The sequence below is a fragment of the Athene cunicularia genome (genome assembly GCF_003259725.1).
Source record: "Athene cunicularia isolate RWA chromosome 10 unlocalized genomic scaffold, athCun1 chr10_part1, whole genome shotgun sequence".
In the NCBI taxonomy this organism is placed as follows: domain Eukaryota; kingdom Metazoa; phylum Chordata; class Aves; order Strigiformes; family Strigidae; genus Athene; species Athene cunicularia.
In genome coordinates, this window is record NW_020799112.1 from 7,840,053 (window position 1) to 7,910,268 (window position 70,216).

The 70,216-nt window shown below is 52.4% G+C and overlaps 2 protein-coding genes across 3 annotated transcripts in view; one reads left to right on the plus strand and one right to left on the minus strand.

Moving 5' to 3' along the window:
• The window catches only part of WDR76 (WD repeat domain 76), a 12,534-nt gene extending 4,408 nt beyond the window's left edge, over positions 1–8,126 (plus strand). The window contains exons 5-13 of the mRNA XM_026856036.1: positions 72–201; positions 979–1,080; positions 1,166–1,209; positions 1,301–1,454; positions 3,046–3,198; positions 4,419–4,633; positions 5,110–5,262; positions 6,763–6,816; positions 7,527–8,126. Of these exons, the coding sequence (XP_026711837.1) occupies positions 72–201; positions 979–1,080; positions 1,166–1,209; positions 1,301–1,454; positions 3,046–3,198; positions 4,419–4,633; positions 5,110–5,262; positions 6,763–6,816; positions 7,527–7,782 (1,261 nt within the window). The 3' untranslated portion in view covers positions 7,783–8,126. The remainder of the gene's footprint in view (positions 1–71; positions 202–978; positions 1,081–1,165; positions 1,210–1,300; positions 1,455–3,045; positions 3,199–4,418; positions 4,634–5,109; positions 5,263–6,762; positions 6,817–7,526) is intronic.
• Positions 8,127–11,392: 3,266 nt separating this feature from the next.
• FRMD5 (FERM domain containing 5) lies at positions 11,393–34,797 on the minus strand. 2 transcript variants are annotated; one of them, XM_026855786.1, is made up of 14 exons: positions 34,687–34,797; positions 30,883–30,925; positions 30,514–30,592; positions 24,784–24,881; positions 23,140–23,263; positions 22,086–22,173; positions 19,854–19,942; positions 19,229–19,292; positions 18,541–18,632; positions 16,860–16,934; positions 16,092–16,160; positions 15,813–15,919; positions 12,483–12,835; positions 11,393–12,303 (listed from the first exon to the last, which is right to left on the minus strand). In XM_026855786.1, exons 2-14 carry the CDS (start codon positions 30,887–30,889, stop codon positions 12,256–12,258), a joined length of 1,293 nt encoding a protein of 430 aa, XP_026711587.1. In that variant the 5' UTR covers positions 30,890–30,925; positions 34,687–34,797; the 3' UTR covers positions 11,393–12,255. The 2 variants fall into 2 exon arrangements, with proteins under 2 accessions (XP_026711587.1, XP_026711586.1); XM_026855785.1 differs by having other exon boundaries at positions 11,393–12,835.
• Between the last annotated feature and the right edge of the window lie 35,419 nt (positions 34,798–70,216).

Sequence of the window (70,216 nt, forward strand, 5' to 3'; positions counted from 1 at the left end):
TTATCCTTAAATGCAGAGGACTTGTGTTAGTGAACTGCGTCTGTAACTTGGAAATGTTTTAATTGTTCTAGGGCTAAGCCTAAAAAGGCAGAAGATGAAACAGTACGGCGAAGGTCTATGCGCTTACAGAGAGTAGAGCCCTCCGGAGTTTCGGGTCTGGAGGCGCCTGCCCAGCCAACAGCAGCAGGCAGTGTAAGACAGGTAGGGGTGAGAGGAGATGTGTCTGTGTATACACAGAAGCTTTATAAAAATGGGCCTGGTGAAGTTGACTGATAACGCCTGTCATTGCTGAACCTATTGTAAAAACCTTTAGATGTTTGGGAAGGTGTGTTACATGGTGCCGATAATAAAAGGTAAATTCTTTCACCCTCAGGCACCTTAAATAGCAGCTTTCCTATGTCCTCTCTGAAAGTCAGACAATATTCTATGACTGGAGTTGATGAAATAGTGCAGTTCTGGATGGTCAGAAGGGCCCTGAGATAAAACGTTACACAGTTTTCAAAAGCCCATAGATTTGAGCATCTTTAAATTAAAAGTTTTATCACTCTCTTTTAATTTATTTCACTGTAACTTTTGATCTGGTTTATTTTTCTCTGAAGTATTTACTACCTTTTTGAAGTAGTAATGTAGCAGCAAGTAAAACTTCTGATACTCTGGGAGATGGGAATTTAAATCTTCCATGGTGCTGTAGAATAAGGTAAATCTCCGGAATACAGTTCTTGAAGATCCACCTTGCTGGAGTATCCAAAGGGAGAAGAAAAAGCATAGGGTAGCTATTTGTCTTTGCTGTTGCTTTCAATAAAGTTCTATTTATCTTTTTTATAAGATTTTGATACAGAGTGGTGTTTTTTTTATAAAATGTTTATTTCTTATTATTGTAGACATGTTCTCAGAATATCTGGTGTGTGGAAAGCAGCAATTCACCCTATTTGTAATTTCAGTTGGTTTGAGTTATGAAAATTGATGCTGTCGTTCCAGCCTCAAGTTCCAGCTGGCCCTTTGCCAATGGTTCCAGAAGATCAGAAGGGAAACAGCAAATTGACCGAGGACTTACTGACTACATGGATGAGGATAAGTGAGGTATTATTAGTTAAATGAGTTATTTTTGCAAAAGATAATTTAGCTTGGGTTCCAATTCTGATAAATACTTCCTTTCTCTCTGTAGGTGAAAGCTAATGGTACTGAAAAGTGCCTGTGTGACATGAAGAGGTAATCTGAAGCCAGAAGCTAAAAACTGGCTGTTGTCTTGCTCCCCTCCTTCCCTCTCAGGAGCAGCTAACCTTTGAATGCTGTTGTATAGATACCAAGACATGCTGTCCAGCATGGTCCTCAGCAAAGAGAACATCAGGAAGGTTGTGAAATACCGGGTTTGCTCCATGGCTATCCATCCATCTGAAAGCATCCTCTTCGTGGCAGCTGGAGACAAGTCCGGGCAGATTGGTCTCTGGAACGTGGTGAGTAGTTAGGGCACTCTCCCCCCCGCGGGGCGCAGCCTCGCACGTCATTTTATCAGGATCATGATGGTGGTTTAGACTTTCCCTGTTCTCACGGGTAACACCAGGGTGCCTCTGAAATTGAGGGTCAACAGAAGTGCTTGAAAGGTCTGTCTAGTCCTGGGCAAGGCTGGATTTAATGGGAGTAAAGGTTGCACTGGTAATTTTGGGAGGCAGAGTGGAAGAAAATGGATCACTAGCTGAAATAAGATTATCACAAATTGCAATTCACCAATAAGAGATTTGGGATGTAATTACGGTGCCCTTGTAGCAATGCCACAGCCAGGTTTTGGAGAGCAAGGGCAAATGGATGCTCAAGTATTTGTTTTTTGAGTCTGTACAGATTTTGGGTAGTTGCAGTGAGTCGCTGTTTTTCCGGACAGTGGAGATAAAATTGCTGTGCCAATATATCTGCTGGCACACATTTCTTACATTGTCTCTGAAAAATAGCTTAGCATTTGGTGCTTCGAAAACTTTTGAGGGTTTTGCAAATAGTCTCACCATCGTATCTGAATTCCCTTAATTACTCCTGAAGCAAGAATCCTTATCCATGCCCTTGACTTACACCTTTGTAACCTTTCCCCGCACCCTCCGCTTTGATCCCACGTCATCCAAGCCAGCTGCTTCAAGTTCACATACATGCAGATTTTCTTTTCATTTTTGGCAAGGCCATTAACCTCTCAAGTTGGGAGTCATTTCTGCTTTGACAGGTTCAGGAAACATGAACTAAAGTCAGCTCTGAGACTCTTAATTATAAAGAAGTTTAAGCTGCTCCATACAGTTTAACAAGTGGTTGCTGCTTGTCAAAGAGTGTGGAAGTCTCCAAGTGCCACAGACTCTCTGCGGCCTTGCAGAGACATTTCAGTGGAAGCCTAGGATTGTTAAAGCTACTCTTTTCCCTTTTGTTCTCCTTTTGTTTTATTTTCCTGAAGTGAGTTGAACCTGACCAGGGTTGGGAGCAGAGTAATCTTTGTGGAATGAACCGGTACTTGTTCCAAAATGGTATATTCAGTTTCTTTTTAAATAACAGAGTTTGAATGATGCTAAAATTAGAAGAGAGGGTATAGGAGATGATGCTTTACATTCAGCTTGGGTCACTATAATTTAGCTTGAGTCCCAAGTAACCTAATATGTACATATTTTGATGTAAAAGGCATATGTTTGGTCCTCAGCAGGGTCACAGAGAAACTGGTTCAGTCATTGAAAAAGAGCTAGGTACCCATGTCCAGATGTGGCACCAGTGACCACAGTGAACGAAGTGCCTTCAGTTACAGCAGGAAGTGGCAGCTTTTCCTAATGAGGGAACAGAATGCTGAGACTGCTCTTTTGAGCTAAATTACTTGTAGAGGGATGAAAATGGTAGTGGGAGGGAGGCCATAGCCTAGCAGTGCTGTGCTGAGCCATCCTATGCAGTCAGTTCTCTTCTGTTTGGAGGTGGAACTCCCTGAGAACACCTGAAAAACAGAGACACTACTTTGAAAGTTTGCGGTGACTAATAGAAATAACAACAGTGATTAGCTCCTACATCCGCTGAGTCTCCCTTGTCTTTCAGGACTGTAAGTCCGAGGAAGGAGCACATGTCTTCGTTCCGCACAATGACCTGGTCAGCTGCATGCACTTTTCCCCGTTCAATCCTGCTCACTTGCTGTCCCTCAGCAACGACAGTCTGCGATGCGGTGATGTTACTCGGGCTGTCTTCGACGACGTAAGTGCCCCCACTGTTGCGCTCCAGACTCCTTGTAAACCTCTAGTGCTGCTGTGAAGTTTTAGTCTCGTTGTACCCGAGTTGTTATTTGTTGGTTCTTTTGTTAACAAGAAAGTTCAAGATTCCACTTCCACAAGGACACATAAAGTAACCTTTAATTAACATCATAAAAATACAGAGATGCTTCCTACTCAATAAAACGTACTAGCAGCTTGGGTACTCCCAATTTCCGTCCTGCAGAGACAGTTGCAATTATTGAATTTAATTTCATATCTTTGTACTTAAGCAACATCTGCCTCTACTAAAAAGCATTATCTTTTAACAATGACAAATGAGAGCTATTTAAAGAACTAAATCTTACAAAAAAGGCCCCCCACCCAAACAAACATTGTAAATCAACGTAAAACACAAGCTGACTTTGCTTTTCCCGGCTTCAAGCGAGCAGAATGCTGTGACTGCCTCCATGGTGCGCTGACAGCATAACTGCAGAGCGTCGTGATGCCTGCTTTGGTTGCTTATTTTTGACACATACCTCTGCACTGATCAGCTCTCTAGCGTGGCAAAATATAACAAGTTTCAACAGTTCAAAGTTTTTTTTCTGCAGCCCTTCCTGGCACTGCAGCGTTGGTGGGGCTGCAGGTGGCTGGTGAAGAGGCCAGGAAAGTCCAGGGGGGTCAATCCTTGAGCCAAACACTTGCAGGAGTATGTCTTCAGAGGTCAGGGGAAGGAAACACCCTTCTCCTGACCTGTTTACTCCACACCAGCTTGCACAGCCTTGCAGTACCTGTAGGGGTGTTCCTGCTGCTAACAGGGAGGCTCTGCACGCCGAGATGCGGCCGCTTTCTGCAGCATTGGTGTGTGCACGGCTGATGGCTGCCTCGAGGGGAAGCTGCCTTAGGATGAGGTGGCTGGGCATCCCAACTCATCTCCCAAATCACACAAAGCCAGATTCACGTTTCTGTGCCCAGCTAAAGTTTATGTGACACTGGAGAAAGGAACAGTGTTGTTAATCCTTGCTCAGTTGTGCTCGAGCGGAACAGCCATTTGATTACCAGCACGCAGAGGGGACCACGTCCTGTAGGAGTTTGAGGAGTGTGTTGCTGCTGGTTTATTAAAAAGGGAAAGCATGAAATCTACAGCCCATAGGAGAATTTTGAGTATTTTGAATAACTGTATTTTGTTGAATAGTTTTGGTTACATTTGACCTTTTCTGTGTGCAGATATACAGAAGTGAAGAAAAGTTATCTTCCTTTGACTTCCTGGAAGATAACGCCTCCACTGCAATAGTAGCACACTGGGGCGGCAACATCACCGTTGTGGACAGACGGACCCCAGGAACGTCATCAGGGTTGTCTGCAGACATTGACTTCAAAAGGATGAGGACAGTCCATGTCCACCCAGTGAATAAACAGTATTTCATGGCTGCTGGCTTACAGTACGTAGCTCAAAATGAACTGCAGTCGCTCTGTTTTCAGTCTTCTGTCTGAGTAGAAGTCAGCCAGAAATACCACGTTTGGAGGGCAGGAGCTGCCGAGGCAATTTGTTAGTCTCTGTACAGTCAAAGCTCTCCTGATCTTTTTAGAAAACAAGTTTTTAGTTCTTAGCAGGATGTAAAATGTGATCCATTCTTTTTCCTTCACCTTTTGGTAATGAGTACAAAACGGCCTTATGAGTTGCTGTGGTTTTGGACAGATGGCAGTGTAGAGGGGTTTTAAGGAGGTGTTGGATGGGGCTGGTTTTGGGGCTGTCCGAGTCCTCTGGAGCCACTGGCCCTGTGAGTGAACTCACGCTGCTGAAGTTTGAAACTCAGCTCAGGTCAAACCTTCAGTGTGTCTTCAGTGTTTTTTGGTAAATGGAGAATAATTCTTTAACTGTCCCTTTGTGAAGTGTTCTGTGTGCTGTGTGTTGCAGGGATGTTTGTATTTATGACATTCGATACCTGAAGTTTCATAGGAACATGCCTGTGAGCTCTCTTAAAGGACACACAAAAAGTGTTGCTTCAGCCTTTTTCTCACCTGTAACTGGGAACAGAGCGGTGACGGTGTGTGCTGATGATAAGCTGAGGTAAGACACTGGGGGAAGGAATAATCTATGGAAAATGTCAACTGGGTTTTTATTACTGCTATTTCCCATCATTGAGAGCTGTCTGTATTTATCACTTCTTAAAATAGTGATAAAGATTTACTTGCATTGGCATTTTTAATGTTGTTTTTAACGATTTTTTTTCTAATTCTCATTTTCCTTAAGAGTAGTTAACAGTGAACAGTAAAATATACAGGTATTGTTAGTCTTTAAAAATCAAACAAACAAAACCAAACAAAAAGCCCCAAACCAACCAACCAAAACTAGCCGAAAACCTGGCTTGTGAATACAAGTACAAAATGCTTAGGCCCTGGATTTATTTTTAGCTGCTGGTACTTAAAATTATGATCATATCAGCTGCTTTTGTAACTAGCCTACTATTTGAGAATTTAAACTGCTGTGAGTCATGTTGTATTAGAGATCTAGGTTTTTTTTTTTTTCTACTTTGTAGTTTTGTGACCATAATTTAAGTAGTCTCTGCATGTAAATACCTGATTGTATCTGCATATTCCCCATCTCTGTGTTCCAAAGTCCTTAATTGTATCAAAGAACAGCAGCTACAAAATGGTGGGGTGTAAAGGCCAGGTTGAAAATGCAGCCTCTGCTCTCCAGACTGCATGTGTTTGGGGAAAAGGTGGGGGAGTACAGGCCTTCTGGAAAGAACCCAAGTGTGGTGCAGTTGTCAGAGCATTGTATGTTTTGTGTGGAAATCTGATTTTCTTTCTTCCACATGCACAGGGAAGAGCTCTCCTCTGTGAGCTCTGTGTTGCTGTAATGCTTTCTTTCATGTCATGTGTTTACTGTATATAATTGAAGATTTGTTCTCTGTAGTGAGCTTGGTTATGAAAATTGTAAATCCTTGGTGCTAACAGAGCAAGTGTCAGTACAAAATGGATGTGAGTGAACCTGCATATTTGTGCTCAACAGAATGGAGCAGACAGACACAGGTTAATTTATTTGCTGCCTCCTCCAGAGGAAAAAGAAGATAGCTTTCAACTCAGCAGCTCGTTGAACTTTTTCCCCTGGAGGGTGGGACCCTAAATGTTTATTGGGGTGATGGGGAGCCCAGAACCTGAGATCTGTTGATGGTTTCTGTCAGTTGAGCTCCCTCCCGCCTGCATGAGGCGCTCCCGGCACGGGGGCTATTCCTGGTGGGATTTCACTCCTCTCGTGTTCTGCCCTGGGCAGCCGGTTTGGGCAGCGACGTGGGAGATGGGGCACTGGCCTAGAGGGGTCCACCCCCCATCCTGGCCAGCCATTCCCGTGCTCTGCTGTCACAACTTTGGGAAGGGATAAGCAAATCCCAGTCAAAAAGCAAACTTAATGATTGTATTTGAGCTGCACATCATTGTGTGCTGTTTGTTCCTTTGTTCCAGACTTGTGTGTGCTCTGCCTGTGCTGATCTGTGCTTTATGAGGAAAGGGCAGCCTTTTTAACGCCCTTTTAATTTACATTTCCTTAACGCACTGTTTTATGTTACAGGGTCTATGACACCTCCTCTTTGTCATCGAAGGTGGAGGTTCTCAGCACGATCAGGTAAGCGGGACGCCACAGGCTGAGGACAGCACGCTGGGGGCTGCATCCCCAAACAGCCTCAGGGCCCTGGCAGCCCTCAGACCCTCCTTGCTGGGAGTTTGTCCTTGTCCCTGGGGTGCCCCCCATGGTGGGTTTTGTGTGTAAAACACGGCTGGGGCGTAGCCGGCTTTGAGGGGCTGAGGTCTGCAGGGAAGCTTCAGTGTTCTCTGCGCCTGGAATGGACCGTTCTGGGATTTCACAGATGTGGTTTGTCTCAGAATGCATTTTCTTTGTGTGGATTTTTTTTTTTCAAATGTCAAAGGTTACTTCTTAATGGTAACACAGCTCCTGTAAAACACTTTGTGCTCCAGAAGGGCAAAGCGTTGTCGGGGTTGGTTTGCTGAGAGGCTGGGATGAGATGAGGGACTGGCTTGAAAATTATTAGTTTGCAGTTTATCGAGAGGCCTGATGCATGTTGGTCCTATTTTTACTAAAATACGCAACCAAACCACTTTGACTAGTAACCGCTTCTGTCAAAGTACTGTCTCCATCCCCTTGGTCCCACCCCACCCGTCAGAGGACCGGTGATCCCCTGAGCAGCATGGGTGGCTGCGAGGCAAGGACAATGGGCACAAGCAAATACGGCATAAATGATGATACTTGAAAATACAGGATTCATTCAGTAAGAGGAATATTTCTCTCTTTCTTTGTCCCTCTTTGTTTCTCCAAAGACACAACAATAACACAGGGCGCTGGTTAAGCAGGTTCCAAGCAATATGGGACCCTAAACAGGAAGACTGCTTCGTGGTGGGCAGCATGCTGCAGCCAAGACAGATCGAAGTCTTCCAGGACACTGGGAAATTGTTGCACTCCTTTTCCAACCTCAACTGCCTTAATTCCGTGTGTTCCATTAATGTGGTTCACCCCACTAAGAATGTCTTAGTGGGTGGCAACTCCAGTGGCCGCCTTCATGTGTTCAAAGATTAAAACACATGGCCTGGATTTTTATTTTTTCTTGCAATAGATTTGTTTAATCTGAATTAAACTGTTCCTCAGCTAACTGTATTTTCTCAGGAGAAAAATGTGTTGTAAAAGCTTTCAAATAAATCTTCTAAACTACCTTTAGCATTCTCTTCTTTAATTAAAACAAAATACTAATCCTGCTCTGACAGTCAGCCCATACCAAAACAGATCTTTTTCCCCAATACCAAAGGTATTTTTCAAAAAAAAGAAACCCCGCTGGATCAGTAGGATACTTGCTGTGAGTCTGAGGCACTTTTTAGCAATTTCCATGAGCGACTCTGGGGTGCTGGCTCCCTGCCAGCTTGGTGCTCCCCAGTGGGCACAAGCTACTCGGAGGTTCTGTGAGGAGATGTCTCGGACAACTCGTGGGGGGTGAGCACTGCTGAGGAGGGCAATTGGCTGCACCTCTCCCCATCCCTCCTGTTGGTGCCCAGAGTCTGAACTTGCCTCACTGCGTGGGTACAGCCAATGAGAACCTTCTGGAACAGCTACTGCGCAGGTGTCAGGAAGATTATGTAAAGACAACACCCCACGGGTGTCTTTGTTGACCCAACACCTACAGGCCAAGATGGCTACTCTATGGCCCTGTGGGATCCTGGTGGGAGATTCCCCATTTCCCACCCCCTCTTCTCTTTCCATTCTCTCTCTCACATAGATTTGTGTGGATTGTGATCAGCTGGTTATTGACAGGTTGTTTGGAAAAGAATCTCATTGCAAAAGTGCCTTTATTCCTCGGTTAGTCATCGGTTGGTCATTCCAAAGTGCCTTTATATGCTCCCTGAGGGTCGCTGAAGGTTATCGGTTGATTTGAAGGTTATCAGTTGGTTGGTTATCAGTTGGTTGTTCCAAAGTGCCTTTATTTGACCCCTAAAGGTGTCAGTTAATCAAGTTACCAACTAAATTGTTCCTCTGAGTCATTGTTGTGACTGGACCTGCCCTATGGCTCTGCTGAGCAGAGACTGAGCCACGACTGGCTCTTCCACTGGTGCAGACTCTTGGGAAATCCAAAAGATTCACCCCCCTCGTAACCCACCGTGTGGGATGCGACCCCAATCCCTTGGGGCCAGCGGGACTCAGTGTCCCCATCCCTTGGGGCTGGTGTTGTGCCCTTGGCCAGGCCTGTCCCCTCGGCAGGGTGGCTGGTGGCACCCTCCTGTGGCAGGGGGACGGGCTCGGTGCAGGCAGGTGCCACAGGTGTGGTTTGAGGGAAGCTCCATGGTTGTGTGTTGAACTTGGCCTTGGTGCGGAGCTGAGGGTGCTGTGGGCACTGCAGAGGGGTGGTGGGCCTGGCCGCTGTGTGCGGTTGCAGCCTCAGCCCCTCTGAGGAGGAGGGGCTGTGTCCCACCCCACAGCTTGGCAGAGCTGTGTCGTGGGTCACTGATGTGTCACATCGCATTTCACATGTCACTGATGTGTGTTGTGTCTCACTGACGTGTCAGGTCACATCTCGCATGTCACTGATGAGTGTCATGTCACGTGTCCTGAGTTACTGATGTCCATCATGTGTCCCTAGTGTGTGTCACTGATGTATTGTCACATGTTGTGTGTCACTCGTGTCACTGCTGTGCCATGGCTCAGTGGCACCAGGGCCACCATTAAGGCTGAGAAATGGGGAGAGGCTGTGGCTGTCACAAGCCCCGTCCCCTGCAGGGACCTGCACCCTGCAGGTTGGGTCGGCTTGGATCGTGTGGTCTGGGCGCTGCTGGCTCGGTGCTGCCAGCTGCTGCCGGGACAGGAATCCCCTTCGCCCCGATGTTACTCTGGGAGGGAGCTGGGATTTGGTTACTCTCTGGTCCTTGTCACTGCCGTTAGCTCTGGCCCGCACGTCCCCACCACTGCCTGCACTCACGGGGACACAGAATTCCCGTTATGGGGCTGCGCCCCCCGGGCTGCTTCCTGCTCAAAGGGCAAATCCCTCATGGGTCTCCAGCTAAGATTTTTGCTCAAGTGAAAAACCGGCACCGACACCACAAAGGCTGAATCTCATGCCAACTCTGGTTTTCGTGATATTTAAATATTTATTTAAATTTAAAAATACTTTTCATGGCACCAATGATTTTATGCTAACTAAGATATTGAATATGTAGAAAAAGGTACATTTGGAAGGAAAAATGTAACTTACAGTATTTGGCACATGAAAGGTTAATTTCTAGATTTTTTTTTTTTTTATGAAAACTAAGAAATTCACATTTTCAGGTATTTTACTGTCTACTGCTTAAAGATGCAGTATGCTATTATGAGACTTCTCTGATATAAGAACCTATGGAAACAACGTTTTAATATAAAGACAGGTAAAACTAACAGGTGGTGAAACACAAGACAGAATATGGAACATACAGGAAAAACATATACAATGAAAAATCACCAGTTCTCATGGTTTTGCAGTATAACGCTGGGTGACAACTGCAGAGGTAAACTAGGTCTGGCATTTATCGCTACGCTAGAGTAAGCCGATGCAAAAGGTTGCCAGGGTGGGTCCTCGGAGGCTGCGCTTGGTTTTGGAGGGAGGGGAGATGTCTCGGGTTCGGGCTGCGCTGTCATGACATGGCGCAGGACACCGGCCGCGAGGAGGAGGGAGCGCTGCATCTTCAACCCGGGGCGAAAAACATCATGTTTGGGACTACCACGCACTGCATAGAAACACCATTAACTACGGGCTGAGGTAGGAACACTACGCTAAGAGTTAATTTTGCTATGTTGCATAAAACAGGATTATCATGTAAAAATTGATTCCTCGGTCACTCGCGGCGGCTCCTGCCTGCTCAGGAGCCGGGGGCTGGGTGCCAAACCCTCCTCTGCCCTGGTGCTGGCAGCGGCGGCCGCGTCCCTGTCCTCGGCACCGAGACACCAGGGCCTGGCTCTTTATTCCCCCCCTGCCCCGCCAGGCAGTGCCTGAGCAGGGCCTCTCTCCGTTTTGCGGTGACAAACGACCCGTCGTGGCGTTGGATCGACCAACGTCATCGCGCGCTCCCACGCCAGGCGCTGGCTGAGGGCTGCGGGAGCTGGGGTGCGTGCCGGGGGGCGGTGGGCCGCTCCGAGACAAGAACACGGAAATCAGGCTTTGTAAAACTGCAGTTATGGCCCCAGCTGACATAAAAATCTCTCCCTGAGATGAAATAAAACTCGCTCACCTGTTTTCACCTTTTCTGTTCAGTATGTCCAACGCCTCAACCAAAACTTAACAGAACTGGCTTTTATTGCTCCCTGTGTAAATAGTCGGCGGCTTCCCAGGTAACGAAGGTCCCGGTGGTTGTGTCACAAGTACGACGAGTTGGTTTTATTGATTTTTGCTTAAGAACAGATGGGTCTAATGGCTGTCCATTGGCTTGTTCCGTGTCACCTCCACTCCTGTAGTTCTGTCCCTTTCATCTTCGGAGAAGTCACAAAATTAGAGCTCCTTTCTCTATTCCAAAACTAGCAATGGGTTAATCTGGTTTAGGCTTCCTGGCTACAAAAGCATTTACTCTTACCATTTGCTCTATGCGAACCGCTTGGTACAGCGGCACCACGGTCACCCAATCCATAAAGTAAAAAAAGACTTGATTAGATTCGATAACAAAATAGCATTTTGTTGTTAAAATAGACCTTGAAACAGTCTCTTTTTTTTGTTGTTTTTTTTTGTTTTTCGTACAAAATAGGTACAACTTTCGGAGGCTAAAGGTCTTCCTAATAAATCTGACGCGGTCGCCCCTGGCTGCGTGCCCAGGCTGGGCCGTGGGTGCCCGGCGTGCTCTTGCCTGTCCGTGCTCTCCCTGCCCTCGGGAGCACCGACACTTCAAGGCTTAGAAAAAAGTGATGAAAGGGCAAGTCGGCGGCGCAGGGCGAGGGCTCCCAGGGGGTGTGGAGAGCCGGCTCGCACACCTGCCTGCGAGCAGGGGGAACCGGGGCGTCCCCTGACAGCATCCCGCCACGCATCGTCACGTAGGAGACTCCAGTTAGTGGGAAGGGGTTTCTGCAAAGCGGTACTTGGAAGGAGGTGGGTGTGCACAGTGGCGGATTTAATAACGTAACAGTACATGAGTGCTTAAATTAATACTCAGTAGCACCATTTCTAAAGCTCCTGTGTAACGCGGCACCGCCGGGACGGGCGCAAGAGTAAAATCAATTCCTCTCTTTTTGCTTGGTGCTTCCAAAGTCCTACGTGCCTCTGTGAGAATCAAACGGTGAAGTGGTGTTGTGCGGGCTCCAGGGGTGGGAGCAGCGCGGCCGAACGCGGGGGGGAGGAGGCCCTGGGGGGGCTGCTGTGCCCACCACCCTCCTCTTCCTCCCGGAAAGCTGCCGCCTCGCCCGCGCCAGGCTCTGGGGCGGGAAGGGAGGATTTTAGTGTGGGTGTGTGCATGTGCCGAAGGTGCCGTGGCGGGTCCCGCACGTGGGGGACGGCAGCAGGTCTCTCCCCAGGCCCCCGGCTAGTTACGTGGCGGCTCCTGCCTTCAGGTGTCAATGAGCAGGCTTACCATGGCGCGGACTTTGCAGGCAAACCATCGCCTGAGGGGACAAAAGTATTGGTAATGGAACTGCTCGAACTCGGGGGTCTGGCGGATATCACGGAAAAAGGCAGTGTCAAGGTCGGACTCGGTAAGGACGATCAGGAGGAGGAGCAAAACAAAGAGGAGTCCAACTGTCACAAGGAGCAAACGGAGGACACTTAAAACAAACTTATTCACCTGTTCCGCCTGTGCCGCCCCCAGGCCGCCAGCACCGGGGCAGAGGGCCCGCAGCTCGCCACCCGCCTCCTCCGCCTCGCCCAAAACTGGTGTGCCGGCCTCCGACTCCTTCTCCTCCTCGATGCTGCACGGGGCCCCGTTCGCCTGCCGCGAGAGCAGCATCAGCTCCAGGCTGTGCTCGGCCACCGGCGTGGGCAGCACGCTGTCGGCTGGGCTGTAGTTCTCATCGGCAATGACGGCTACCCGCTCGCTGCTCTCGGCACGGCCGCTGCGCCCGGGGGCTGTGAAGGCGTCGCCGTGGGAAGCTGAGCGCACCGGGGTTGAATGGGCACTGTCACGCAGAGACTCCAGGCCTGGGGGGGCAACAGAGGGGGAGAAAAAAAAGAGGGAATGCTCAGTGGTATGGAAAGGGGGTCCTGCATCACCCAGCACTGCCCTTGACGCAGCAAAGGTGCCCCGGGTTGGTTTTTGTCCCTTGGGGCCGGCAGCTGCAGCCCATGGCAGCTTGTGACTGTGACAGTGATGCTCTAACACCCCTCTGACCTGTCACTGTCACTGACAGCCACAGGCAGGGGCCTGTGCTTGTCGGCAGTCGATCACAAACACATCCTGGTGCCATAACCACTCTGAGGTGACAGCCTCGCAACGCCAGCCCCTGCCCGGGGGTGGGTGATGCTGCGAGCAGGCTGCCCCCACTGCCGGGACAGGGGCAGGAAGCACAGCCATAGCAGCAGTGGCAGCGTGCAAGGATGGGGTGGGGAACAGAAACACCCCCCAAAGCACAAGCTATCCCCACAGCACTGTAGGAGTCAGCTGAGCCTGCTGCATCCCTCAAGGCGATCCTCGGGGATTTATCCTTGTGAATTTACCTCCTGTCTGGCACAGCCCCCCCCTCCCCACACCCCAGCACCCTGAGGAGGTGCAGTGGGGTCCTGGCCACACCACAGCCACATGTGGGCAGCATGGCCGACCCTGCCAGGGGAGCCCCAGGAGAAGTAGCTGTCCCCAGCCTTGAGGTGAGGAATTAAAATCATGAGGAAAGTGAGGCTGTGTCTGCCTGGCGAGGGGGAGATGACAGAGCAGGTGGGAGATGCGCAGCCCCCCCCAGCAGCCAGGTCTGTGGGGACGCCAGCCCTGAGTCACTGATCTCCTTTCTAGTGATTTGCTAAAAAAATGTTTTACATGCAGGAACAGGAGCTGTGTGCCAGCCCACCCCACCACACGCCTTGTCAAGCCAGAGCTACAGCCCAGCTGCCCTCTGTGCTGGGGCGAGGGGACATCTCCCCCCCACCCCCCAAATTCCAAGAAACCCCACAAGCGCAGGAATTGTTTCTTGCAGTTTTCACAGTGGTTCTGCCATCACAGTGCCCCGTGACACGGGGAGGTGGTGATGGCCGGGACCCGCGGGTCCCCAGTGCTACCCCGCAGCCAGGGCTGGATGTTTTCCCCAGCGGGGAGGGCACTGCCAAAGGGTGAAGCGAAGGGCCTGGAGCCTGTCCTGCCTGCATTCCCCGGGGCTTTGCAACCTCTCGCTTGTAAATACTCCCCGGATGCCTCCGGCTCAGCGCGGCTTAACGCAAGTGCCACTGCGGGCGCTGCTGGGGCAGCTCCGCCGATGAGCGTGGTGGAGGAGGAAACCTGTTCTCAGCCTGAGAGCTGTTTCCAGTTCGTGTGAACGTCCCCTCGCTGCACTGGCCGTGTCCCAGACGGGGTGGGCACCCCCCGGGGCAACCAGCAGCTCAGCTCCCCAACGGAGGGGATCCCCCTGCTCAGCACTGTCATGAGAGCGCTGCCCCCCCCCCCGACCCAAACTTCCTCACCACCTGCTTGTTTCACAGGATTGACGCAAAAAGCTGAAGAAACTGGGAAAAGCTGGGTCCAGCCCCCAAACCGGAGCTGCTTTGTGGTAATAACAACCCAAGGGCCAGCCAGCATGGGAGCCCCCAGCCCGCTCCCTCCCCACGCATCCTGCACCCCACATCCCCCTGAGCTGTGCTCGTGGGGACCCCCGGGGACACCCCTGCCGAGGAGGAGCCCAGACGCGGCACAGCCCAGTGGCTTGGTTACCTGGGCCCTGCGGAGCATCGCGGTCGGGAAGCGCCGGGAGAAGTGGCAAAGCCCCCAGAGCCCGGGCCAGCAGCCGTGGCCCCAGGGCCAGCACCCGGACCCTCACTGCCCGGCAGCAGTGGTTGATGAGCCGCAGGTGGACGCTGACTTTGGTTTTAATCTTGATCAGGCACTTCACCATGGCGGCAGCGGGGCTGCGAGGGGACGTAGGGACGGCTGCTCGCCCACCAGCACGGCTGACGCAAGTGGGACTGGCCCTAGGCTCGGGGCTATTTTGGGCTCCCGCATTTCCACGGGACCCAGCTGAAGTGAGAGTGAAGAAAAGCAGCTGCCAGGGCAGGGGTGGTGCCGGGAGGCCGTGACACCTCGGGGTAATTTATTGTGGGAGGCTATTTAATGCTCTCGCCGCTTCGCAACGGCACGCGGGGAGGCTGGGAGAGGGTGCTCACATTTAACTGGGTGGCAGAGGTGACCCCGTCTGCAGCTGCCGGGCACGCTCCTGCACCCCCCAGATCAGTGCAGGCATTGGCCTTGGCCTCCCTTGATGGGCAGAAATTCTGTTCCTGCTCCAAGGGACCCATCCCTTCAAGCCAGCAGCATTTCTGCACCCTGCCCGTGCCCGTAGCCCAGGGAGGGGATCGGTGCGGCCATGCTGGAGCAGGGGCTGGTTCTGCAGCCAGTCAGGTGCAGGGCACGACTGCAGGATGCAGCCACCCCCTCTCCCCACGCTCCTTAACCCACCTCTTATCTTTCCAAACTTCTATGCACCCTCACAGCCAGACAGGGACCGGGGGGACCAGCCTCCGCACTGCAGGCTGGCCCGGCAGGCTGGCAAGCTGTTGGCAGTGGCCGCTGGCCAGCCAGGAGCAGCTCCCAGCTGGGTGATAAGTTATTTTTGCAGCTTGTTCCTGTGTGTGGCCAGACACTGGCCTGGCAGCTCTCAGCAATGCTCTGCCGAGACCTTGCAGATAATTTAATCTAAATAATGATTGTTGAGGAATTCTCGTCCACTTGCTTCTGCACTGGAAACTTTCTTCCCACCCCCTGCCCTCTCTTTACCTGGGCTCAACTACTGCTGCCAAACTGGCCCTGAGCCACAGGAGCAACATCTGGTGCCACCCAGCCTTGCTGCAAGACCCTGGAGACACAGCAGGGACCCTCAGGGGCTACAAAAATCTGTTTTTTATCTGGGTGTGTGCATGGGCTTTTGGGGGTGTGTACGTGCGTCCATGTGCATGTCCCCGGGGCTGCCCCATGCCCTACCTTCCATGATGGAGATGTGCACGGCTCTCCTCCGGGTGCGGGGCACGCTGCTCAGTCGGGGGCCATGGGTGATGGAGGGGCAGCTCCGGCTTGGCACCAGCCCTGCCCTGGGGACCAGAACGGGGACAGTGTCAGAGCCCTGGGCAGTGCCAGAGTCACAGGCATGTGGCAGCTCTCCCGCTTCAGTCCCTCCACCGCCCTGGGAAGCCGGGTACTGAACGCCATGGGGGTGGGCCCAGCCCCGTGGACTGCACCGCGCCGCTGCTGCCGGGCTCTTACCGGTGAATCTCAGGGGGCTCCCTCTTGATCTTGGCACTGGACTCCATCACCTCCTTTGCAACACGGCCACTGCAGGAGGTTCAAGAACAGCAACCCTCAGGACGTGGGCACTGCATCAGCCAGCCGTGAGCTCCCCCCACTGCACACCGCGCCCCGGCACAGCCTGACCGCTCCCTGCCCCAGGGGGGCCCTCCCCGTGGCTCCAGAGGAAAGCAGAAATATTTGCTGGAAATCGGGGTGATGGAAGAGCAGGGAAAGGCTGGGCTGGCACCTCCACCACCACATTTTGCTGCTTCTCCTGGCATGAGATACTGTGGGCTCACCTCCTCCTGGGGAGGGGGGGACACACCATGAGCATTGTGCAGCGGGGGATGCGCTGGGGTCTCTTGTCCTGCAGAGATATGAAGTCCCGGGTCCAGACTCTCCCTCACAGGCCAGGGAGGAGCAACACCTCCCAGGAATTTAAGAATTGCTGCATTTCACTCCTTGTTGTTCTCAAAAACCAAACCTCAAAGCCCCAGCCCATTCTCTCCCCTCCTCCACGCCTGTCTCTCCAAAAATCTGCAGTTCTGGGGCTGGGGAGGGGGGTCTCGGCTGTGAAACTGGGAAGGGAGCAGTGATGGCAGTGCTGCACCAGGAGGGCCTGGGGTGGCAGGAGGACCCTCAGCAAACCCTCGGGTCTCCACAGCCCCGAGCTGCTCCCTGCAGTACACCTGAAGGAGCAGCCCCAAACACACCCAGTAGCTGCTACTTACTGTCACTATTTACCTGTATCGGAACCGGCTTCCCTTGAAGAACAAGTTGCTGCTGGACACGGTCCGGACCTGGCTCGACTTCTCCAACCTGCGACGGCACCAAGAGCCACGTGAGCATCCTGTGCTGCCGGCCCGGCACTGGGCGCCCAGGCAGGGCACGGCACCGGCACTGCCTCACGGCAAAGCCTTCACCCTGTTTTCGCATCGGCTTCATCCCCAACAGACCAACCCCCGGCATCGGGACAGGAGCTGTGTGCTGCTGGCACACGGCAGCGAGAAAAGCGAGTCCTGGAGATGCCAAACGCCACCAGGGATGAAAGCAGCTACCGGCCACAGTGGGGTGGCACGGACCCACGACTGGAGGGGGGCTGCAGCTCCCCCAGGTCCCCCAGTGAGCACCTACGGGGCTGAACCCTCCGGGGGTGCCGTGACCTGGCAGGGGTGCAGGGACCAGCTGGCCGTGGGGAGAGCTGCCAGCAGGGACAATCCCATCTCCCAAGCCCGTGGAGGAGCCCAGCAGCCCCTCAGCCCAGCCCACAGTCCACTCCATTACGCTGTGGTAATTTACTGACATGATTAATCCTTCAAAGATTTGTAAAGCAATATTGCAATTTCATTTCATGTTCATATAATGAGAAATGAAACCTGCTGATTGCAGCTGCTGATTGCAGTATTCCCAAAGAGAATACATCACACACTTTCTCTTGCATCTTGCTGATTAAAATAAAACTAATTACAAAGCATGAAACAGGCTATTTTTAAGTACAACATGAGCAGGATTGTAAAACCAAACCGTTCCACCTGGCTCCTCCCTGGGTTTTGGCACAGTCCAGCCTCTCCCTTTCTGGCTGACATCCCCATTCACCAAACCAGGGGCAGAAAAGCTGCAAACGAGGGAGCCCAGAACTCCTGGGGAGAGATAACACGTTCCCCCTCCTCCCCAGGTGAGATCCCAGTCCAGATATGCTCCCAAAGCCGGGCAGCGGGTGGGGACAGTCCCTCAAGCCACTGTCCCCAGCTGCCCCGACTTGTGGCTGCAGCCCAGACTGCTGGTCACCTCCCCAGTCCCTTGAATATCTCCCATGAATAATTGTTCCCAAAGAGCTTAGAAGCAAATTATTTCTGAAAGTTTTTTAGCCTTCTCCAGCATAAGGCAGGCTTTTTGAAAGCACCTGGGGCACTCAGCTTCAGTGGGGATTTTTGTGCAGGATTCAGCTCAAACAGACCCTGCGAAGCCATTTTGAAAATCCACCTTCAAATATTAGGTCAGAAAACACCCCGAGTTTTGCTGCTGCCTCTGGCACCGGCCACGCCTGCAGCACCTAAGCAGCCAGCTCCGAGCAAGCAGCCATTAACACAGAAAATGCTAAAACATGTTGCAGTCGGGACGTGTGCTGGTTGCTGGGCATTAAAGGTTGAATCTCCAAACAATTGGTTTTAATCTCTTGATTAAAGGTTTGCTGGGGAGGGATGAGCGCAGAGATGGGGGGCAGGAGGGACAAAGCTCGTTGATTTTGGTGGCTGGTGACTTCACCAGGGCCACTGGGACAGGGGTGCCTGCCAGCCAGTGACAGCCCATGCCTGGGTCCCAGTACCCGGCTGGTGCCATTGGGCGGGTGCCGTGCGGGGCAGTGCCAACCCGCAGGGAGATGCCAACCACCTCCTGACATGTGCTCGCACGGCCCGGCACTCACTTGTAGAAAGCCTGGTTTTCTATCCCACACTTCCAGAGGTGCTTGCAGGCTTCTGGTGTCGGGGCAAAATACGTAAGAACAATTTTCTTTTCCTAAAGGAGAAGGACAAGGAGTCAGCAGAGAAGAAGGAAGTGGTGCCCACCCAGAGGCCAGAGCAGAGCCTGCTCCAGAGCCGCTCAGGATGCAGGGAGAGGTTGGAGCATCAGCTGACATGCTGTGAGGGATGGGCAGCCAGGGACCTGCCACCCATCTCCTCCACCTTACTGACCTTTTTAAATATCCACAAACATGTTTTTTAACAAGTCAGGCTGCTGATCTGTGTGGGAGCCGATTCAGCCAGAGGTTTACAGGCTGATTTCGTTAACTGGAGCTGACCCAGCAGGACAGTGGTGACAAGTCACCACAATAACCCCAAAGGCAGCACGTGGCTGTGGCGGGCAGAGCCCTCAGCATGGCCCTGCCCGGGGCTAACCCAGTGTCTGCAGGCTCTAACGCCCAGAGCAAGGTGCCAGCAGGAGCGGGGAGGTGATGCCAGTGCTGCCACCGAGCTGCAGCCCCTGTCACTGTGCCCGTGTCCCTGCACCGCAGGAATGGGGTGATGCAGCCGCCTGCCAAGCTCACGGAGAACCTGCTGAAGTAACAACTGCAGCTGCGCTCGGGAAGCCCCACGGGGAGGGAAAGCACTCACCTCCTTCTGGCTGACGTATAAATAGAAAGTCTTTCCTTCGAATTTCATCTTGGTCACCTCATTCCTGAAAGGACACAGACAGGCAGGTGGGCGGCTGCGCAGAGCCCACCGCAGCCCGGCCAAGCACTCACTGGTGGTTTTGGGCAGCCTTGAGCCCCTATTTTCCATCCCTGGGGTGTGCCACGGGGCTCAGAAACCGTCAGCTGGAAAGGGGGTGCCCTGGGGTGAAGCTGAGGGTCAGTGGGGTGTCCTGGAGGTGCTGGGACTCTGTCACACAGGCACTGTCTGGGTGGCAGTGAGGGACACACTGCCCCCACTCTGAGGTGCAGCAAAGACCAAGGAATAACATGACCAGGTTCAGAGGGGCTGGGGAGGCTTTTGGGGGGATTTTGGGGGGCTCAGGCATGGGTACTGGGTGCACTTACTGCCATCCCATAGCAGGCACATCGCCTGGGGCAGGCAGCCAGTGCTGGGATCACCCCGACCATGCGAGCATCCCATGAACACCCTGGGGTGACAGGGGGCACTCGTGGCCCCTGCGATGGGACCCAGCGAGTGGGAGCGAGCCAAGGGTGCGGCCCCAAGTGAGCAGGGCACCATGGGTGATGCCGCAGCAGGAACTCACCATTTGATGAAGTGAACTCTCTTATTTCCTTGCAGAACCACAAAACCAAAGGGAGTGAAGGCCAAGAACGCCGCGTTCCCCGACACATCCTGGAAGACAACAGCAATGTCTCATCAACATGTTGCCAAACTGGCAAAACCTGTAGCCCAGCGGTGACCCGCAATCCCAAAGGCGTTGGCCCTGAGAGATCCCCCGCCCCAGCTCTGCCCGCAGGATGCTCCTGGCAGGTTCCCCCCAAGCCTGGCAGCAATACCTGCAGCCGAGCAATGGGGAGCTTCTTCAGCGGTGCTGCCGAGGAGAAACTGCAGTTTAAAACCAGTAATTAGTGTCATGTATGGAGCAAGGCAGCAGTTTAACTTAATCATAACATCTAGACTCCGGGGAAATGATCATTAATTGCACTGGTGTGCAGGGAAAAACAGATACATGCTGAATTTTAAAAGTATTATGAAGCAGTCATGGCCACTCAGTAATTGTTAGATTCGCCGTGACTTTTATTTGGCCAGCAGACATTCAGATGGGTTTCAAATGATGCTGAGCTGGAGCCAAGGTGTATGCCAGGCTCTGGATTTCTGGTGCACGGGGCAGGAAAAGCAGGCAAGGAATTTCACAGGGGTGGTTGCAGAAGAGTGATGCCTGTTTGGTGTCTGTGATGTTTCCTCAGGGGAAAGCATGAGATGTCCCGTGCCCAGGATCTCCCCAGCTTGGGGGTACAACCTCTGCCCCCAGTTGTGTCTTTCCCTGGTTTAATCAAGAGATGAGACAATTTCTCTGCTGTCTGCTTCCCTCCCCGGGATGCTGGATCTTGGTTACTCTGCTGGCACGGTGTAGGGATGGCAGCGAGGCAGCCTTCTGATAAGATCGCTTCTGAATTTGGCAGAGAACAAATTTGTTTTCAATCCAGATTAGATCAAAAATCTGTCTTAATCTGTCAAGGGTGAGTGGCTAAAAGCAAAGAGCCCTGAACCTCAACGCAGTATCCTGCAAGGCAAGATGTAACTCCCCAAACTCATTGAGTCAGGGACGCAGCAGCTTTGTCTTGCAGAAGTAAGATTTCTGTGCACCTTCAGAGAAACCTGCCCATAGGGAACGCACCAACCTGGCAGCAGCTCCGGCCCTGGGCTGCCCAAAGCACTTTGGCTCTTTCCCAAATCTGGGAAAACCTTCGGGAAAGGGAGAAGTGGGGTCTCAGCAGAGGGACGTGCCCTCCCAGTGGGTGTGGACCCCCTCACCCCCACACCCCCCCACTCAGCTCGGCCGTGCCTGGGGCTGGTGCTGCAGCTGTGGGCAACAAGCGGGGAGCTCAGAGATTAACAGGGACCTTGGAGATTAATGGGGTGTCAGGCTGGAACCCACACGGGTCTGGGGTTGCTGCTTTGGGAGGGAGGGAGCTGGGCTGCGGAGGCTCAACAGGGGCTGGAGATGCTAAATGGGGCACAGGACCCTACGGGGAAATAAGAGCAAAGCACAGACCCCCCAGCATTGCTCCCAGGGCAGCATGGCCCAATTCAGCCGGCACCTCCTGCCTGGCAACCACTTTGGCAATCGCAGACCACCAGTAAACGGGACCCCTTCTGCCCAGGCCACGTGTATTTACCACAATTGTGTATTTACATGGCATAGTTCAGTTAGAAGCCCCAGGGGACCACAGAGCAGACACTGCCCTTAGAGTAAAATTCTCCCTTTGCTTTGCATCCTGCATCCATCTGCATGTGATGGGATTATAAGAGACCAGAGAGAACCACACGCAATGACATCTACAGTCAATAAAAAGCATTTCAAACAGAAAACTGGATTACTGGCCCAGGAAGAGCAGAGCAATAGACTGTCTGTGGCAGATGAACGCTTGCTGGTTTCTCAGACACATTACTGACCTTGTTACTGCCTCCAAATTACAGGGTTTAGTAGAAGACGATCGGCCACTGTCTTTTATAGCTGTCTGCATGTGAAAATGCTTTCTGACAGCTTCCCTAAATGCCCTGGGGAAGGATTTCAGAGCCTTCACCCTCCCAGCTCCCCTCCATGCACACCCACCCACCTGGGGCTGGGTTCTGAGGCTGGAGAGGGCTGATGGCTCCAGCACATCCCACCCACCATGGCTCTGCCAGCGCAAAAACCCGCTGCAGGTGGCAAATGGCCATGCTCGGGACCAGCTACTGGCACCTCTGCAGCTTGTTACTGGCTGAAGTGGGAAATCCAACGCAAGGAACAGTGTTACAAAAATTGTTTTACCTTGCAAGGGTGTGGGTCAACCCCATAGGTCTCCAGAGTCTGGGCTTTCCTGAGGAAATTCAGCTCTGAAGTAGCTGGTGTCTGCCCACTACAGGAGGGAGAAAAAAGAATATTCCATGGAAGATACAAAGGTGAAAGTCAGCTCTTGGCTACAGGGTTTCTGTTAATGACAAGAGGCTTCAGTTGTGGCCTGCTCCCCTTACAGTTGTCAGTGCAATCAACCTGCAGCAGGAGACTTGCACTGAAATGCAGCCTTCCTTCCCCTGCCAACCTAACCTAGCAGGATACGCCGAACCAGCAGGACTAGGAAGGAGCAAAATTCAGGAGCATCTGCAAAATTGAGGGCTGAATTGCCTAGAGGCGGCACAAGCATTTCTTCCGGGAAACGGGAGTTTGATGGGCAGAAGGCAGCAGCCCCCAGCACGTGAGGGCACAGCTCAGCTGGGTTTCTGGGAGGTTAAAACCTCACTGGCCATCCCGTTGGGGTTTACTGATGGTCTCTCACACCTCGTGTTCCCAGAGCAGGGTGAAGACAGGAGGGGAGATGGCAGGAAGGGGGGGACAGGGGGTCCCCATCCTGCCAAAAAGACCAGAGACACCCCCCCCTGGTTGTGCTGGCTGAGCCAACAGCAAGAAGCAGGAGAAACCCCTAGGCCCTCCCTGGGGCAGGAAGGATTGGGACTGATTTTGCCGCATTGCCGGTGTATTTTTTTATTTGTCTGCGCTCTCCGCAGCTTGTCCTTGGCCGCTCGATGACGTTTTCTTTTCAGCAAGCAGAGGTTTGGCGGGACACAGCAGCTCCTCTCGCAGGGTGATTTGTTGTGATGCCTCTACACCATCAACGACCTGCTTTCCTAAAGCTCTGCTCTGCGTTTTTGCTGTTACCAACACTGCCAGGAGCACCACTGGCTCTCGGCAGGATCTGACACACAAGAACCGTGAGTGCTCATCCCATGGTATAACTGAAAATCCCAAACAGGGATAAAAATCAGTCAAGCATCAGTAATCCCTCCAGCAGCTGACACTCCTGCTCAGCGAAGCTGCCCGGCCATACCTCAGCTCTGACTTGTGAATCTCCGCAATTTTCCTCTCCAGCTTCTCTGAGTGTTTGGGGAAGAACTGGAACTTGGAGCTGTAGCCTTCCGGGTGCTTCCCTGGGTCGTAATCCCCAATCTCAGCTGGGGGGAGACAGAACCTGTCAGGAACAGCAGCACAACCCAGACCACGGTGTGTGTCCCCATCCCAGCAGCATCCCAGGAAGCTGCTGCAGCCCTGCAGTGCTTCCCAGCAGGAGGGATCATTAACTGCATTAAATGAATTTCACTGCTTGCTTGGGAGTCACCTGGCAGCAGGTGGTCACTGTCCCAAATTTATTAATTCCTCACCTATTTGCAAAGAACCTCCCGGGAGCTGTACTGGGTCTGTCAGTGGCAGTCCTTGGGTGATGGGCCCCGAGCATCCCTGGGGGCACCCCCGGCCCCCACCTGGATCCCAGTTGGGAACACAGTGGCAAGTGAATTCTGCTCCCAACTGCATCTTGAACAAATATAACTAGTTGGAAATCCGTAAAGTGACATTGACAGAAGCTCCTTTTCCTCTATTATTCCCAGGCAGCGGGGCAGAGGGCTGCCTGCAGCAGCGGTGGGCAGGGATTGATCCCTGCCTGGAAAAAAATGCTTCAAGCCTGGGCAAGCTGCATGCACAGTGATGGCAGCTCTGTCCTGAAACTAGGGTGCAGAAACGCCCAAGACACTGATTTCTGAGCTGAGCCCTGCTCTGTCTTTGGCGCGGGCTGACACAGCTCCGCTCCCCCTCCCCGCACCCCACGGGAGCTGGCAGCGATCGGATCGCCTCTGGCATCTCACTGTCGCAGGGCTCTGTAGCAGGTGTCTCCTGCTGGGATTTACAGGAATCCAGCAGCCAACCACCATGGGGGATGAAAGGACCTTGCTCTGATTTAATTCCCTCCAGCCTCAGGTCCTAAGACGTTACATTAATTTTTATGATTCCTGCTTAAAACACTAAAAGGGGGGAAACACACCAGCACTGTGAAATAACTCAAAAACGCTTTGGAGCTGAAATTTGACTTTTTTGGTTGCTGGGCTGAATCTCCTCAGCTCATCCCATCGCAGAGAGGGGCCCTGGCTTCGCACTAAGCCCAGCACCCTTGGGTGGAGGACCCCACTTTCTCGGCTGGCATCACAATGCTGACGGCACGTCAATGTGTTTTCCCTCCATGCCAGCACCTCCCAGCTCTTCCAAACACCCTGATGGCCCTCGCTGAGCACCTGTGTGTTCCCCCACACCGAGCAGATACTGGCCACCTCCGTGCTGTTGGTGCCAGGGGCAGCAGAGGCAAGAGCAGACAGAGCCATGTGGGCAGGAAAGTAGTCAGAAGGGCACATCAGGGCAAGGGGTTTTCTGAGGTTTTTTCCACCTCCTGCTCCAAACCCCACCAGTGCCTCTGCAGCTTGCTAGGAGCAAATGGCAGCACGGTGCATCTGCTGTGGGTGAGACCCCAGCATCCATCCTCACCCTGCTCTAGCCCAGCACTGCGCGGCACAAGCTTGGCCTCGCAGCGCAAGCCCTGCACTGTCGGGATGACATTTGTATTCCAGGTGCAGTGATCTGTTGTAAGTGAAATAATGTAATCGGTACTTAGCATGAAAAGCAAATTTATCTTGTCAAAAAGCATTACCTTGAAGGATATAGGCAGCCAACAAAGCAGCATCCGAAGTCTTGCAGAGGAGACGGCCGTGGTAGAGATCCCTTTTGATCTGCAGGAAGACTAAATACCTGAGGACAGAAGAGATAGTCCATTTATTAAGCAAAGTTATTAGGCAAAGTTTAAATTACCTAAACAGGCAATTTAGATGTGGAATATCTTCCATGAGACACCTGCACTAACATTTCTCTCCCAGCAGCCCATTTCCCAGACATTATGCTTGTAGGAGCGAACAAGTGCTAACTACTGGGCAGCTCCCCTGGTCAGGGCCAGCACTGATCTACAAGTCCTGGCCCTGCTCCAGCCCACTGGGTCATGGCACCTGCTCCAGGGCTGGCACCTGACTGGAGGGCTGATGGAGAGCTCCACCGACCCGGCTCTCACCCACACGGCTGCTCAGCAGAGACGAAGAGCTCCCCTGGGCACAGAGATACTCGGATGCACGTTCCCACTGGAGAAAACAGGGAAAGGAAGAAGCTCGTGGACGAGGAGGTGACGGTCCCTTCTGCCTGCCAGACCCCGGCGTCCTTTGCTTCTCCCTGTTTTGGACCATCACAAGGTCGTGGAGTGCCGAGGTGCCCACAGATGCTCTGTGAGGGGGTCTTGTGGTCCTGAGCCCACCAGTGGCTGCTGCGTTTCCCAGCCCTGCATCCTTGCCGGCGGCTCAGCTTCCCCATAATGTGATTTTTTCTCCTTCCCTAACTTTCTGTATCTTCCAGGTCTCTGCGTACACACCCACTTCCCTCCATCAGCTATAGCGAGCCACCTCTTGCGTTTGCCCATCTCTATCTCCATGCACCAAAGCCCAGTGAAAAGATAAACTATGTTGAAAAATTACATATTTGAATAAAATTCAACCTAAGTAACAGTTTGGGCTAAGTCATGTGGCAGTGCACTTGGGAAAACCTTTTGATGGTAAAATATAAGTCACAGAGTGAAGGAGTAAAATGGAAATTGGATGCTCGGAAATGTGTTTAAATAACCAAACTTGCACTCTGCAATATCTCAGTCATGCTTCATTTCTCAAATCCGTATTTATGATGAGATAAACCACTAATTTTCCAGATAAAATGTATTAAAGAGAAATCCAGATATTAAAGTGTACTCGGTCCAGGGGAAAGTGAATTTTAAGTGCAGGTTTCAGCTGCAGTTGCAGGCACACCTCGAAGGGCAGCAAGCAGGGGCAGCCCACCGCCACGGGGGCTCGTCCTGGTGCCGCGGGGGCCCCGCGGGGGTCCCGTGGGGGACGGTCGGACCTGGAGCCCAGCCCTGGCTCCACACCCGCCTCTGCCGCAGGGCACAGAAGGGGTCGGAGGGGGCTGCAGGCCTAAAGCTGAGCTCAGGCTTTACTCGCGGGAAGGAGAACACGGTTTTGTGCTCCCAGCCCACCGCTGCCCCCAGACTGCCGAGGGCTCCACGTGGTGGCCAGGGCTTCCAGCGCTCCGGTGCCAAACCTGCTGCTGCCCGAGCACGCCAGCCTGGAGCCAGACCCCCGGCTCGGCTGGCCCTGTCCCAGCACCTAGCACAGACCCTCAAAAATGCATAATCCAATGGGTTTAGCCCAGCCCCCTGCTCCCTCTAGGCAGGGCAAGTCTGTAGCTCTGGGCTGGTTTTACATTCAGGTGCCAAGCAGGATTTCCAAAGCCTCGCTTATGCCTTGGAAATATCCCTGGGAAAGCCGGGCTGTGGGATGAAGCTGCCTTGAGAAAGGATATTAAAGACGGGAAATATTTTTGAGCTTGACCCAGCCTCATCCCCGATGTTCTCTGGGTCCAGCTCCCACCCTCACAAGGGTAAATCCCTGACCCGTATTTCAATTCTCTTTACTGGCTTGACAACTGCAGATGTTTGCTAAGCTGTGATTAAAGGAAAGAAATACAATTAACATACTATATGTGCAGCTTAATGCCCACATAAATAGCCGTCGTTACTCAGAGACTTTCGCCATTTCACATTTAAATGAAGGTCTGATGGCTGTGGCAGTTGCTGGGAGTAAATGTAAAATCTGCAAAGTAAATAAATGCCTCAAGCAAAACAAGGAGATGTATCCGTGTGAAACTACTCCCGGGCACTTCTTTGGGTCCCTTAAAATGCTTCTGTAGGAAAAAACAGATCAATCCCACCCCAGAAAGCTGATTACAGCGCATGGCCCCGCACCAGCAGAATGCCTGGCATTCTGAGCTGAAGACACTTGTAAAGAGGCCCATCAAACGCACCCAGGGCTCTTTACAAATGCTTCGCTCCTCATCTGCATCCCTGTCTGAGTTCAGGCCCAAGAACAGAGCCTTTGTCAGGCTTCCAAACAACATCTGAAGGGTTTTTTTAGTTCTGATTTTTGGGTCCTTCTGTGAAACACGAGCAAAGATTTAATTAATTTTGTACATTATCATGAGGAAACCAAAAGAGTTTTTGAAACACCTCAACATCCTCTACTTCCTCTAACTGATCTGTCCAACACAAAACCAGAGTTTACTAATGCAAAACTGATGTAAAAAGCTGAGCCTAGGTGTATTCCAAACACGCTGCATGACAGGCTGAGGGAGCCCAGACATCCTCTCTCATTTGCTGCCCGCAGAAATAGACTGAAAATCCCAAGAATTAAATCCTGGAATATATTTAGCTCTATCAGTAAGCCTACTTAATTCTCCATAAGCTTAGCACGGTCCCCAGTTATACATCTGGAATACGGAATGGCAACAGAGCACCGTCCCCCGGACCTGGAGGATCCACAGCCGGGGCTGGGATGTGCGGAGGGATTGGGGGCTGCGCGGAGGGATCGAGGAGTGCACGGCGGAATTAGGGGGCTGCACGCAGGGATTAGGGGGGTGCACGGAGGGATCGGGGGCTGCACAGAGGGATTGGAGCTGCTTGGCTTCAGGCTGCTGAGGCTGAGCCACTCGAGTGAGTGACAAGGGTTATTTGAGTGACAAGGGCTATTTGCCACCATTTGAGGGTATTTGGGGCCAAGATGTTGGGGGTCGGGCAATTGCAGCAGTGCAACACGACATTCAGGAGGTGCTGTGCTACTTTTGACCCCGGTTTTACAGGTTAGCGGGGGCCTTCCTTCTGCAAGAGGGGCGACCTCCTGCCTTGGACTAAGGTACGTCACAGGCAAAAGCCAGCGTAGGAAGAGGGGAGCACTGCAGATGCATACACAAATAACAATGTTTTTTCCCCATGCCCAAACTCTTTGTTCACCGATGCAGCTCACTGGCTTTGTCTGGAGCCCTCACCCTCACCCTGTTTGGCAGATGAGACCCTACAAGTTCTGGGCCCTTTCACACCCCAAACCTCGAGCCAGGCCATAGTCAGGAAAAGCATTTCTGCAGCCATTTCTTCACGTCGCTTCTCCAGATACTGGCCTTCCCTGCCCTCGACTTCACATTTGGGCACATGCAAATGACTAAAAGCAGAAGAAAAGTGAAACATTACCCTCCCAGAGCTTGTTGTGAGAATCAGACGCTCCTGCCACAGTGACCCGGCTCCAGGGGGTCAGCAGCTTTCACTTTTTGCCCCAAAACACTTTTGGAACCTTTGAATCAATTTTATACTTTTCTTCGCAGTCTGCAGATGCCCACGCACCAGGACTGAGCCGACAGACTTTCTACGGTACAAACAGGCCCCTGCTTTGAAGCCAAATATTCTGAAAATCAGGGTGGCAAAGCGCAGCCCAGCAGAGCGGAGCAGCAGACGCTATCGATGCTGACCCAGTGCCCGGCCAGGGCCCTTCTGCCCTCCCGCTCCGGGTTCTCCCCGGGCAGAGCTCTCAGATGCTCCAGAGAGGTACGAGTCAGGGAGGGGTCTGCGGAGCAGCCCAGCCCCACATGCCAAAACCCGCCGCCTTCACCCAGAGGGAGCTGGGCTGGGGTGCTTTAGCATCAAAGGAAGGTCACCAGTCCCTTAGTCATCATTAGGTTCTCTCTGTTTTTTACTGTAAATTTTTGGATGCCTTTAAGAAGCAAATTTTCCCCACAAGACAATAGAGAATAAAGGGGAACTGAAGCTGTCTGGAGGTAGGCACAGACTTGGCACTGTGTGAGCCCAGTGGCAGCCAGGCTGCCTCCATCCCTGGAGCTGGCGGAGCAGAGTGGTCCCTGCATGAGCGGTCCCTCCTCTCCGCATGGCATCAGAGGAGGACCCTGGTGAGCGGGAGCTGCTGCCCAAAAGGTGACAGTCCCCCGATCAGCCAAAGCACCCTGATGGCAAATCCCAAGTCCTGTCCTGGGCACAGGGCTGGCAAAGGACCTTGCAGCCCTGCCGGTGACACTGTGCCAGGGACAAGAGCAGGACAGACCCAGGGGACACCACTGAGTTACAGAGGTTCATCTGTGCCACCTCTCTTCTACCCACACCCTGAAGACTGAGCCTGCTCCCAGTCCCAGGCATGCTGACACACCACCTTTCACACTCCCGCCTTGTCTGACAATGCAGAATTCCCCACAGCACCTTTACACATCTCTAGCAAATTTTATTCAGTGCTTAAGGACCGGCCGCATTTGGGAACCCAAAAGCAAGGCTGGCACTGCCCACCCATCCCCCGGGTGAGGCTGATGCCCTTCTCGCTCCCCTGCACCGCTTGCAGAGCGGGGAGATGCCAGAGTCTGCGCGGGGCAGTGACTGCCCCGGCCCCGGGCTGCAGGGGACAGAGGGGTGCCCACTCCATGGCAGTGCTCTGCGCCCTTGGCACTCTCCCACCAGTGTGCCTCCACCCAGCCCACACCATTTTTATTACCTTCTCCCTAACAAACCCCAGACTCGTAGAGACAACTCAGAATTATTTGCAGCAATAATAGCAAAAGGTTCCAGGGGAAAAACACAGAAACCTCTAGTTAAGGCGCCAGCCCAGCTGCCTCAGACGGACCCGACCCTCCACAACATAGCAGGCGGCGGGGCTCGGGCTGTCGTGCTCTGGAGATCCACAGTCACGACTTGTTTTCCAAAGCTGCTGTGATTTTCCCACAAGTGCTCTTCACATCCTTCCTTCTGGCAGGAAGAGCCACGTGAAGAGCCCCTAAACATAGAAACTCGAGAGAAGTGCTGTCAAGTTTCTGCATCACAGTTTATCACCCATTTCTCCCAGAGCATTCATGCCCCTTACATAAAAGGGATGTGGCTAATTACTTCCAGGGGACGTCAAAGGAACTGGAGACACTTGAACCCTTCCCGACAGAGCAAGTGCACACGACACCCTGAGCTAAGGGTGTGTGCAGGCAACGGCACCAGCAGCTGATTCAGAAGTGGTGAGAGCATTAGCAGAAGCAGAAACCAGACTCTTGCAGAACTGCTGCTCCTGCTTGAACCCATCTTCCCGCACCAACAGGACTGGGGGTTCCAGCTGGAAGATTTTGGGGAGCTAGAGGGGAGTAGGCAGGAAGCTGCGATGGCGGTTACCCTGTGCTGCACCCTGAGAGCTTTGCCCTGGAAATGGTGTCTTTTGTAACCGACTGGCAGCCCCAGAGCGAGTTGGTGGGTTTAAACCCACAGCCAGTGCTCTGTGCCAGGTGCAGCAGCTCCCCATGGAACCAAGCACAGGTGGGCATTTCCATACTTTTCTCCCACAGCTGGAACAAACCATAAACGTTCAGATTTGTCTGCACATCTAAATGGCCGTTGCTCTCCCTTGACCATAAAATGAAGCTGGGCGGGTTGTGTTCCTGCCTCAGCCAGGCCTCTGCTGCCCAGTGCCAGGTGCCCTGTTCTTACCTGGTGATCTCCTCCTTCAGAGCAGCGGGATCCGTGGGGTAAAACTTCACACGGAAGCACATAGTGAAGGGAGGCTGGGCTGCGGCAAGAACAGTGACAACGCGGTCATCGAATGGCGGGGTTTGTCCCCTTCATCCCCCCAAATAATGCTGCTTGAGGAGACGGTCGGATATTGCTGGGGGTCCCACCTGCCCTCCCTGCTACCCCAGTTACCCCCAAACCCTTCTGACCCAGTAGAAGAGCTTTGTGGCTAATCAAAAAGGCATTTTTTTCTGGGATTCCAGAGAGGAAGGACTGGAGAAAATGAAAATCCATCTAAACCAAAAGGAGCACACACTGTCCAGGACATCCACTCGCAGCAATACTCACCCCTCATCTGCTTCACAACTGACTTGGTAAATTCCAGCCAATGCTGAAAGAAAAAAGAAGGAAATTAAAGCAATTCAGTAACAAATACTTTCAATTAATAGCATTGACTCTTCAGGGCAAAATTGAAGGAACAAAAAACTCCTCTGCTTGAAATAAAAGCCTATGCCGTGGCAGATCTGTGAGCAACACGGTAGAGGAGCCGGGATGCAATCCTGGCCCAACCGGTAGCCGAGGGAGGGCCCAAGCAGGACCAGAGCTCCCTGTTCCCCACTCCATGTTCCTTTCTCTGCATGGCCCCAAGGGAAGCTGGGTGCTCCATGTCCCCTCTTGGCAATGCCACGGGGTCAAGGTGGTGGCATAGCCAGGCTTCACTGATGCTGGGCGAGCAGTTGCCTTGCTCAAGGACCCTGTGCCAGCCCCAGGAGAGGTGCTGGGCAGAGCAGCAGTGTGTTGGGGAGCATCTCCCTTCGCTCAACAGGACACGATGTCCCCAAGGCCAAGTGCAGTTTTCTATCAGTGACAACAACCTGGCCAAGGTACACGCTAAAGGCACCCTCCTTCAGACTGCACAGCCTCCCACTCTTGGGGTTCTGCTCAGCAGCTGGCTCAGTGAGCCACCCGGCAAGGTGAATGATTTCATGCCGAGGTATCTGGTCTCTGGTTGTTAAAATCACCTTTCCCTCGTGCCACGTGGCTGCATGGGTGCGCTTGATGGTGCTAGAGAAGTGCGTGGGCTGGTCACTTTGAGATCTGATCTTTAAAACCTAAATCAAGGTCCTATATGGCAAAAGTACAAACCCCAAGAGTACAGGCTGGTGGCTCTGGGTCATGGGGGGCTCTCCTGGGTCTCTGCCCTGTGTCCCGCTGACCCCTCAGGCTGTATCTCATGTTTGTGGCTGCGCCAGGGCAGGCGATGGCACTGCAGCGCTGGCTGCAACAACTGGGCCCAAGCTAAGCCCAGCCAGAACCAGGACCTTGAATTACAGCATGACACTGGGAAGGTTCAGCTCAAGCCTGTATTTCTGAAATTACACCTCTGTGCCATCGAAAACAAACCATCAAGCTCTGCCTGCAGCAAAGCCTCTGCCTGCAGCAAAACCTCGGCAATAGTGGCGGTGACTTGCAAACGTTTGGGCAGGCACATTCAGGAAACAAAGTGGGGTCAGTCAAGAAGCAGCTCCAGTTGCCTGTGTGTTGGGAAGAGGGAGCCCCAAAACACCGAAGCAAAATGACGATAATTAAGGCAAACACTAGTTAGCACACAGGATTACAGACCTACAAACATACATCACTGGGACTGCTGGAGAGAACTCTAAATATTAACGGCCACCACTGAGACAAGAACAGCGAGCGGTGGCCACGCAGTGGCATGAACGGGGTCAGGTTTCACTCGGGAATTTCTGGGGTGTGTTGGGAACCTGATGCAGATGTGCCAGTGGCGGGGCCAAGGGGGCCAGGGAGTGCCCAGGGGTCCGATCCCTCACATTGGTGACTGTGCCGACACAGCCCCTTGCTGGGGAGGCTTTGGGAAGCCAGGGGACGTGGGGCAGCCCCATGGGATGCAACAGCCACTGGCAGCAAGTGGTCCTGGTGCTCCAACGCCAGCACTGGGACAGGGACATCCCAGAGGGTTCCTGTGGGAAACAACCGCCCAGTCCCAGGAACCCACTGCAGGAGCAAGGGCACCCCCATCTCACAATAAGGAACGTTGACTGGTGCAGCAGAAATAATGAAGCGCTGGCTTAGTTCATCGCAGGCTTAAATGCAGCACTTTTCACTTGAGGAAATGTTAAACCCGGAAGCTCTTGGGCAGCCACAGTGTCCATAAGCAGCAGGGCTGGGGCTGGCTCACATATGGAGGGGTCTCCCCTGCCCCACGCACAGAATAACAGAATCGTCTAGGTTGGAAAAGACCTTGAAGATCATCCAATCCAACCATTAACCTAACGTTGACAGTTCCCAACTCCACCAGATCCCTCAGCGCTGGGTCAACCCAATTCTCAACCTCTCCAGGGATGGGGACTCCACCCTGCCCGGGGCAGCCCATTCCAACGCCCAACAGCCCCTTCTGGAAAGAAATACTTCCTAAGAGCCAGTCTGACCCTGCCCTGGCGCAGCTTGAGGCCATTCCCTCTTGTTCTGTCGCTTGTTCCTTGGTTCCAGAGATTCATCCCCCCTCTCTGCACCCTCCTTTCAGGGAGCTGTAGAGGGCGATGAGGTCTCCCCTCAGCCTCCTCTTTTCCAGACTAAACCCCCCCAGTTCCCTCAGCTGCTCCCCCTACGACCTGTGCTCCAGACCCTGCACCAGCTCTGTTGCCCTTCTCTGGACACACTCGAGTCATTCAATGTCCTTTTTGTACTGAGGGGCCCAAAAAGTGAGTGAGTGAGTGAGTGAGCAGTCCTGGCCTGGGATGCTGCTTGAAGCTGAGTGACGGTTCTTGCCTCAGCCCTTGTGCCCTGAATTGAATCAGATTATTCTCAGGAGAGGCAAAGCACAGGTAAAAGGAGCATCCTCAGCATTTCCGAGTGTGCCAGCTCTGCCCAGCGCCCCTCTCCTCTCTCCCAGGGAGCCGCAGCCACTTCAGCCTTTGCATCCAGAGCGCCAGAGAAGCAGGACCCGGCCCTGGGCACTGACCCACCACATGCGACACCAGAGAAACGTCCTCTCCTTGAGCCAGCTCGGTCAAGACACAGACCTTGCATTCCCCATCTGCCCACGCATTTGCTGCAAGAGAGGATGCTCCAAACCCGCCCGCCCCGATACGCCTCCTCCATGTGATGACTGTGCAGAGGGCTTCTCCAGAGTGCCGTGCAGGCCTCTGGGAGAGGGCAGACTACGGCAGCGCCCTCTCTCCACCAGCTGTGCTCACAGGGAGGATGTATAAGAATGCATTATACACAGGGTTTTATTTCTAGATGTGTTTAAAGAGGTGATTCATCCAAAATCAGGGAAACAAGGAGCTGACACAAGTGGGGCAGCAGTTAATGATCCCTTGGAATCATGCAAGAGAAATGCCAGTTTGACACACGTTTGTGCAGAGCTTCTGTTCTGCACATTTTAAAAGGAGAGTAGAGAGTTAACCCCAAGGAAGGGGCAGGCCTCACTCACACAACTTCTTGGTGGAAATCCAGCTCGTTGGGAGGGTGGCACAGGTCCTGCCGTGGGGGCTCTGGGCTCCATGCAAGGCAACACACTCAAGTGTTTGGATTCTTAGCAAAAAGCTGTCACATGGCCTAATCTCAGTGTTAAAAAGCAACTCTGCACTAGAAATAGTCCTGCAAACCCAGTGTCAGATCTCCCTCTGCGTCTTTGCCATAGCATCACATCCTCTCCCTTTGCAAACACAAGATCTTTCACCACGTGCGTGGGGACCTGAGAGCTGTGTGAGTTCTTCTGGCTCACGCATCCCGACCAACGCTGAGGACACATCAGTGAGGCCGGGACATGGTGGCTACTGATGCCGGAGCGAGGGTATATCTTGGCCCCCACTGCCTGGGGCTGCAGAACGAGATGCAGCCCTGGCTCTGGCAGAGGAGGTGGGAAGGGGCAGGGGGCTCTCCCCAGGGTGCTCAGGGGGCCATGAGCAAGCCAATGACCCTGTCGAGGCACCATAACCTCCCTTGCCCAGCAACAGGGGCAGGGAGCACTGAGGGGAAGAGCCCCTCATCACTGCCTAAATTTTATGGATTTTATTGAGCCATTTGCCTCCTGCTCTGGTTCTCAGCTGCAGAAGCAAGAACAAGTCTGATACCACCAAGCTGCAAGAAACCCCGTCGCCCAGCCCAGGCAGGAAGGGCTCTCACCCTTTGCTTGTCAGGGTCCACAAACCGAATGCCGAAGTAGTCCTTCTCCAGCAGGTTCAGGTGGTGGCAGAGAAGATCGAACAGGTACTGGCCCTTGGCATCTCTCTGCAAGACAAAGAAACCCATTGACAAAGTGTCAGGAGGAGGGTGGAGGAGCTGGGCCACGAAGGGTCGGTGAAGGCTCCCAAACCTGTAGTGACACCAAGGATGGTGCAAATACCATCAACCTCCCTGGTGCTTCCCCAGTGGTATTTTCAGCTCAGAAACCATCTCCCACCCCACCCGAGGGGCAGCCCAAGAGCAGCTAGGAGCAGGACCCCATAGCATACTGGTCCTTGTCCCCATCCCTGTCCAGTTTGTCCCCAGGCGGGATGCTGAGGCCACCCAGGGCTTGCAGAAAACCACAGCATCTGCTAAAAACCACATTTGCTTGGACAACAAATCTGCATCCAGGCAGCTTTGGGCAGTGCTGCGGAGGTGAAGCTGCCTGGATGGAGCACGCGGCGAGAGCATGGCAAGAGCAGAACAGCAACTGCCCCAAACACGGCCTGAACACCACGGAACACACAGTGTATTCTAAAAGCATCAAGAAAACCATTACCCGGGTCATAGCCTGTCTGGGAACCACCCTGCAGCTTGAGTCACAGCAAAGCGTTAGGCGGGGGGGCTGTGAATTCTGGGGTCTCTGCCTGGCCTGTGTTTCCAGGCAGAGCAGCACGGTCACGGCTTTGCTGGTACTGTGATCGCTGTTGGACTCACTCGCTGCAGATGCAGCACAGGGCATTCTCAGCTCATCGCTTCTGCTATTTTATGGCTCTCCTAAACAGTCTTTCCCCGGTCTGGCACTACAGCTTGAGTCCAGGGCTGACCTCCCTATTTTTAGCGAATTTTTATGTGCTCTTTTCTGCTATTGAGCTTTTAACAAAAAACCTTCCCCCTTCCCTGCCCCTGGGATGCGGCATCACTGTGGGCTGTGGCAGAGGGACCTCACAGATTTATATTTTCCCCAGGACCAGCCTGTGCTGCCAGACCCCCACTCTGGAGAGAGCAGGAGCCTCTGGGCAGTGAGAATTACAGCTTCACAAAGTCCTGCGTGCCAGTACAACTCATAGCTGGTGTAGACTGAGCATTAATGGGGAACTTCAAATTATTACAGATATAAAATTTGATACATGTCAAAATTATTAAAAATTTAATTTCCAGAGCTGCAAAGACTGGAATATGCATTTAATTTGGGGTTCTGTGAGCTGCTCCACAGCAGTGCTGGGCCCAGGGCACTGCGGTCTTCCCTGTATTTGTTGTGGCAGTGCAGCATCCACGAGAGCTAGGGGTGCCAGGACCCCCTGACACCCCCTCACAGCCCTCTGGGACCCCACTCACAGCTCGTCCAGCCACGGGGTCACTGCTGGAGATGGGCTGTGCATCCCCTCTGTCAAAAATATCATCATCTCCCCTCTATGCAGAAATGGCTTTCCTATCTGCTAAAGGTTTGACATCAATAAGCCAAGAAGAATAAGGAGTTATACCAAGGGTCTTTCTGGTTCAACACTTCCTTTGGTCTCCAGAATTGCACCCCCAGGGGCCGTAGAGCCCCCACATGAGAGCTGATTTATTAGCTGATGTATTACCCAGACTGAGCATACAGCTCTTCAATGCTGCATATTGAGCCCCTTATACAACAGCAATTTAACTACTCCGAAATTTCCATCCAATTTATAATCGACCACTGTAACATTTTGCTCATGGAAAAAAACCCAGATACACCTGGATAATTTGTGAACCCACAGGATCTGTCCCGGGGCAGCATCTCTGTGCTGAGCAGAGCCCTTCCTTTGCAGTGGTCTCACCCCTCAAGGCTCAGCACTTGCTGAGAGTGAGGTCTTCTCAGTCTGTGTCACGTTTGGGATCAAAACCAGTATTTTATGCATTTTTGAAAAGCTTAAACCAGGTGCTGCTGCCCTGGAAAACCCCTTTGCCTGAGGACAAGGAGGGCAAAGAAGTAAAATCGTTTGGCCCCGCTGTCTCTGTTGCTTTATGGCAGAACAAACAGCACCCAGGTACCCAGGCTGATGGGGATCGCTGGCAGGATCTGGCCCCTCAGCCTGGCAGCCCTTGGCCGAGCCCTGGGGTTTGTAGGAGGATCCGGAATGGCTGTGCTGCGGACGATGGGGGCCCTGCTTCACCTTCCAGATGATCAGGGACCTGCTTTACCTTGCACATCATCGAGGACCTGCTTTACCTTGCAGTCGATGGGGAACCTGCGTTACAACACCACACGTCTGCAGATCAAAAGCCACTCCTGACAGCCAACGCTGCCTCCTTCAGATAACACAGGTTTCTGTTACCCGACAAATACGTTTAACATGAGCATTATCTGATCAAATAATCAGCCGGCAGACACAGGCTGTGCAATCGGGGAACCCCACGGGTCTGGGATTAACCCATTCCTGCGGCTTGGCATGGTATGATAAATGTCCCTGTGTTTTTCATAAATAGCGCTTCATTTAGAGAGTTGTGAAGTTCAGGCTGCAACTATGCAGCTGCTAAAGCAACGTGCCCTTGGTGCTGGAGCCTGGCAGGCACCGGGGCAGTGACAAGGCGATTTGACGCGGTGACCCCCGGGCAGCACTGCTGCTGCCGCATAGTCACCTCGGTCCCTGCTGCAAACGGCCATCCCAGGGGGCTGCGTGGGCACAGGCCATGCGGGGATGTTGTCCCTCAAACATGGATCATCACCCAGTGTGCAACAGCCAACCTCCCACACAGGGCCAAGATACCAGTTTGTTCCATAGCTGCACAAAGATGGGTGCTGGGGGGTAATTCCACAAAGCCACACAAAGGAGTACAGCCGATTTACCCTATTATGTGATTAGTAAAAACCTAAGTTCACATTCCTTGGTCTATAATTACCATTCCACTTGCTCTTGGTTAGTTATATTTAAAATAGCCTCGCTTGCTGGGTAAATTAGCACACATGCTCCTTGCAGGTGGAGAGGGCTTTCTGGTCTTGAATTGAGTCAGTGGTCGTGATCTCTCCCCACTGCCTTTATTTACTTCTCTCCCAGTTTCCACAGTCCGCAGTTTTTTGCTGACTTCATGCTTCTTGGGCAATCATCCAACTTCTGGTGCTTTCTGGGACAGGATGCTCCCCTCCTACCTGTCCTTTATCACCTCTCCAACAGGGAAGGTGTTAGCAAGGCCTGGATGTATCAGGCTTACACAGCGGAGACGGTGATTACTGTCCAAGCACCGGTACAGGCTACAAGGCTACAGGGGCGAGAGCCCGTCCTGCCACCCAGCTGCTGCAGCGCTGGCGCTCAGCCAGCAGCAACGGCCTGATGGAGCGTCCTGGGCAGCCGCAGACAGAAATCAGTGGGAGAATTGGCCACACAGCATGGAGGAAAGGGCTGGGGGGGATGTGGGGCAGGCAGCACTCGCTCCAGCTCCAGCCCAGACAGAAGGAAGGGGAAGGACACACAGCCCCACACCAGGCAGTGGGGAGACCCCAGTGCTGCCCAGTGAAGCTCAGCCGAGGGGCCGGGGATGCTCACAGGGCCCTGCTGCTCCCCAAAGATGATGGCCTTGAAGTGATCGCTGTCCTGAAGCCTCCTTTGGAAATCCCGCAGGTGACCGCACCCCAACACCCTGCCCTGGCACTGGTGCTGTCACAGTCACACCCCAGCCCTCCTCTCGCTCTGCCACCTGCATCTCCCAGAGCCTGGCTCTGCCTGGAGAGCATCGGCAGGGTGCATCAGCACAGTGGTCTCGCCAAAATACCTGGAGGCAATGGACAGGATCCACAGGCTGCCTCTGAGGTTCATCTCTGCAGCCTCGGGCATCCCACCCTCCCAGGGCTGTCTCAGGCTGCCCCCAAGGTATGGGTTGACCTGCACAGCCCTGGGAGCGAGAGTCTTTGCTCTCTCCTCCTTCACCCCTCGATTGCAGAGTGGGGTGGGACTCACTCGGACATCAGCCAAGCTCAAGTCAAGTCTTAAAAAGCCGCCTGTGGCAAACATGTTTGATGGGATCTGTCTGGGACGCAGCCAAGGGCAGCTTTTTACACAGTGACTGATGCACTGTAAAACATGAAGTGTGAAAAGACACCTAGCCGTAGCATGAGCCCCCGGGGGTATTCAGATGTCTCTCCCCACCGAGAAGCATGGCCACATTCATGGTTCTCAGAAACATCACATCTCTGCACATTAAACAGACCCCCCTGACAGCCTTGGAGCTGCGTCCCTGCAGGCTGCGTGCACATGCAAGAGAAAGCTGACTCCAGAAGGGCTTTGTTAGAGCAGAAATTCTACAGGTTGCCCAGAGAAGCTGTGGCTGCCCCCTCCCTGGGAGGGTTCAAGGCCAGGTTGGACGGGGCTTTGGGCAACCTGTGCTAGTGGAAGGTGTCCCTGCCCAGGGCAGGAGGGTTGGAACTAGATGATTTTAAGGTCCTTTCCAACCTAAACCATTCTACAATTCTGTGATTCAATGACTTTGAGATGCAGTTGCAGCAGATGGGTGCTCCTTGTGAGAGCACCCTGACATGGCCAGGTGGGCTTTGCTCAGCTCCGGAACCAGAACCAGCCCCAGCCCAGCTCAGAACCAGAACCAGAACAAGAACCATCCCCAGAACCAGTCCTGCTGCTCATGCTGCCCATGCAGCAGCCCTGGGCCAGCATCCTGCTCCAGCACCACAGCTCCTCGGGGGCCAACGGGCACCCCCACCCCAAGGGAATGAATCTGGGCACTCCAGGTGCCGTTCATGGGGCCATTACTGCATTTTTAAGCAGCTCTTCTTGTGGAAACGGGGACTTGAGGCAGAAAGAAGGTGAAGTAGCAGGAGAGCGCTGAGCATGGTGCCGGCAGAGCTGGCACCGAGGCAGCTGAAGCGTCCTGCAGCTACAGCATGGCTGGGGACATGGGCTGGAGCTGAGCAGGCAGCGGCTCTGCCAAACTCAGCCCAGTTCTTGGGAGATGCTGAGACCATAAACAAAGAGGACTCCCTGCAGGCAGCAAGTCCTGCCAGCCAGCAGGAACAACGCTCTGCCAGCACAGAGCCAAAACGTCAGGAATGGTCTCTGCCTGTTCTCCCCTCTGGCATCTCCCCACCCCTCCCCACCCCAGACAGCAAAGCCCACCACTCCCCCTTACTGTGATGTCCAAATGCACCTGGCATTGGAAAAAATAAAAGATTCCCATTTCCATATTCAGATGCTGAAACTTGTATTTCAGCTGCCGCCTGCCCTGCCCGCTGGCCCCTCACCACGCTGGGCTAATGGTGCTGGTCAGCCCCACCAGCTGCATTTGTTGTAGCCATGGCTGTCAGCCAGGACCCGCTGGCGAAGCCACAGGCTGGGCACCAGCCCCATGAGGCTTTGATGTGCTGCGGCCGCACAGGATGGGCATCCACACTGCAGGTCCCGCGCAGCCACGGCCACCCCCCGTGCTGCCCCATGCTCAGGAAGCATCCTTAGATGGTGTCCACAGAGGAAGGAGATGCCAGCCCCACGGTGGGGAGAGCAGGGGCATCAGGAGCCGGGGGGATGGTGGGGACCCCAGGGCCATTGCATCAGCCTTTGCATGGCTCGAGGACCAGAAATGGGGAGTTTCAGTGCAACTCTGTGGGCTGGCAAGGCAAGCGTCCCCAGGAGCCCAGCCCCAGCTGGGCTGAATGTCCACCTCACCCCGCAGCCCCCCCTCCTGCAGAGACATTCATCCACCACAGCAGGGAATCAGCAGGTCCCTGCCTGCTGCTGGGTGCCCACCTGCTCACACCCCAAACCAGGTCCCTTTGGGCCCCTCGACCCACTGCTGCTGTGCCCCGGGATGCGGAGCTGCTCGTGCTCACTGGCACCACCAGTCACTGCTCAGGAAACGAGGCCGCTCAGTTATGAGCCTGAATACAGATTTAGGTGCCGAACTTGGAAAACCGTGGCCTAGATTGTGCTTTATTAATAGGCTAATTGAGTCTCTGTGCGTATCATCCATCACTGTCAAACACAACCACCGCCGGTACAGGCTGTGCACCCGGCTCGGGTACAAGGGCACTGAATGGAAAGGAAGAACACAACCTGCCAGAATCCTTTCTCTGAGTTAGAGCAAGTTACTGTTCTTTCATTAAATAATATTCATTTTTTTCAATGAGGACTGAAGTAGCAACACGGAGCTTGAGAAGAGAGAAACTGCAGCAGCATCTTGTGCGGAATAAACACCCGAGCCTTGCTTGCCTGTCAGGCACAAAATAACCTTCCCCCATCAGCTGTTACATGCATTAGGAAGAACAGACCTTCTCCCTCATTATAAAGAAAATAGTAATAAATACTGATTTTATTTTCTTCCCCTATCTTCCCCAGCTCCGCGGGCCGAACTAAAGTGACATTTGACACAGCCACAGAGGTTAAAACAATGGACCACATGACAGAAACTGTAGTCGCATAAATAAAGATGTAAATTATTCCCAATTAGATTTGAAGGGCTGTTAGAATCACAGCAGCTGCTGCAACATGTGCGCTCTCCCTTCCCCTCTGCTGCCAGCAGTGTGTCACACATGTGGCCACATCTGGCTGCTCTGCCCGGGACCCTGCCCAGCCTCAGCCTGGCAGAGTGTTCATCTCCCTGCAGCGAGGAGGGCTCTGTCCTGCTCATCCTCATCCTCATGGAACTTTCACACTCAGGAAAGTCTATTACAGACAACGGTCATGGAAAATGCCAGAGGAAGCTGCAAAAGCCTGACCCTTCCCAGCCAGAGGAGAGGAGCAGAAGGGATGAGTCACCACCCCAGCACCCCAGAGCTGGTTTTGAAGGGATTTGCTCCAGGCTCTTCTCCCTCCCTGACCCATGCCCCAAATTAGCACCAGCATCTGCATAACGCTTTCCTCTGCAATTTTAAGACAGCGAAATCGCAATGAAAGACAATCAGACATCTCCCCCCCTCCCCAGGTCCAACAGAATATGGTGAAAGTGTCAAAATGTAAACGGCATTACAGGGGAAATGCTTTCTCTTTGATCTCGCTAACTTAAATTAAGCAAATTCTAAATTAATCATAATATGTCTTTCAGGAAATTATCTGAACTGTCTTTACCAATCATGACTTAAAAGAGCTTTATTGCATAACATCAGCTTAAATATTCTATGTTTTGATCTTTATATGTTCTTATAAAATAAGACTTATATCTGTCTTAAGGTTTGCAAGATTTTGAGGTCAGCCTTGCTGGGTACAGCGGAGGGACTGTGGCCAGCCACCCTGACCGCAATTCCCGCTCGCAGACCACGGGAGCGCCACACGCCACGCTGACCCACTCCACGCAGAGTTATTTGCTGCTGAACGCTAATACCTTTCTGTCTTAAACCTCTGTTACACGTACTTGAGGAAGCGCAGGTAAGCGCAGCACTGCCCGGACACAGCTGGGGCTGCAGGGCAGTGCGTTACCGTTATGAATGTCAGCGTGAGGAGTGAGCCCGGCGGAGGCAGCGCAGCGGCTGTGCCAGGAGCCAGCACGGCCGCGCTGCTGCTGCTCCCAGCGCAGGGCTGCGGCGGCTAACGCGGATGGCAGTCACTCGTGACCTACCGCACTGAAGTGTTCTGATTCATACAAGTCCCTAATTTTGCCTAGTCCAGTGTGAAATGAGATGAAGATGTGTCACTGCTTGCAGAAGGCTGCATTACGGCACAGGCAGGCAGAAAATCTGCAAACCTGAACTTTTCTGTGATGGTCCCTGCAGTCGTGCTGTGCATCGCCCCAAAGCACAAGCCAGACCCAAATGGCTTCCGTGCTGCAAGGGTAGTGTGGCAGCGTGGGGCCATGCTGCTGGGGGACCCGACCCGCCCTCAGCTCAGCCCCTGCATCCTTCCTTGCACCCGATCTCGCCCAAGGGGACCGTCCCAAGGGATGTTTCTGGGGCCAGATCTCATGGGACTCCCCATCTCGACAGAATCTCTGGAGCCCCAAGGACACCCCAGCACCCTGACTCCCAGCCTTGCTGGACCTCTGAGCTCGTTAGGGCAGTGGGGGGTTTTTGGGGATGGACTCTGGGACAGAACCGGGGGGCTCGCTCCCACAGAGGAGAGGAGCTGGCTGGGAGACAAACCCCGTGGAGGGAGACACTGCCACGGGGGAGAGGAGTGGGGGTGGCTCCAGGAATCCACTGCCACCCGCGCTGCTGCTCTCCAGAGCATGTCAGAGCCATCCAGCCCTGCAGAATCTTTATGAGGTACCTGAGGAGCATTAACGTGTCAGCAACAGCTTAATACAGAGATTTACTGCGCTCTGCTCGGGGAGGAGGTGGGTTAGGCAGTGGCCTCAGGAACGAGCTCTTCCAGGGAGTTTTATGATTGCTTTTTATGAGGGGACAGAAAGACAGTGTTGTGCTGGCAGCAGGGATATCCTGCCAGGATTTTCCAGGGGCAAATGCACCCGTTCCACAGCTCGGTGACAGGAGCCTCCCTGTGCCAAGGACTGCTGGGTCTGCTTCTTAACAGAGCTCAGCAAACTTCACCTGGGAAGTCTGGCCCTAGACCTGCAGCGTGGCAGCAAGGAGGCTCCAGCCCAGCATCGTGGTTCCCTGTGCAGGGGAGCCCCTGGGCACCCTGTCACACTGAGCATCAGCATTTGTAAAGTTTCCTAAGATGAAAAGTGCAGAATGCTGAAATTTGGCACCTGTTACTGCAAAAGAGTTTTGCATGATGTATCACAAAACAGAAATAAGGTTTCTACAGGGAAATAAGTGCCTCCAGCACTATCAAACAGAAGAATCCCAGATGATTGTTAAACTTTAAGCAGATGAAAGTAACACTGCATTCTTAGTTTTTCTAAGCTCCTCAGCCAAAATTAGGGTCATTCTCAGGTAAAAAAAAAAAAAAAAAAAAAAAAAAAAAGATATATTTAAAAATAGCAGCTCATCTGAAAATGGTGTTCCTCACTTTAGGCAGGTGTGTTCCCCGTCCCACCGTGCACGGCAGCTGTCCAGCAGCACGTCTGCCTGCCCCAGCCACATTCCACGGCCGTGAGCTCGCTGCAGCAAGGGATGGCTTTGTGCTGCAGGATGAGTCTCAGGTCTGTCCTAAAGTCTTGCTTGTACAGACATTTTTTAAACCACTTACTATGTGCCATGGTGGTTTTGTTTCACTTCAGCTTCTTATCTGGGTATATCCTGTGGCACCAAGCCCAAAGCCAGATCAAAGTTTAAGCTTCCCACAGCAGCCTGAGCACTGCTGCCATCTCCATGACCAAACCCGCTGTCTCCATGGCCAACGCCAGACCAGCAAGGTCAGTCTCTATGATAAGGCTGAGCACAACCAGCCCCTTCACCAGCCTGGCCCCTTCCCGCAGCCTGCCGAGAGCCAGCTGCCAATGGCCCCATGTGAGAGGTCAGCACAGTGACATATCTGCTGGAAAAAAACATCAGCCAACCTTAAATGTGCTTCCTGCGAGGGGAAGGGAGGGCTGGGTATGACGGACTCACTTGAGCATCGCTGCGCTCAGCAGCCTCAGAAATACCCCAGCAGGCAAGTTCTGCCCTTCCCCCTCAGTGTCCTCACGCTACAAAACTCTGCTCTGGGATAAGAAATAGCTCCAGAGGCACCACACCAGATCAGCTCAGAGCAGGCCGGACACCCAGAGGCACAAGCCAGTCCAAAGCTGCTCAGTGCGGGCTGGGGGAAGCTGGGGAGCAGTGGGGACTGGGCTGGGCTGCACCTCGGCTCCATTGGCCACCCCAGAGTCACATGAGATCGCTCCAAACCGCACAGTAACAGATTCCCTCTTCCCTCCCATGTCATAATTTTGTGTTTCCTTCCACACAAACTGGCAGGTGTCTCTCCTCCGCTGCACCCCATGGCTCCGGCAGCACCAGGCGGCTGCACCAAGTGAGGGCTCAGGGCATAAAGGGGGTTCAGTGCCCTGAGCAGCCCATGCAGCTCACAGCCCCAGTGCCCAGAGAGGGCTGGATCTGCTCCATGGCCAAGGAGGACGAGTGAGGAGCAGGGGCAGGGCTGAAGTGTGGCACCAGGGGATGGGTGAGGAGCAGGGGCAGGGCTGAAGTGTGGCACCAGGGCTCTGCAACCTGCTGAGCTCCCATGTCACTGGCCGGCACCCGGCGAGTAGCAGCACCCCAAGCCTGCAGGACAAGGGGGCTGCAGGAAAACGCCAGCAGCACCTGAAGCAGCACTGGCCGCTGCCAGTCCCAGCCCCAGCCCAGTCCTGCTGGACCCCAGCCCCACCACAACGTCTGCGCTTCTTGAGCTGAAACGCTGAATTACCCCACGGCCGCCCTGAGGATTAAGCACAGGATTTGCAGAAGAAATAGCAGCAGTTGAAAGCAGCTCCTTTCTGCGCTATTTAGTTTGGAAATCTCATTGCGGAACTGGCCATTCCTCCCTGCTTCCTGAGCTTAGGAGAAGATTATTTTTTAAAGGAAACTGTCAAAAAAAGTCTATTTTACAAAGTGAAGTTTAAGCTTAAGTCTCCTTGGCAGCAACATCTGAGCTGGGAGAGATCAAAGACTCACCAGCTCCACTGCTAACATGAAGAGATTTTTGCTAGCAATTTGACTGCAATATTGTGGTTTAAATGCTTCATTTTCAAAATTTGGCATTGTACTGTATGAGCCTGAGATTTATTATCCCTTGGACAAAGTTAATGTTCACTTTGCAGGCAGGGTAAAGTCCTCCTAACTGACAGACCCCAGCCCTCAAAGTAAGCCGGCATCTCATCTGAGCTGTGGTACGAGGAGGAAATGGCCAAAAATATGCCAGAAAATATTAATTTCCAGACAGTGAACAAGCTCAGAAATCTGTGACTATGCCTGGAGCAGAGTGCTCAAGACTGCAAACCTCTATCAGGGTGTGTTACCTCCAATGACTCTTCTTTCCTTACAGCCCCCCAAGGAGGGCCCACAGGGTCCCCCCCGAATGTCAGCAGGGTGTCCCCGTGGGGGACGGGGCGCTCCCGGACAGGGCCGGGCTCCGGGCAGCTCCTGCGCAGATGCCGAGACCTTTCTCCTGCAACTCCTGCAGCCCTGCCCTGTCCCTCTCCCTGTCCCCTGCTCCACTGCCACAGACAGAATTTAATATTATTGGCTATTTTGATTTATTATTATTATTATTATTATTGGCTGTTTTGCTGCTATTGCACCCACTGACGCACTTGCTCCAGAGGAGCAGGGCACGGGGTGCCAGCTGTGGCAAGGAAGGAGCAGGGTCCCCCACCCTGCCCACCACACCTCCAGCTCAAAGACGTGGAGAAGCCAGCCAGCAGCGAGAGCTCAGCAAACAGCTGTCGGGCTTGAGTGTGCTGCGGCAGCAGCTCAAACCTTCTTTCCAGAGATGACTGCACAACACCGAGGAGCCTCAGTGTCACAAAAAGCCCCCAGGAAGGTGCTCTTGGAGCCATCAGTGAAGCCAAGGATTCCAAGAGAGCCGAGGGACTGCTCCAGGAATGGCCCTTGGTTTCTGAGAAGATCCAGCGAGGATGAGCTCCGAGCAGAAGCAGCCTGAGAGTAGAGGAGAAGGCTGAGCACGGGCACATTTCCAGCCAAACCCCTGAGCCCTGGGCTGCTGCCCGGCAGTGATGCCGGCCCCGCTGCTGCTAATGGGAAGGGATGGAGGGGCAAGGGTGAGAGGGGAACCATTTTTCTTGGGGGGATACCACAGATGGCTTCCAAAGGCAGCCTCAGTGCAGGGGAAAAGGAGGATAAAAGGCCATGGGGATCCAGGTGGCCGTGGAGGACTTGGAGCAGACACACGCAGACCCGAGAAGCACCAGTCTCCAATGGCAAGGTGCTGGGGCTGTGCTGCTGCCCGGACGGAGTGAGCCCACCCTGCCCATGGCCACCAGGCATTTCTGCACATGCCAAATGAACAGGTCTCTGCGAAACGCACCCAAAAAGGCCCTCTGAGCAAAGGCAGTCAGGGCAGAGTCTCCTGAGGAGCAAATGGCAGCAGTGAGCAAGAAGTGAAGTGAGAAATGCAGAATAATGCCCCAACAGCCCCAACTCCCACTGGCTCTGCCAAGGCTGTGGCCCCGGAGCTCGCTGCCGGAGCCCACGGTTACCTGGCCCACCAGAGGAGACTTGGAGTAAGGAAAAGGGGTTTTACATAACACTCAAATGTAATCCGCTCATATTTATAGCATATGCATTTCAGTATTAATTCCCTGTTATCTGTAATCCTTCCTAGCTGACACAGTAATTTCTGTTTTCCAGACTGATCTGGGCAGTTTGCTCCAGAAGTTTATAAAGCTTTTGAGAAGTTACTAACAAAGTGGCTCTCGGAGCCTTAAACTCCAGATTATCAATTCCTTGTTTTAATCCACAAGCATGTTTTTCAAAACCTTTGACAAGCTGGCATATGAGAAAGGCCCTTCATGGCTCTCCATCACTGAATTTCAGCAGCTGATATTTCAGTTTATGTCTCCGTTTAGGAAAGAGTCCACTGTGGGACAGCAGTTTAGGCCATTTTTACATCCTAAATCATAATCAGGGACTTACCCCCCCTTGAACACAACAGCCTCCCATAAACCAACACAGCTGTAACCCCATCCGTCCTTCACTGCTACAGCCAGTCAGGTTTTATCTCCTCATTTATCCTTGTACCTCCCAAGGGCTTTGGAAAACATGCTCTGTACCTTTTCCCAGCCTTACAAAGCCCAGTACCAACACCCGCACTGCAGCTCTCCGGGCCCAATGCCCACAGCCCCAGCGTTTTCTCACCTTGGAGCAGGATCCTGCTGGAAACAAGAGCAGAGAAGCAGCTCCCTGGAAAGGCTTGGATGGAGGAACCGGAGCTGCTCTCCCAGCACACCCAAGAGCCGGGGTGGAGGGGACAGGGCTGCCAGCAACCACTGGCTGCTGCGGTTTGCACAAACCCAAGTCAAGACAAGCAGTTCCTCCAGAAACATTTCCTGCTGAGGCTTCAGTCCTGCACCATGACGCCAGCAACGGGGCCATCTGTGTGCTGTCCTCACAGAATAATACTCCTTAGGGAGTCACCGTTCAGAACAAGCACGGCACGAGTTTCTGCTAGAATGGTGGGTTTAACACCATTCAAATATTTATCATGGATTAAATGCAGGGGATTTTTAAAAATTAAAGGAAAAAATATTTAATTTTTAAAAATAATGCTAACAAGCGCCACAGTCGCTCGCAGTTTCTGGGTGAGCAGCGTGGTGCCAGCAAGGCTGCGCGTCACCCAGGGGGTGCAAGGAAAGGACTGGCTGTCGAAGGAGCACAGGAACCCCCATCACCTCTCCCGACGATCCCACAATGAGGGCCCCTATTTCTACCTGGGCCTATTCCACAGTCAGCTTTAAAGACTGATACCAAACTGAATTTTTCACAAGAAATTCAAGGGAAACATTCTCTTTGCCAAAGCCCCAGGTTGGTAATACAGGCAAGGGAAGTTAATGCCAAGTAACGACAAGCTGCATCCCCTGTGACATCCCTGAGTCTCGGAGCTGTATTTAATTTTTAAATGAAAACTCCATCGTTACCTCTCTTTATTTTTAGCACAATCTGGACAAGCTCCATTAAAAAGATGGAGGATTCAGCTGGCTCACCCCAAGGCCTCCCTCAGGGTGCTGCTCTCAGGACTCGGGGCTGTGCTCACCTGCCTGATGTGCCCGTAGTGCTTCTCCTGGAGACAGGACCAGTACCTGCCTTTCGTGACTTGGTGGATCCCACCGGCTCTGCTGGGTTTAATGGCTGAAGGCAGCGCAGGCAGCAAACTGCAGTGGTACCCAATGAAAGCACTGACTCCGACTCCTCCTCCGCACCCTGGGGCAGCCGCACAGACCTCGAACGGGTCCCGTATGAGAAGCCATGACTGGGCTCTGCCGGGAAGCCCAACACACTGATGTGGCATGTCCGGGCTCACTGGGAAGTGCTGAGTCAAAACTGAACCTCAGACCCTCAGACCCTGGCGAGATGAAGCGGGAGCAATACCAGATTTTGTTTTCCCAATCATTTGCCATCTCACTTGAAAAGTAAGGAACTGCTCTCCAGGAAAGCTTTGGTTTTACTTGTGCATCTTCCTAAAACCAGCTTTAGGTGCATCCCTTCCCTCAGCTGGGGAAAGGGGCAGAAGGACATTGTTTAATATAGAAAATTAAAGAATGAGGACAGGTTACTCCTAGCTGGAGCATGAAGGAGGCAGGACCCCAGATGACACAGCCACCACTGGGCAGGGAGACCCAGGGTGACCCGCGCCAGCTCCACGTCGCAGAGGAGCTAGTGGGCAGGGGAAGCCTTCGCCAGGGCAATGCCTGCAGGAACAAGCCCTTCTGACCCTTGCAGCAGAGCAGCAGGCTGAAGCAGGGTAAAAGCTGGACCTTAATGTGCCAGTTGGGCTGCGTGGCTTGTTGGAGGGACTGCTTTGCATCAGAATGATGCAAAAATGGTAGTGGAGCACTTCAGACCATCACACACAACGCTCAGCCTGTGGGACATTCTCCTGAAGCTGTTTTGGCTTTCTGCTGGTCCATGGGCTCACTGGAGGTTTAATCCAGGGACCTTGGAGCTGCAGCCTTTTCTATGCAAAGCTGCCACCAAAATCAGGTGGCGATGGGGCTCCGCAGCTCCTGTGGCCATCACAGAGCCAGTGACGCTGCAACCACACTCATCTATAAGGGCATCACAGCATCACGGTGGCACCCGAAAACCTGAACGTGTGTGTGTGGAGATAAGAAAAAAGATTCTGCTCTGCAAAGCCTGAGGTACGGACTCTTGTTTTTTGAAGAATCTCCTACCCTGACTCAATTTAGGCAAGAAATACTTTTTTCCATGTTTCCCTGAACATCCATGGGGTTACCTAGAGCCCTAGCATCATTTTGAAGTAGCAATTTCTTTCATCACCAGAAATATCATTTCCTCCATCCATCCTGACCTCAGCCAGCACAGGGCAGGGTGTCCCCACCCGCTAATCATGACCCGGAATGGCGAGATCCTCGCCGGCGTCAGCATGGGTCCTGCCGCTGAGCCTTCGGGAGGACGCATGAAGCGTCCCCCAGCCCTGAACACAGCTCTTGAGCAATCCATATGTTAAGGTCCGGGGACTGATGACATGCCACCTTACATTTTGCTACTTGGTGCTACCATGTAACTTTTATGAATTAAATTTAGAATTTATAAGTCTATAATTTAGAGGCACTGAAAACCTCTCTCCATAAAACCAAACTGTTTTTTCCGATCACTCAAACTCACTTTTTTGATTCCTGCAAGCTTGGAGTGGCTCCATGTGTGCTCTTGTTTGAATTGGCTCTCTTTTTCCATTAGCATGCAAAAGGTTCTTGGTGCAACTAATTCTGGCATATATTATTTAGAGGCTGATAAACATGTTCATAGTAATCATCTGATGATAAGTATTTCCTTGTCAGAAAGTAAGCCCTGCTCGCTGCATACAAGAGACTTTTCATGCAGGTCATGCTGCCTGTAGCACATAGGAACTAAAAACGCTTCGGCGACAGCATCCCTTGCAGTGGCTGCGGTGCCAGCGCCGGCAGAGCTGTCTGGTGTTGCTCCCGCAAGCAGGATGCCTGCACTTCCAAACCCCAACCAGGAGCCACCAAAGTCTCGGTGACCTCTGATCTGCAGAGCAGCATGAGGCACCATGTGCTTCATGCCAAGTAATGCTGTACCTGAACCCTTGCATTTGCACCCGAGGTCACGCTGGCCATAGAGTCGCTCTGCTGCCAGTGCTAACTGGTAACTGCTCTGTGGATCCAGGAACCCCTTTGGCAAAGCTGGGTCAGGCCTCGTGAACCCGTGATGCTGCTTGCACAAGGAGGGACAGCAACGACAGGGGCTATGCCAAGCAGTGCCCTCACGTTGACAGCCCTGCACCCCACGAAGAGGCACAGAGGTGCTGTGGAAACCCCTCGGGACACCGGACATCAGGCAGCCCCCATGTGCCAGGGTCCTGCCCCACGGAGGGATGGGGATTTGCGAGGTGCCCTGGGGAATCTTCCTTTCGAAGCCACATCCCCTTCCAGCCCCCACTGGCATGAGCTCTGCACTTTGTGGTCAATTCTACTGCATACACAGCCAATGAAAAATAAAATAAAGCAAAAACAAAAAGAAAAAATCTGGGTGTGCTATTCACAACCAGAAAACCAGGAACTTTCGGTTTTCTTGGCAACATTCCTGCTGAGAAGCTCGCTTCTCTTCCAGCAACTGAATGCAGCAAAAAGCTCATGGGAGAAAAGAAAGAAAAGTATAAATGGTTCATAAAAAATTTACTTCTCATGAATGTGAAGTAAGGTGCTGGAAGAAACACAGGGGTGAGAGTTAGTGAAACATCTAGCAAAGCCACGGCCCAGCCAAGCTCCACCTTCGTTTCCTCGGGCTCCAGTGGGACCAGCAGCAGCTCCCCAAACACACAGCCCCAAACCCCCAAACCCGCTGGGGGTGCTGGCTGTGACAGTCCAACCCCTCAAGCATCGTGTCCTGGGGACGAAGCTGCGGGCGAGCCCAAGCATCCCAGTGTGCCCAGGAAGATGGAATGAGCTGTTTAATCCATTTGTACTCCACAAGTGTCAAGTGTCCCCAGACCTTTGCTATCATTGTGCAAGACACTGAGTAATTTGGTGTGAGATGTCAGACTGAAACTCTGGGCCAGGAGCGTCTGCCAGACCTCTGAGTATGCAGCTAAACCCCACAAGACAGAGGTGATACCCCCTGGACCCCACTCCTCCACCAAGACCAATGCCAAGGTTTACAGCTTCTCCCAAAATTTTTTGTCAGAAAAGACGTTCATCTGCACAGCCTCCTGGGTGGAGGGGAGGGGGTACAGCTCATGTTCCTGCAGACTTAATCACAGACCCAAACCAACAAAAAATAAGGGCAAATCCCAAATCCAAAACCAAGGTAGAAGTTCAAAACCCTGATTCAGGATCAAAACCAAGAGCAGGTTCAAAAGCCATTAATATTTAAATCTCCCTGAACTGTACCTCAGGAATAAAGATAGTCAGGCAAGGAAGCGAGGAGTGCAAGCCTTGTGATTAAGGCAAAACAGAACTTATTTGTGCTACAGAAATGACCATATGTGGAATCCTTCTGGGAGACTGTAATCAGTCAGATTAACATGATAATGAACTCTGATTTACCCAACAATGGGAAGATCTTTGTCCTCGGAGATATCACATTGATCACTGAATAATAACAAAGATGACTTTTTTTTTTTTTATAACCACAGATTATCACTTGACTGCAAATCGGTTAATCCTCCCAAAAGATGATTTCCTAGGGAGAGGGAGGAGAGCCATTTTAAGGTGTAAACGATCCACACTAATAGAGGACCAGACAGCGGAAACCTTCCAATAAATCTGATACTGCCTTCAGCAGAAAATGAGATATAGACACAAGCCCTGCGTGATGTAAATCTCCACAACAGTGTTATTTTACCAATAGAACCATGGAATAAACCTTAGATAACACGCTGGGCGCTGCGCAAAGAGTGCCTGCAATCTCTTTTAGAGAGCCCATCCTTGGCGAGAGCAGCCTCTTACAGGTCTAGAAAAGCACAAACTGGGAGAAAATGCTCTTTCCAGGGGGCCCGGAGAAGGCTGTGCTGGCATCACTCTGCTCTGGGACAGCCCTCGTGGAGCGGGGATGCTGCGGGCACTGGGGGTGCAGCTCCAGAGCTGTCCTGCCATGGGCAGAGCCGTGCTGCTGCTGGCTCCCCTCTGCCCTGCCCTGGCGTGGGACGTGCTGCTCTGTGAGCTCAGCGTGGGGTGACCGGGATGGGCAGGAGCAAATGCACCCAGACCGGCTGCCAGCATCCTCACCGCCACCACCAAGGGTGGCTCAGCCTTGGGGGAAGCTCCTGCAGATGCTGCTGGCCAGCGCTGGGGTATCAAAAAGACAAAGAGGAGAGACCTTTGGAGGGGGAATCCACCCCCAGCATCCCCAGGGACTGAGGGCCACAGCACTGCAGCCAGCCCCATGGCACGCAGGCCGGCCAGCCCCGCCGGGGCAGGTGGCAAGGGCGGGCAGCGCTGTCAGGCAACGTGCACGGAGCAAGACCCCAGCCCCTTTTCCGAGAGGAGCAGGCAGGGGCTCCAGGGCAGGCAGGCAACAGTGCAGGCAGTGGTGCAGGCAGGCAGCATCGCCGCTGCCCGGCGGGGAGTCGAGTCTTGCTGGCTGTCGGCGCCGGGCAGCGTGGGAGCAGAGACGGCAGGCACGTTTGATCACAGCTCTGCTCCCGACTAAACGCTTTACAAGCTTGTTGAGCAGCTGGGTGTCGACTTCAGAGCACAGCAAAGAGCCCTTGTTTTATTCATCAGAATTCTGAGATAAAAACGCATTCACATGAGAACCCATAACGGTGGCGAAGCCCTGTAACTGCTTTTTCGATGGTGCCCACCCCTCCGAAGAGCAGCTCTGGGCTGCACAGGACCACTGCCCGCTGCCTGCCCTTGCAAAGCCCAGCCTGTGGCCCCGCAGCCCTTTGCGGTGCCGCCTCAGTGGCCGCGGTCAAACAAAGGTTGCGGCTCCTGTCAGGGAGCAGTGCCGCGACGGCAGGGGAGCTCTCATCTCCCTGGGCGCTCCAAGCACCGCTTGACATCAGCCCAGTGCCGCCTCGGTGCAGAAGATGCCATGCAGGACTCCTGCTGCCGGCAGCTTGTGGTGTCAGAGACCGAGGGCTGATGCTGCCACTGCGGTCCAAGGCCCCATTCCAGCCGTGCCCCCCACACCTGTGCCACGATGGCAGAGAGCCAGTGCCGCTTGCTCCACCGCAGAGTCCAAGGGCCAGAGCCAGGCACAACCCCCAGCCTGCCCACGGATAGGGTTTGAGCAAATCCCCTGCAAAGACCCTGAAAATCCATCAATTCTTTTATCATTTAAAGTTCCAGTAGCTCAGCTCCACATCAAGTATTTGCAGTAGGCTGTGATTCTCAAAAGAAAAGGAAGAAAAACTGCTTTAGCTGACGTGGTTTTATTTCTAAAGGCTGGCTGGCATAATATTGGGGACAACCACGAGAAGCGATGTATTTGTCATCTCAACAAGGCCTTTATTTTGCCTGTGGGTTTAATGCCTCAAAATACATATTCATTTAAATGCAAATTTCTGGTTTCACCTGGGACCCAGCAAAAGCTTTTGCTGAAACAAGTGCTGACCTTTCACACAGACTCTCCATCCCTCTCTGCTTTTGCTGGGAAGAAAGTAGCACTCCTCCTTGGTGAGTCGTTAATTGCTGATGCCCCCTCTCCCAGGGGATGCCCAGGCATCGCTTGGGCCACCAAATGGCTACAGAGGAGCCCCAGGGGTTCTGCAGGGACCACACAGCCCCCATCCCCCTCCATCCGCTCCCGTTCCCGTGTCAGGGAGGGCTCCGCTCGGGGTACAAGCTGTAGGCACAGGGGGCTGCAAGACACCGTCCTGCTGAAGGTGCTTGCTCCCCACAGCCCCCTGGGAGCCCGCAGCCTCCCCGGGATGGGGGAAGGTCCCTCTAGAGCAACGCACACAGCACAGTGCCGGGAGGAATGAGCCCTGAGAAGGGCTCAGCACAAAGCTTTCGTGCTGTGGTGGGACATTTCCAGCTCCGAGGGAACAAGGCTTTGCTCTGCTGCTGCTATTTTTAAATAAAAGCCCCTCAAATGTCCCTGTCCTTCCAGTCAGTGTCACACACGACCTTTTCAGATTAACCCAAGAGGGCAAAAAACATTCTCTTGGTAACGTGATTTGGGCAACGGTTATGTGAATTGACATCTTCCCCTGGAAACACCCACAGGACACGGCGCCTTGGCATTTTGCAAAAAACATGTCACAGAACCTCAGGCCCTTTCGAGCTCAGAGGGGACACCTGGCAGGTGCTGCTGCACCTAATGCCAGCCCCCCCACTTCACTGCCCCCCTCCTCTGGGCTCTCCCCTGACCTCTCCTCGGCCAGGATTGCTCCAGGGGAGCTGGAGGGCACTCAGGCATCAAGATGCCATCGCTGCAGGAAGGAAAACACAACCCAGCTTACACCCCAGCTGGGGAAAAAACCAAGCAGTTCCTACACAGACTGTGAACACAGCTAAGGGGTTTGTTTGATATTTAAAGCTATGGATTTAGGCAGGATCTGCAGTTAACATCTGCAGGAAGGATGTGCCATCCTTCATGGGAAACTCTTGGGGAAGCGGAAAGAAAACTGTCATTCCATCTATTTCCCAAGTTCTCCGGCAGGATCCAATAAACCACAGCGTGCCATCAGCAGAACTACTTCTTTTTTAAAAAAACAAAAAAACCCAAACAGAAACAAGTGACCTTATTTGCCTATTCCATCCTGAGCTTTAGTGTATTTTGCCCACCTTGGCCCATCACACCCTCTGGCAGTGAGCTGGGGGCTGTTCCCACCGCTGCCAGGCAGCAGGAGCACTCACTCATGTTCCTGTAGAAAGATGGTGTTTTAGGCCTGGATGGCTGTGTAGGCTCTACCTCAGCGGAGACCAGGGGATGAGAACTGCACGATCTCATGGCTTGCCCCCCAGCCCCCAAGCCGTGCAGGAGGTGCACAGCAGCCCCCCGCAGCCCCTCCTGAGCCCCAGGGCTTCTGTCTGCCCAGGCCAGGCCCTTCCAGCCACACAGTGGAACACCCCAGAACCGCCCCAGGACAGGTACGGAAAAGTCTGGTAAGGAAACAAGAGCCTCCTTGCAAATCCCCCAGCCCCTCGCTGGTAGGCAAACAGCGGGAGCACAGACCTGAGGGTGTGCATGAGAAAGCACACAAAACCAGCCCAGGTTTCTAAAACTAGAACCATTTCCCTTATTATATTCTGTAAAATAAGTGATTTACTCCATGCTATCAGTGTCACAGGCAGCGCATTGCTTTCATCACTCCCTGTAGCAACCTAATTCCCCGCGTGCAGCGGCATGAGGCACACAGCAGCCCCCCATCACCAAGCACCTGTGTGGCTTCAGAGGAGGCAGAGAAGGAACTGAGGCCCAGCCTGGCTGCTACTAAACCCCAAACGTCCTCAGAAACATGCCTTCATGTTAACTTGTTTACTTTCCATATCAAAAAAAAGGCAGAATAAAGGATTTTTAGCTCCACTCAACAAAAAAATATTTGACAAAGCATCACATATAGAGATGAGAAGCAGACAAGAGGGCTGAGGTTTACAGAGATGTTATTGCAGCATTTGCACAACAGAAGGAACACAAGCTTCCCCAAGGGAGGGGGAACCAACCAGGGTCCCCCCCATAACCCTGTGCCAAACCCAGTGCCTTGGGGTGGGCACTGAGGGATGAGCCAGAGGCACTGTCACAGTCTAATGGAGAAACCCTCAGCGGGAGAACAAACCTGACCTGGAATGGAAAAAGCCCCAAAGCCCCAGGGGTCCCGCAAAGTCCATTTCAGTCCCTCCTCACTGAACCCCTCCCCGCACAGCGCCTGGGCTCTGTGAGGCTTCACCTGCCCCACATCTGGGGAAGCATCAGCTTTTTGTAAAAGCAGGAAAGGAGAGATGAAATCTCCAAACCCCATGGCTGCTCGCGTGGGGCGAAACCCCTCTGGGTGTCCCCACGGAGCCCCCCCAGGTTTTAACCCCACAGAGAAGTCAGCTCCAGCATCTCCTATCACACCCCAAAACCCAAGCGCTCAAACCCAGCAGGTGCTTTTGGAAACGGCAGCGTGAAATGACTTTGCCGAGGTTGCAGACAGGCACAGCCTCAGAAATGCCAAGTCCCGGGCTCCTGCCTGCTGCAGGGCAGGGTGAGGCACAGGGGTACCTGGGACACGCCAGCCGCAGCTCTGACATTTCCACATAACCTTTAGTTACTAAAATTACAAAAGCTCTTATGATTTAATTCTCTCATTTCATACCGTACCTGTGAGCAATATGCAGAACGCTGTCCCCGAAGCCAGGCAGGAGTCCCGTCCCACCCGCGTGCACCCTGAAGGCTGAGCTCCCAGGGGTGCAGCACCTTTTCGTGGGTCTAAGGGGACTGGCAGCACGCGGCTCTCCTGCCCGTTCCCTGCCCATGGAAGCCTCCAGCACTGACTGGGTGGTCAGGTCTCTTATCAGTTTTTGTGCAAATTAAAGATTCCAACTTTGCAACACCAAGCCCGCAGGCTGGGCTCATCCCGATGCGCTTTTGGGTACATCCGAATCAACCGGCTGCCAGGCACAGCTCACCCCCCAAAAAACTGCCCTTGTTGCAGGCAGCGGGGCCATCAGGGGAGCCAGGAAATGCGCTGCCAGTGGGCACAGGCAGAGGGGTGACCTGAGGTGTTTTAACAGTCACTGGGATTTTTGTTTTAAATTGAAACCCAAAGCTGCTCCCACTCCCCAGACCACTGGCAAATGCTAGGGGCAACCCCTGGGAGCGCTCCGGGGAGGTGAGCCGAGCCCCAGAGAAACCAGGCAGAGACCCTGGCGTAGAGTGGAGCGGGATGTATCTGGGCAGTGCCTGTGCTCCAGGGGGGCTCTGGAAACGCGACAGGTGGGAGATTTGGGCCAGACAGCAGCACCAGACGTGTACGGGCAGCAAGACCTGTGCCCGGTGAGCGGCCAGCTCCCACCTCTCCCTTTGCAGGAAACCAAGAGGCCCCCGGGCAGGCAGCGGGGCTGCCCAGAGGAGAATGCCCAGGGAGGGCTGAGCCCAGCAGCCACCTCATTACACTAAGTGGGGCAAGGTCATGCTTCCTAATTACTGTGATGCTTTATTGCCTGGCTGAAAACATGACAGCAGATGACCGGGATGTCATTTGAACCTTCACTGCATAAATTGGGGTGATTCTCCTGACACGAACCGCAGGGCTGCACTGCGGAGCCCGTCTGCTGCCTGACAGGGCCCATCCGAGCTGCTTCTGGGGGAAATAAATAAGAAATCAGGTCCTGCCGGCACAAAGGACCTGGCAGAGAGCATCACCTCTGCCTGCACCCAGGGCTGAGGGCAGCCACCACTCTCACAACCACACATATCTATTTCAAATAAGGCAGCAGATTTTTAAAACCACCAATTAAATGTACCACCAAGATGAGCAGAGCCAGGGGTCCCGCAGCTGGGGGTGCCTGTGCTGTAGGGATGTGTCTCGGGTGGGTTCCTGCTCCCTCTTGCAGGGGAACCCCAGCTCTGTGAGTTGCCTGCCCACAATTTACTGCCTGGGAGCTTTTGGAGATGGGCTTAACAGAGCCCTGCAGGCAGCAGGGGGTCTCACGGGGGTGTTTCCCCCAGGACTGACCGCAGCCCCCCTGAGCGTGCACGGGCAGGAGGTGCGGAGTGGGGTGTGAAGTGGGGTGAGGAGTGGGGTGAGGAGTGGGGTGAGGAGCGGAGTGAGGAGTGGGATGTGCAGTGGGGTGTGGAGCGGGATGGGAGCTACAAAGCTGCTCTGGAGGAGTTGGGGTATTGCTGCTCGTTGAAAGAGTGTGGGAATTGCAGACGGGCAGAGTGTAATTGTCCCATTTGAGCTTGGCCAGATCATTGAACAGGCTCCAGCAAGTTCAAAGGAACTACTTTATCACTTTTAAAAATCAACTCTTGGCAATACTAAAAAATCAGAGACATTGAAAGAAAGGATCTGAGTTCTCTTGCCAGGAGCCACGTTTTCCATGTTCACATTGGTGTCCCCGACAGCCACTGCAGCTGACACTAGTTTTAAATGCTGCTTACAGAGAATTTCATATTTAGAGATAAAAATAATCCACAGAAACATGGCTCGCAGCTGTCTCAGAAGCAGCTGAGTTTGTACACAACCTGAATTTTAGGCCAGATCTCAGCAGTTTTATGGAGGGGCTGGCCCTGCTGCACCCCCGGGCACAGGGGTCCCAGGGACACCCCCCCTGAACACCAACATCGCATGGGGACCCCAGCACCCCCTGCACATGCAGCCCCGGCTTTCCAGGATGAGGACATGGCTCTCACCACCAGCCCTTTCCACCGCAGACCCCCACACTCGGGCACGGGGCGTTTGCCCTTCACAGCAGAAGCAGCTTTGGGAACCCAGACTTCACCCACAGCCGGTGCATTTACGATGCGTTCAGACAAAATACCGATTAAATGATGTCAGGCAGGAGGATTACTCATGTTGATGTAGAAAGTCATTGTTTTAAGCCCAGATGGGCTTCATAAGCTTTACCACAGCCCAGATCAGCGGATGAAAATAACACGACTTAATGGAAGGAGACTTCCGATCGAGTGCTTGATTGAAGCTAATGCAAGCTGAATATCCAAACATGAAACACTAGATTACTCTGCTAGCAACAGCTCAACACTAAATAACAGATTTATTTTTTTTTCCTCTGCTCTCCCCCTGTATACCACAGGGTACAGGTTTTACAGAAGCTACCTCAGATACCCATGAAACAAGCATCTCATTCAGAAAGACTCTGTCAGGAGGTGGAGGGCGGGCGAGCCTCAATGGTGGGCGAGCACGTGAAGAAGTGGGATGCACACGAGAGGTGAGCGTGGCCAAGGAAGGCTCTGCAGGACCTTGCCAGTAGGTTTTATCTTGCCAAGTGAAACCAGAACTAGGTCACAAGCCTAAGAAGTCCTACCTGTGTGTACTGTCTACCCTCCCAACGTCATGACATCCCAGCTTCTGCAGGAACATTTCTCATCCCTCAGACCAAAGGCTAAGTTTAAAATCCTTGGCATAGCCTTGCATGGCAATATCCGAGCCCACCCCAATAATCTGGAGAGGGAGAGAAAGCAAGCAAAGCTAGGTAAATCTGGCATTGAGGAACAACTGAACATTCAGTCTTTTAAGTAAAATGAAATAAAGGAGATAATGTAACTCAACACACTGGCTGCAGAAGAAATAAAAATAATTACAGAAATGAAGTCATTGTGCCTGCACTATCACATCCAATTATTTCAAGGTTGACAAAAAATTAGGCCCTGAGGAAGAGTGTCCCTTTCTGCAGCTGAGCCAGGAGTGCTGCCAGGACAGCCCCAGCCTCGCTGGGGTTAGCACAGCCCCCCACCACTCCCCTGTGCCACACTGAAGGGCACCAACCATCTCCCACTGTGAGTCTCCTGCCTTTCGGGCTGCAGAAATGTGCTTTTTCCAGCCTCACTGCTGCTGCTGCTGGCTGATACTTTATCTCAGCTGTCAGCAGGTTCAAAGAGCCTCTGGCGTTATCTCTGAAAGGCACTTTGTAGACTGCACCAGGACTCGTTTAGCCTCAGGTCTCCTGTGACAGCAGGGGTGCAGTGCCTCTGCCCCACCAGCCCCCCCAGACCAGGTGCGTTTGCCTCTTCAACTGCTTTGCTGGTAATAAAGGAAATAAAGCATCCAAAACCTCAGAAAGGCTGTGCCTCGGTTATTAAAGACGCAAAATCCTCCCATTGCAGGCTTCAACAACCTCAGTGTATTCCGTAAGACAGAACAACTCATGGGAAAGTTCAGTGTTGCTGCCGAGTTTCTCCAGAGCAAGGGGAGATGTGAAGGGAGAAACCACTAAATGGTGACTCAGCTCTGATAAAGTAGCCCCACAGTGACTATTTAAGAGATGCAAGAAAAAGTGAGAACACAGAACACTCTCCTTTAGGCACAGGCAAGCACAAGCATCTCAGAAAGCTTCCCAGCATGGCTGGATTCTAGATGCCTCCACAAATGAGACACCTGATCTGTCCCCAAAGGATGTTTTTCTGAATTAAACTCTCTCCTGGCTGGGATCTGCAGAGCAGGGGGCAACAGATGTGCCAACAGTTGATAATGAATTCTCACTGAGCTGAAGCAGTCAATGTGGGGGCAGCAGGCAGCCAAAACCTCTGCCAGCTTTCAAAGCACCATCCCAGGGGGGCTGTGACCCTGCACGCTGCTCCCTGCCAGCCCCGCAGCCCCAGCACTCCAGCCCCACAGCCACGTGTGCTTGTCTCCTTCCCCCATTTGGCATTTATATGATGCCAGACACCACAGCCCGGAGAAACATCCCCAAAATAATGACCACAGCTCAGTAACTTCATCCTGAGCATCCCATGGCACCCTCATGTCCCAGACCTGAGGATTTGTGTCAAAACACATCCCTGTCCTGTGGCCCAGCTATGTGCAGAGAGGACGTGGGCTCTGAGATGCTTCATCATTCCAAGGTCTGCACCACCGCCAGGTCTCACACCTGCCTCTGAACACGGGCTGGGGCCCCCTTCGAAAGGGATGAAGTTTATTTCAGCCCTCCAATAAAAAGCTTCAGCTCTAAAAAGACTCTGCAGGGGGCAGAGCTCTGGGCAGATGGGAGAGATGCCCACCCCACAAATTGCATCCTTGATTTCTAACCAGCACAGGCTGAAGATGTTGCAGTGATCAGAATCGGGGGTGCATGGAGAACGGTGCCGAGCTGCCTGTCCCTCGGGGGCTGCAGCCAAGAGCCACAGACCCCCAGGACACTGCACAAGGACCAGGCTCCTGCAGCGAGGAGGCTGCAGCAGCATCCTATGGCCAAAGGCAAGCGCAGCAAAGCCCTGCACTGCAGTGCCTGGTGTGACACGCTCGCCCCACTGCTCTGGGGAACCCCCCTGCCCAATTAGCCAGCAGTGCATGCAATTAGCCCACACCAGGCTGGGCACTGGGTATGCTCACAACGCTGTCTGCACCACCTCCACGGGGCTGCCTGCCTGTCTGTCTGTCCATCTGCAGCGTCCCAGGCACACTCAGCTCAGAGGCAGTGCTGGTGTACAGCTTTCCTGGCCACCAGCCAGCACACGCCATCGCTGGGCACAGCCTGTGTTTAAAAGGAGTAATTTTTCCAAAGGGGAGTGGCAAGAGGATTCGTAAGAGCAAGGTTTTCTTTCACAGATGAGGCTTTAAGTTGTCTTGTACTCGTTTCGGCTGACCAGAGTCACCCGTCTCTTGTTCTTGTATATGCACACAGCTGTATATAGAGAGAAATAAAAATATCTTTAAAGAAATAATAGCTGGTGGAAGCAGATGTACATTATCTTTCAGCAGCCTTCAACCTTGCAAATTTTTAGTGTGCTGCTATTGTTCAGGAACCCAGCTTTTGCAACTTCTTTATTAGGGCAAAAATCACCCCCTGTGCAAGCTGCAGAACCAGGGAGGTTACACTGGATTAAGTTCACTCTGCGTTGAAGTTCCTTATGGATAGGCTGGGATCATCGTCACCCAGCGATGAGCCCAAGGCCTGGGATCTTAAGCAAGCTTTGCAATATTTGTGGGTTCCCTGTAGATTCCATCTTTATACCATTGTATGAAAATGTGTACTTGAAGCATTACTAGAATATAAATTAATCTTATTTTCTCTACAGCAAATGACTGCATGAATAATGAACCCCAGAATCTATTCCAGAAGCCAAGCAATTATGAACAAACCCGCAATTCCATACTGCTTGCACATGAAGCATGAAGCTAAACCCATTCATTAATGGACGGGTGGTGGGGAGGTCTGTAACGCGCTACAACGCATCTGGATCCAAAGATCAATTGCCATTTCATATGCAGAAAGGAAAAAGAAAATGTGATGAACCCCTTTTTCACAGTAGATATTACTGGACCAGCTCTAGGTAAAGTTGATCTCAGTTAAGCCTAGTCCTTGTAACTGCCAAACAATATCGGTTCCCATTTCCTTTTGCTGCACACAGTTTCTCACCGGCAACCACCTGCTAAGGGCAGCTTCAGGCAGCAAAAACCTCCGTTGGTACAAATGGACCAACTGAAGCTGGCACAGAGGGAGAAATGGCAACAGGGAGAAAAAACGGTGAAGTCCCAGCCGCTGTCCGGGAATGCATCGCCCCTGCCCTGAGCACTGCATCACTTGCCAGCTTTGTTTGCAGAAACAAAAAGGATTTTAGGAGATGTGTCCTGAAAAATGACCTGGCAACGCACTCCACCGGATTTAGGTCCATTTTTCCCTTTCTCTCCTCCCAGTATGGGTGTGGACATGGAACACAACTACACGGAATAAACCTCTGGAGATTAGAAGAGAACAATATGGAGGAATTCAGTAAAAAATCCAACTAAACCACTCAGACACCTCCTGTGCTGCAAAGCGCAGCTCAGGCTGCAAAACCTCCCCAGCCTTGTGGCTCTGCACCTCCCACCCTGGCAAACGCAGCCAGGCTGCTGCTCTCCGTCCCCGGCAAAGTGTCCTGGAGAAACGGCTCCCAGCTCCTCCTGCTCCAAACACATCTTCGGCAGAACCTCACTGTTAATTCTAAACCATCACCAGATCCTTGGTGCAAAGAGCCATTTCCCAGCCTAGCCAGCCTGCTCTGGTGCAGGAAGAGGCAGCAATAACACCCAAGAGCTCCCTTCCCCCTCCTGCTGCATCTTGTATTACTGAGTGCGTGTCAAATTATTCATGTTATAAAGGCCCCTCAACCCACATCAGCAATATTTACTTCCCTTAATTAAAGATGGCAGTAATAAACATGAAATATGAACAAAAAAGATTTTAATAAATACTGCCTTGGGGAGCTTGGCATGAGCTGGAAACCATATCAGATGTTGCGTTGTTATGAAATTAAAACAATATATTGCCACATAAGAGCGATATTAAAAATAATTATCATAAATTAGGCTCAGGTAGACCAGAACCCCCCAGGCAGGAGGGAAAGCGCCTTCCTGTGGTTTTCCCAGGAAAATCCATGTGCCAGCCTCCAGCCTCGGGTCTGCTCCCCCAACAGGACCATCCAATGGGAGAACCAAAGATCTGTGTCTCCTGCCAGGAGCTGTGCCATAAACCTTCCCCCCACCTCATTCCCATTCTCAGTCACAGATTTCAAGGTGACCAAACCCAAAATAATTAGTCAATGTCTAATTAGCTTTCCACTGACCTGCAGAGCTTGCAGGGCAAGGACTCAGCTCACAGTTTGCATTCAATGGCAGAATTCAAATATTTGCATTCAGAAAGCAAAAACTTGGCAGACTGCAGGTTTAAGCATTTAAATCGCAATTTCTTGGGGATAGGGACTGTCGGTCACTTCAGGGTGATGCAGTTTCCCTTACAATCAGAAATTCATCTCATTTTTTACCTCTGCGTGAGAAAGCTCCAAAAGTCTGAAGGAGCAGAGCATTTTGCCAATAAATTGAAAGGACGAGTGTCAGCCCAGGCAAGCGCTGTCCCTCCAACCCAACCCTGGTCAGGAGAAAAATAAAGGAACCGCCACCAGCAGCTGCTGCTACCGGAGACCGAACGCCAACCAAGGTTTGTGAGAAATGAACCCTGTCAAATCTATTTGATATTTTGATGAGTTTAAAAATTGGTTAATAAAGTAAACGGTGCTGATTTAATATATTTAGACTTCTGTAAGACACTTAAACTGGTATTGCATGACATTTTGATTAAAAATTAGAATGATACAACATCAACATGACACACACTAAGCGGATTAAAAACTGTCTGCAATGCAATTAGGGTGCTAAAACCACTGGGTGCATATTTAACTGAGATCCTTGAGAAAATGGGTCCAATTCCCAAGATTTTAACCAAAAATCTGCAAGAAAACACAGCATTGCTGTGAAGCTGGCAGACAACACGAAGAAGCAAAGAAGAAGATGCCAGACCACTGGTACAGAGCAGTTGGAATTGCTTGGTAAACTAAACACAAATTAAAAATCAACATTTTCTCTCTGCCAAGTGAAGCGCACACACCTGGGACTGGGAAGCACGTACGTACTTCTCCTTTGTTAAGGTAACAAAGTGGCCCCGTCTCATGGCAGGGAAGGAACTGAAGGCTATGGGGTGGTGGGACAATGGACAGAGGGACCCAGAGAGCTGTGGGAACCTGGGCACAGAGGCAAGGATGTCACTGCCTGCCTGGCACTAGTGGGAGCACTCGCCCCAGCGCTTCCAGAAAACTGTCGAAACATTAAAAATAATAAGTACAACACAAAAATATCCTCCCTAGGGCAGAGCAGAGCTTCAGCCCAGCCTGCCCCAACACCAACTTGACAAAAGAATACAAGAAAATGCAAATAAAGTAAAAATTCTTGAGGAATTTTTCCTCCCCCAGCTCGCAACATTGGGGATACCTTCCCTCCTTGCACGCAGCCCCAGCGCCCATGCCCTCCCCAGGCACTGAGCCACACGACCTCAGGGAAAAATCTGCTTCTGAACATGCTCCTTGCGGGAGAAGCACGTCTTTCTGCTCTGCTCCTCCATCACTCACCTCCCTCTGCTCCCTCCACCGTGTTTTTATTGATGATGGGCCCTCCAGACCGCTCTCCTACTCTTCACCTCCTTCAGTTTTACTCCAGCAGCAAGGACCCACCTCACACCTTCCAGCACGGACCCTTGCCATGTCCCACCGCAGCCCCTCCCTCTGAAAAATGGCCACTTCTGCTTCATCTCCTGTTGTGCCACAGCCACCACCCCCCCAACACCCCGGCCATGCCCCCTCTGACAGCTTCACTGAAAGGTCTCGCTGGGAGCAGAGAAACCTCAATGGGATCTAAATTAAAAACCACAACAGGATTCTGGAGAGAGACACTTTGAAACCATGGGACTTCCAGCTGAGGTGGCTCTACAGCACATGGCCAGGGAGGGGAGACACCCCAGCTCCTCACCTGTGGAAACGATAACTGAATGAAAGGCAGGATGGGTGTGAGAGTGAGAGGGGTGCCAGGGGTGGTGGTCTATGGAGCAGTGGAGTGACGGGGAGAGGGGGTGCAGCGAGGGGACGTGCCCTGCTCCTGCTGTGGGATCTGCTCATCCCGGGCTGAGCTGACCACAGAGAGGGGAGGAAAAACATCAAGAGTCTGCTTTTACAGACCAAATCTCTCAAGTACATCCCTATCAACATTAGCCTTTAAATGTTTTTAAAACCACATCAGGGTTCTCACGCTCTCTGAGGAGCTGCCAACAGCTTTGGACTTGCAGGATATTAACATCTAAGATAAAATTCAACAACAAAACTGAAATGTATCACAGTTTATTTCAACTAAAAGGGATTTACTATGTCTTCTGGACCATACTTTGGGGAGATTATCACAAATTATTCCTCTGGGTCAGATTTAGAGCAAAGATTTCACCATCAGTAGAGGAAAAAGCACAGACAAAGAGCCCAGGGACTGAAGGCCTGTCGCTGTGCTCGGGCACCGTGCTGGCCAGGACCGCTGGTCTGACCCACGCCGGTCGTTCTGCAGATCCCCCGCAAGCCCTGGCACAGGCAGGAGCCCCCCCAGCCCAGGGATGAGGAGACCCTTCTCCAGCTCCAGGGAACCCAGTGCCTGCCCAAGGCACCCCCCTGCATGAGCTCAGCTCCTCCGGCCTCCTCTTGCGAGGCTGAAGTCATCGAACCATTTAGGTCGGAAAATTCATCCATCTTCCTCACCAAAGGGAGAGCACAGGTGGATTGGAGCGGAGAGGAAAACCCAACATGGGGCTGGAGGGGAAGCCCCGCTCGGAGCCCGCAGGGAAACAATGCTGTGGGATGTCGGGTGTGAGAACCATTTATAATCTTACAAAAACCCAGGGACTTGTGGCTCAGCATCACTGTCCTGTAAACAGAAAACCACTTGCTACAAGATTCTGGAGTAGCTACTAGTAACTCATCCACTTTATCTTCATCACAAAAACCAGAAGGGCTTCAGTAGCAATGACCTCTGCAGCCAGTGATGCACCCAAGGCCATTGCTTGTTTTCTATCTGGAGTGGAAAAAACCCCACTCCTCCGAGGTGCAACATGGAAAGGTGATCTGATCTGCAGCAGCCGCCTTTTTCTGCCTTTGTATTTTTTTCCCCTATAAGGTCCAGCAAAAACACCAGCCTGGTGTTTCGATTTGGTGCCTTCCCATGGGTCACAATTTATAGCCAGGGTCACTCCTCCCACTATCTGCTCTGGGTTTCTTGGGAGAAAGTGTTGATTTTGTGCCATCTTTCAGAAATACGTAACTTGCCCAAGGTCCGACAGACTAGACTCTCTTTGATTTCAGGTACAGCATCAGTTTTCCATAGCACACGTAAGAGGAAGAACCATCTCACCACATACAACCCCCCAAGATCATTCCCTTGTCCCGAGTAACACTGGATTATTTACCACCATCAGAGGGACCTCCCAGCAGATGGCCGCTCTCACCTCCAGATTCCCGTCCCTCACTTTTACATTTCACCTCTGGATGGCTGCAAGAACCACTGTCCCAGGCCTCACTGATGAGTGGTCTGAAACTGTAGATCTTCACCAAAGGCTGATCTTTTGTTTCCACGGGAGTCCTGGGACAGTCACTGAGCTGCAATGCCAATTCACAATTCATCTTGATATACTGTGACAAGGAAAAGCTTGTGCATGAAAGTGACAATCTTTCTTGGGGTAAACCAGAATTTTTTGGCACCATTAATGCTAGGAGAGCAAAGAAGCTGATTTCTCAGTGGTGCATCTCCATCTCCTGTGTTCTCACGGTGGCATCAAAGTCCCCATCCTTGTCCACTGCAGCTGCCACCTTGGACTTCATGTGATGTCTTTTCAGGTGTGAACTTCACAGCCAACATTTGTCCCAGAGATGAATGTGAGATTTTTGTTGTCTGACACTCAACTGAATAAAACCTCATGTGTTAATAACATCAGTGGAAGTGAAAATAACCTCACGGGACACCAAGAGCGAGTGCTGTTTCCCATTCAGAAACCCAGTGCAGGCTGCACCCGCACAGCTCACATGATGCCGGTACGTGACACCCCAAAATCTTCCAAAGGAGATTTATCTGTAAACTGCCAGAAGCGCTTCACCACACATCGGTCGGCTTAAACCAGGCCTGCAATGAGTCTCGGAGCACACAGGCTCCAGCCGGCTGCCAGTGAGGCCAGAGGCAGGGGGACAAGCAGGCTGTGAGTCCCGCGAGGGGATGCCCACTGCTGACCCGACCCTGGGGTTGTGAGGCGCCCCCGACCGGGAGCAGGCTGTGCCGGCTCGTCTGCTGCCAGCGTCTGTGCTTAACCATCTCCGGTGTCCCTGCCTTTGCCAAGACTGAGCTACGATGCCAGAGGTGCCAAATTGCTGCACTCCAGCAGCTGAGGCGACAGTATCTGCTGATTATTTATACACAGAACAACATATGGCCACTAGCAATAATTGCGTATTAAGCAGAATGGTAAAACAGTTCTACTCCATCCTCAGCAAACCTTCGCCACCCATCAGCACCACAGATTATTATTAACCACCTTTTCTGCCCTAGCACACAAGTCAATCAAATGGGAATGCTGCAAAATATTGTCCTATAATGAACCTATTTTATAGTTACTGCTGATATCCATCATTATTTTAATATTATTGATCCTGAATATTTCTGCATAATACAGAAGCTGTGTCCAGTTTTATTTCATGCATGTGTAGACAAAAAAAATAGGCCTTGACAGGTCTTAGCTGCTGTAGCTGGGCTCAGTGCAGGAGAGCACCGAGGGTCTGTCCTGGCACAGGATCAGGCCGAGCACCAGAAGGTCCCACTGCAAAAGTGTGTTTGCAGGAACAGCCACGTACATACTCTGCTCCTCATCCTCACTTGTATGGGAACATGAAGTAATGCTAAGGCAGGACTTGCTCCTCCTTCTGGAGATGAAAATAAAGTGCAAAATGGGTTTTTCACATGGAAATATTATCATTTACATGGGCTCATGGTTGCACCTTTAAAGCTGCAGATGCTGGGTGGGAGGCGGAGCCCCGGCAGCAGGAGGGGAAGCACCTAACACCTCACAGACCTGCACACCTGTTTTAAATAATGACAAAAGATCCATCTCCCTGAAGGTATCTTCTCTGGCATTATGTGTGCCTCTGTGGTTCTAGGGAAAGGAAGACAAATGCCTCTTTTCTGTTTCATTCTGCTGTTGGTGATGAGGAGGAGCAGCAGGCAGCCCGCAGCACAGACCTGCCAGCTGGGCTCCCTGAGAATCCCCCGGCACCCAGGGGGTTAAAACAACCCACCGCTGCTGGGAGTCCTGGCACCAAACTCCTGATACACAGAAATGGGCACAGCTTCATGGACGGCAGTAAACTGGATTAATTCCATCTTGGCTTTCTGAAAAAAATCACAGACAATTCCAACTCCACTCAGAATCACCTATTTTGAAGTCACCAGATAACTCTGACCTTTTAATTTTATCTTCTGAATAAAATAAGACAAAAAAATCCCCACCCACCATAAAATGACATGCATGCATTAACAACAGTGTGTGATAAAACCAGGCCCGTGGCTTTTAAATTACTGGAATTAGAGACAGACAAAATCTCCATTTCCCTTGGTAAATTCTTTCCACACTTTCTGTTAAAAGTAACGCACAATCCTGCCAACATTACACTAATGTCAGCCCCCAGTGACTAGAACCTGTAGTATTCTGGGGAATAACTAGGATTAAAACCACATTGAATACCTCCCTCCACCTAGATTGAACTTCTAAATTTACAGCTTCTAGTCTTAATTTTTTTTTTTTCCCCTATTTTGTGTATTAATCACTTCTGGCTCCAACAGATCACAGCATCCCACCAGGTGCCTTAAAATGCAAGTGCAACTTTTAGGTAGAATAAAAGGCCACGTTTTTCCCCTCCAGAGGAAATGTTTCAGCATTTGAGTCCAACACCCTCATTACTTGCTGTCGTTACTGCCACCTTTAACATCTGCAGAGAAGTGGCCTTCCTGAGCCATGCAGGATGACTTGCAGCTATCAAACAGGAATCCCAGGGCAGCTTTGCCTAATGCTCATCATGGCAATACTTTTTGACTAATTACTTCTATAAAAAGAAAAAAGCTGTCAAAGAGTATTATTCAAATTTCACAATACTGAAACAGAGACATTTGTGATAGGAAATGGTGCCCCTTCAGACTCTAGTTGTGCCTGCAATAATTAAATAAACCCTCGCAGCACCTACTAATGACAATTTTTACCACACCCATCTTAAAATGCTCAAAATACATCAAAAATTTGGCGGAAGACAGCTCAGGGCAGTGGGAGGGACTGGGGGAGCAGGAGGCCCAGCTGGAGGGATTTGACTCCAATGCTTCTGCTCTTGCTACTATAATCCAAAGACTACCCATGACATCAGCAGAAAATCCCAAGAGGTTCCAGCCATGGCTCCGTGGGACTGTAAATCTTGTTCCCATTGTCTCAGCCATGGGACAGAGCTTGGTACCAGCCCTTGGCTCAGGTCTGCCCAGAAAAAGTTGGTGGTGCCTGATGTCACGGCACATCAGCGCTGCCACCCTACCCCTCTGACTTTAACAAAGAGATTATGATTTGCCAAGTAATAAGCAGCTTTTAAAGTTTTAAACTCAGCATTTTATGTCCATATGGAGCAAACGAAGCCTGCCTCCTGCTCAGACAACCTGCAGCGAAGCCGTTTGTGAAGGGTAAGCTTTAAACCCCAAACCTCTGGCACCAAAAAACACGCATTTTCTGTCCTAATCTCAGACACAGATTATGTAGAAAACTGTCTCAGCTGATGCCCTTAATACCTCCAAGAGCAGTCCCCATGCAGGCACTGAGGCAGGAGAGAAAATGAACATCTCAGCTAACCGCCAGCATGGAGGACAACCCTGTTGAGATGTTAGTGGGCTATTTACAATTCCAAACTAGAGCATCTCTTGAAAATGACGTGTGGGGAGGATACATGAAACATTGCTCCGGAGCCTTCCCAAGCATACGCCAGCCAGTGACGGGACACCGCTGTGTCCTCTCT

What these genes read in the sequence shown, in the direction of transcription:
- FRMD5 (XM_026855785.1), bottom strand. An exon ending in TTGACCCACACCCTTGCAAG is followed by an intron (nt 19,943 to 22,085) that starts GTAAAACAATTT and finishes GTTGTCTTCCAG; the next exon opens with GATGTGTCGGGGAACGCGGC. An exon ending in GAGCCCCCTGAGATTCACCG is followed by an intron (nt 15,920 to 16,091) that starts GTAAGAGCCCGG and finishes TCTGGTCCCCAG; the next exon opens with GGCAGGGCTGGTGCCAAGCC.